Source organism: Camellia sinensis, chromosome 5, assembly GCF_055761805.1.
Source record: "Camellia sinensis isolate YWXY chromosome 5, ASM5576180v1, whole genome shotgun sequence".
NCBI lineage: Eukaryota > Viridiplantae > Streptophyta > Magnoliopsida > Ericales > Theaceae > Camellia > Camellia sinensis.
The window spans coordinates 28449122-28521210 of record NC_138965.1 but is presented as its reverse complement, the minus strand read 5'-3'; the positions used below and the strand labels follow the sequence as shown (position 1 = coordinate 28521210).

At 40.0% G+C, this 72089-nt stretch overlaps 2 long non-coding RNA genes across 2 annotated transcripts; one reads left to right on the top strand and one right to left on the bottom strand.

Annotated features, from left to right (window-relative positions):
* Positions 1 to 32913: 32913 nt before the first annotated feature.
* On the top strand, positions 32914 to 40820 carry LOC114281169 (uncharacterized). Its single transcript, XR_014328701.1, has 4 exons — positions 32914 to 32980; positions 33388 to 33458; positions 33554 to 33654; positions 40664 to 40820. It is a non-coding gene; the product is annotated as an uncharacterized LOC114281169 (long non-coding RNA).
* On the bottom strand, positions 37219 to 38491 carry LOC145790061 (uncharacterized). The gene is made up of 3 exons (XR_014328700.1): positions 38473 to 38491; positions 37376 to 38375; positions 37219 to 37259 (listed from the first exon to the last, which is right to left on the bottom strand). It is a non-coding gene; the product is annotated as an uncharacterized LOC145790061 (long non-coding RNA).
* Positions 40821 to 72089: the final 31269 nt, after the last annotated feature.

Sequence of the window (72089 nt, the reverse complement as noted above, 5' to 3'; positions counted from 1 at the left end):
GCCCTGCTGTGAAATCCACCAACTCATCAATATGCGGCAAGGGAAAGTCGTCCTTCGGACTAGCTCTATTTAAATCCCTGAAATCCACGCACACCCGGATCCTGTCATCCTTCTTCGGCACTGGAACAATGTTGGCCAACCAAGTCGGGTATTCGGACACCAGCAGGAAGCCTGCATCGATTTGCTTGGTGACCTCTTCTTTAATCTTGAGAGCCCAGTCCGGGCAGATCCTTCTGAGTTTCTGTTTGACAGGTCGGGCCTCGGGGTCAAGGGGGATCCGGTGCTGTACAATCTCAGGATCGATCCCAGGCATGTCTTCGTAGAACCACGCGAAAACATCTTTGAAATCTTTTAATAAGGCGACTAAGTGCTCGCGTTCCTCCGAAGACAACGTGGACCCGATCTGAACCAGCCGCGGGTCCTCCTCGGTACCAATATTCACGGTAATGATTTCATCCGTTAAGGGTTTGACAAATCTCTCCTGCTTCTGCTCAATTAAACGTTGCAAAACCGGAGGAATTTCTTCCTCGTCGTTTTCATCAAAATTTTGAAAGTCTGAATTTATGCAATAAATCAAGGGCACAGAAAAGTACTCAAAAACCACAGTTACTTGATTCTCATTAAGCACATCCAAATCGTCCGAATTCTCGGTTACAACAGACTCAAACGAGAAAGAAAAAGACGACCTGGACATAACTGCGGCATCCGGGTTATCATCCCCAGGATTACCAGACTCAGACTCAGTCGAGCTGGAACCTGATTCTGACTCACAAGATTCGGTGGAATCAGATTCCGGCTCACTACCTGACCCGGTGCTGCTGGACAAAAATCCCTCATCGTACTGCCAAGTGAGAGAGGGTGCGATAGATGCATCCAAAATAGTTGCTGGCGGGCCCGCAGCCGTTCCATTCCTGATCACGCATACCAAGAAGTTATCCCCCAAGCACTCTTGGTCGATCGGAGGATCTAAAAGTAGACACGCCAGCGCTACCCCCATTTCAAGTTCGGTGTCCTCAGACTGCATTTTCTTACACTGCTCAACCTCAACTGATGGGTCTGTCTGCTCTTCGGCAATGTCATCCCCAGATAGTTGTAAGTCAAAGAAGATCTCGAAACCAGGCACGCGCTTCCTCTCTGCGTTCAGCCATGGCTCTGGGAAGCCACAAAATGGGAAGTCCTCTCCCTCCCGGACGAAGCGTTCGTTTAGGGTACCCTGAATGGGCGTATGCATTAATTCGAAAGTCTTCCCAGCCTTCTTTGCTCTGGCTCTCCCAGCCATCTCTTTACCCTTCCTCACCCAGTCCTCTTTGGTGGGCAGATAACCCAAGCCAAAGGTATGAGGGTTGTGTGGCACTTCGGCCAATGCTGCGACGCCTTTCCGGCCGCTCCTTCCTAATCCCATCCCGGGGATGTGTTGTAACTTGTTCATGAGGTACACGGATTGAGCACTGACGTATACTCCCTCATTGACGGCCATGATATTTTGCACAACTCGGGCCTCAGCCAAAGTAAATCCTGATAAGAACACATCCTCCATGCCGTGCTCGATTTCCAAGACTGGCATAGACACTTCTGGCGGTGGATGGATTGATGAATTCCCAAAAACAATAGCTACCCCTTTCTCGTGAGGGTACTTTAACATCTGATGCAAAGTGGAAGAGACTGCCTTGACCTGGTGCAACCACGGTCGCCCCAAAAGTAGGTTAAAGGTTACGGGAACGTCCAAGACATGGAATTCAATGTCGTGTTGTCCTGGACCAACCTGAGTCTGAATTTGGACAGTCCCCATCACCTCCCTGCTAGTGTTATCATAGGCTCTGATCACTTGAGTAGTCGGCACGAAGTCCGCGGGCTTCAACCCGATCGCATATGCCGTCCTTGATGGGCATACATTACTGGCGGATCCCGTGTCGATAAGAACCACTGGCACCCACTTGTCTCTACATTCCACGAAAACGTAGAGGGGTTTGTTATGATTTGCGCCCTCAGGCGGCAGTTCTTTATCTGAAAAGGTCAACGTCGGGGAACCTCCTCCCAGAAAAACTAGCCCAACCAGCTGTTCTGGTGTAGTATCTATAGAGAGTTTGGCCTTGTCCATGGCAGATAAGACAGCCTGTCTATGTACTCGCGACGCCATAAGCAGTCCCCAGATGGAGATGTCTGCTTGTATTTTCTTTAACTGCTTCAATGCAGCCTCCTCTTCAAACTGCTTCTCCTTCTGTTTCTCAGCTTCTTTATCCTTCCCAGATGCCTCGGGTTGGTCTAGGTGCGGGGGCTTGAAGTACCGCCCGCTTCTTGTCATGTGATCAACCTCATCGCGGTACCAGGTGTCATCTGGTTGATCGTCTTCCCACCACATTCCGCTGGCATTCAAAAGGCACCTGTCTGGCTCGGGCATGTTTGTACTCACAGCACTTTCAGCCTGCATGCTCACAGCATCCTCTGTTCTTGTGCCCACAGCACTTCCGATCCCCTCATGGATTTTGGCTTTCCCGGTTCTCTCAGATCCCTGTTGTTCTACCTGTGTCAGTGCAGTTTGTTGTTCAACTTTCCCTACATTCACAATGCTTCTGTCCTGAGCGAAATTCTTTGTACCGGCGCTCTCCGACAATGTAACCTGACTTCCGACCCTTCCGGCCACAGTTGATACTCTCGCCCCTGCCGGGCCCTGTTCTGTTTGGGATTCTTCCACCACATCTGGTTGATCATCCAGCCATCCAGTGGCCTCTGCCGATTCCTCATAATCAAACCAGTTGACTGCCGCGCCCCCTGATTCTTGGTCATCGAAAAATTGTAGGTTGGCAAAGTCCTCCTCCACAGCTGTCAGATCATTTACCCCTTGCTCAAATCCATCCCCCTGGATCACACACAACTCTTCCTTCTCTGGCAATTCTATACCTAGCCCAATCTGGCCTGTTGACAAGATGTACTCACTTGGATCGTAGGCTTCCCCAGCAAAACTCTCAGACTGTTCAATCCCAGACTCAACAATCCCATTCTTTCCTGAAGTCTGCCCTGCCCCATCTTCGATGGTCACCACCGTTGGCTCGGGTTGGGTTGTGGAGATGTCCAGCATGCACAAGAAGTCAGTGCAGTCGGAAGGAGCACCTCCGACTTAGGTAGATGGGTAGGAGTAATATAGATGCTAGGATCGTAAGACACGACCCCAGTCTGGATAAGATTGACTCTTTTGGGAGGTGGAGCTTGGTTGTGTGTAGGGAGTGGATTGGTTGTGACGTTAGGTTTCTCTAGGGGTAGAATCACATTTTTATCAATGAGGTCTTGAATCTCGTGACGCAGCCTGAAACATTGGTCAGTATCATGACCGTGCTGCTGGTGATATGCATAGTACTTGGCTGGGTTGTGAGAGGGTGGAAGTGGATTTGGTAATGGCCTCGGCTCCAGGGGTTTTAGATGCCCCTTTCTGATTAAGACCCCCAGAGCCTTAGACAAAGGCATGTACAGTGGGGTGAAGGTTCTTTGGCCTTTGGGCTGGTATTTAGTGGTTTGGATATTACTTCTGGATGCACCGGAGAAGGGTGTGGCTGCCATGGGCCTTGGAAGGGGAGGGGGAATGGTGGTGACCATGCTGACCTCCGAAGCTCTTGCGGTTGTAGCGCCACTCGGGCCTGCGTTATTGTTGCGGTTAAATGTTCTCCGGGGTTGCTCCCTGTCCTGGTCAATTAGACCTTGCTTCATTGCATCCTCGATTTGTACCCCCATCTCATGTAGATCCGAAAAGGTAGGGAAGGGGAGTACAATCATCTTCTGCATCAATTTTGGTTGGAGGTTGCGCACAATCATCCTGATTTGGTCCTTATCAGTGGGCCTCAAAGTCATCATCGATGCCTTCGCCCTCCACCGAGTTACGAAATCTGAGAAAGTCTCTTTGGGCTCCTGCCTCGTTGTTTCGAGATCACGAGTTGTAATCTCGATCTGGGTATTGTACGAGTACTGTGCGACAAAGGCCTCGGCCATTTCATCCCAACTTCTTTTTACCTCATCTTCCAACTTCGCGTACCAGATAGCGGCCACACCCGACAGGGTTCGGACGAACAGCGAAAGCTTTTGTGGTCGGGTTAGGCCCATTGGTCACAGTATATCTAAGAATAACCGGAGGTGGACCATGGGATCCCCGGATCCGTCGAAACGGTCAATCTGCGACATCTTGAATCTATCTGGCAACGTTACGGCCACATCGGTATATCTGTCCTCAATATCCGGAATAGCCTTTACTCCTTGTGATTTCTTGAAATGCTTCTCGAGCTTGCTCAGTTTCAGAGCTGTATGGTCTATTTCGAACTCGAAGGGAGAGTCCAGGTGGTTGGGTGCATGGGTCTTGGACAGTTGAGGTGGAAGCGGGGGCGGAGCTGGCCCCGTTGGAAGATCTGTGTCCTCTTGGATGTTCTGGACATTGGGTAAGGTGTTCTGGGTGTTTGGCAGGGTATTTTGGACAGTAGGTGCCTGCTCGAGTAACGGGATCCCTGGTGGGGGAGGAACTGGATGTAAGGCAGATGCTGCATTTTGCTGTTGCAGTCTAGTGATTAGTTCGGCCTGCTGAGCCATGACTGTGGCCTGCTGTCTAGAGAACTCTGCTTGGTGGGCAGCGCCCTCTTGCATTTGTCTCATTCTCTCTTGGAGCTGGCGCATCATTTCTTCTATCCTGGCAGTATTCTGCTGATCCTGCTGATTGACTGGTATGTGTATCTTTATGGCAAAAACTGACACCTCAACCCGGCTATTCACTGCTAGGGTAGACCACTGTTCTGGTAACCTTTGCTCAGACACACTGCGTCTTCTCGGCCTTCTTTTGACAATTGGAGGTAGAGAATGAAACACTGGCTGTCCGTCAACCAGATCCTCGGATCGATTGAGCCGGCGACCTCTTGTCCAAAGTGCTTGGGGAATATCTACTGGGTCGGAAGCAATTGTGCTAAAAGTGCCCTAGTAAAAAGATAAATAAAGCAATAAGGAAATAAATAAACAGATAAACGGACAGCATAACAGCTTAAAGTAAATGCATGACACACAGCCGGGCATAACAACACACGGTCAATAAGCTGAATACACACTGTCCTCCAACACTGATCATTATCCCTGAATCACTGTCCCCAAAACTGAATCTCTGATACCCGCAGATAACCGATTCTCAAATACTAACTGATGCCCACAGGCCTGATACCCAAACTCATAAACTGATACATGCAATCCCTGTAGAGACACACTCTTACAGCACATAACAGATAAGTGAGAGCCAAAACACCCTTATGTTGGGGTAGGGTTTCCCTGTCCTATTTTGTCAGGAGCTAGGGTTTCACTACGCACGCAGCGGTTTCAAACAACCTATAAACGGGTAAGCAACCTGTCCTAGTTTGGAATGGTCACTATGGATCCGAATATGCACTAGGTCGAATGGTCGAAAAGGGTGCCCCGGTAAAACCGGGATTTGTGTTCCCATACTGGTAGAGCCCACAACCGGTCAGCCTTATGGTCATGCATTGACAAGACAAGCCTCCGGCAAACCGTTGAGGAATAGCAGATGGCAAACACGGTGTCCTAGGCGCACCAATTTAAATGCAATGCAAAGAAACACATAAGCATAGTCAAAACCAGATATCATGAGTTCGAGTCAAGTTCTCTAAATCCCCAGCGGAGTCGCCAGAAACTGTAGACGTCCCCGAACGCCCCGGGGAGGAACAAGTCCCCCTGTTCCGTTCGATATTGGGCTCACTATAGTTCAGGACTCTCAATTTGTCACAGTTCTAAGTCTGAACCAAAGAGTCCAAATCCAGCAAATCGTTTTCAGAGAACAGATTTTTGAAAGAAGTGCCAAACATGGACTGCTTTGCCAGATACAGAGTCGCCACCTAAATGTTTTACTTTGGAAAAATTTAGGAAACCCTGACTCGTTTGCCTAAGGCCACATGTCCGTCATCACCAAAGTTGCCTCGGCTTGGGAACTTGGGTACGATTGGGGAAGGTCACTTCGTGAGCACCCCCGCTCGCCCGATCAAAGATCGACCTCTACTAACCATGATATCTATTTTTGAAAACATTATGTGTTCTTATTCCGGTTATTAGCCTAGATTTACTATGTGATGCGCACAGCATACAAGTATAGACTAGATCGCCTGAATTGGAACGAAACATTTCATGTTTGTTTGTTTGAAAATGGTTTGATGGTGCTACTCGCAAGTAGGCTAAGACGTGGATTTGCCACCCTCAGGTGGGCTTAGAAAACATGATTTTGCCACTATCTAGTGGGCTTTAAAACACACAGTGAATGAATTGTTCCAATCCAAATAACCCAACCTTCACCCACAGGCATTCAGGCAGTTTATATCACATAAGCACATAGCCTCATGGTAAGCATGCTATCATGGCATTCACTTACACGCATGCAAGGATGCTAAAGCATAAAACTTACCGAGTACTCCAAGCCAAAACAGAGACTAATTAGAAATCCATGCATGATCCTAATTATACAGAAATGCCTAATGCAACACATGCAAAAGTGCAATTATAGCAGGCTCGGCTATTCTAGACATGGCATATGAAATGCTACAGCTAACATGTATTCAACTTGGAATTGAAAATTCAATGCAGTTAGTATGATGCGCCGAGCCCGGTGCATGCAAAACAGAGGAATGAATGCAAACATGTTATCATACTGTATGCTAATTGAAACATGCCCTAATCTAACCATCATAAGCGGGTAAATAAAAGGGAGAAAGACGTGGGGTTGGAAGACATACATCACACACACGCACACTTATTACAGTTGTGCCCTCGCGCAGAGGATCCGAATAAATAATATACAGTCCCGAATAAATATTACAGTCCAAATAATTACAAAATCCTAATTAATTAACAAATTAAACTAGGTAAGCTGTAAACTAGCATGCAAGCTACGGACTATCTCGACGCTGCTTCGGATGATGAATGATGCATGTTAGGGTTGCTTTGTGCGGAAATCCATTGCGATGTCCTAATTAGCCTCTGTTTGCAATTGTTCTTGGGATGCGTGCCAAGCTTTGGAAGGCTGCTGACTCTTGATTTGCTGTAACAGAGAGCAAGAAAGAGGCATGGCAAAGTATTTTTACATATATATGCATGACTAGCCTTCAGGGAGTGTAGTCCTTGGTCCTCGTGCCACCAATCACGCATATCGATGCATGATGGCCGAGGAGTCGAATTGCACGACTCAATATGAAATGAATGCACATGAAAACACGACAAGGCTTAAACTCCATCATGGATAATCCGGAGTGACGGTGACAGGGAATTGAGACACGTTCCGTCACTCGAAGTACGAAACGTCCCTCGTTTCCCGTGCTCGGGCTAACTCCTATCTCATGCACGATGCAATATGCATGATATGCATGAAATGCAACTAAGATTCAACCTAACATACACAATGCTATGAAATGGCATACACGATGCACGAGATAACATGGCATACACAATGCGCTAACATACAACCTAGCATACACAATGCAATGAAATGAAATGGCATACACAATGCACGATGGACTTACACCAACATGAGTAGACCTCAGCCACACTCACATAAGAGGCCATAAGATGAAAATGAGACACTCGAAATGCGTGCACACATGCACGCAAACCGAGGACCGAACCTAAGGCACAAATGCCACTCTAACAAGACATGGCAAGGCATGGAATATGGCATACTAGCATGCAGATTTCAATACCAAAATATGATGCAAAACAACCCCGAAACATGGCAATATGGCACCCAATGCATGAAATGAGACCTGAAACGCAAAACTACGCACACACAATGGCCTATATCTATACAAAGAATGCATTATTCGAACATGAAGAGTGAAGACAGATTCAAGGCAGTCCCAAAACAAGCATATTTACAGTTTTAAGCAAGTCCAAACAATGGACACAAATAGGACTAAACTAGCATGCAAAAATGGCCCCGTAAGAGAGGTAATGAAGCAAGTAGCAGCTTCTGGCCCTAAATGGCCAAGAGCCCTTCAACAAAGTTGAAGAGGGGCTCAAAGTAAAGTACTTTACAGTTTACAATAAGTCACAGATCTCAACACAAACAGGCCTAAAACAATGTGCAAGAAATGGGCCAAAAGGGAGACAAAGAAGCAAGTGATGGTTGCTGGCCTCAAACATAGGAGGGCCCTTCAACAAAGTTGAAGAGGGGCCCAAAACATGGTATTTTACATTTTATGATCAAACCCAAAACAGTACACATGCAAGCTTAAAATACTATGCAAAATAAGGCCTAAAAAGAGGTTTAAACACAAAGAGCAAAAAGGGAGCTTCAAACATCAAAGGTCCCTTGATCAAACATGAAGAGGGGGTCAAAATCAGGCTATTTACAGTTTGGACCAGAGTCCAAAAACACAAGCACAAGGGGCTAACAAAACATGTAAAAATGAGGCCAAAAGAGGGATAAAGAGGCAGGTGATAAAATGAAGCCTCAAACAGTGAATATCCCTTCAACAATGTTGAAGAAGGGCTCAAAATAAACCACTTCACAGTTTATAACCAAGCTCAAAACAGTCTATAAGTAGGTCAAAAATACTATGCAAGAAAGAGGCATACAAGAGAGGTAAAGAAGCAAGTGTTAAAATAAAGACTCAAACAGGGAGAGGCCCTCAAACAAACATGAAAAGGAGCTCAAAATAATACTATTTTAAGTTAGGGTCGGAGCCCAAATATGCAAGCAAGTATAGCTTAGATTGTATGCAAAAAAAGAGCCAAGAAGAGGAGAAAGAGACTTACCCTTGAAGACTAATCTTTGACAGCCTTTTGGACCAAGTTTGGGTGCTCCTAAGCTCTGAAAAATAGCCTCAAGCTGCTGGTATGGAGTATGGAGGCCTTGTGCTAAGGGGTGTAGGGTAAATGGTGTAGGACTTGAGAGGTTTTGGTGCTTGGAAGAGGAGAAGAGGGAGGATCAATGCAAGAGGCTTAGGGCAAATTTTTGTAACCCTCAGATAGGAGCTGGAGTTGCTGTTATATAGGCAAAAGAGGGGAGAAAAAGGGAGGAAAAATGGGGGGGAAAGAATTCAAGTTTCCCTCCAAAAGTGCAGCCCCCCGGATACGAAATCTAGGGGAAACAGAATGCATATCTGTAAAGTACCTGGAGAGAGGATCATGGCTGGCTGCTTTTCTAGGGTTTAGGTGGCCGGCTGGCTCTCCCTATGGCCAGCCGGCCAAGGGCCAAAAGGGTCAATCATGATTAGTGGCCGGCCACCCCAGAAAGAGGGCCTCCCATGTGTGCACAACACAACCATGTGGTCAAAAACTGGAGAAAGTGAACCAGGAGAGAGAAAAGGCCACTTTTAGGAGGGGTTCAAAAGGGTCACACAGAATTACTGGCCGGCCATATGATATTGGTGGCCTCCCAGGTGTGTACAACACAAATATGTGGTTTGGGGCAAGAAAAAGTGGCCTTAGGGTGGTCAACATTGGCTTTCAAGTGAGAAAAAATGGGCGACAGAGGGCGACGGAGGAATAAAACTGGTTTTCAGAACAATTGCTGGCCTCCCACCCTTCTACGACCTTCTTAACAATGAAACAGAGGTCCCTGCCAAAAATGAACCCAAACCGATGCAAAATGAAGGTTCGGGGGCCGAAACGCGCAGCCCGAGGCCCCGAAAACTGACTGTTAGGCACCGGAAGTGGTGTTCGATCACGAAGTTGGTTTTTCGAGCCACAGTGTCCCTCAAAAGGGAGCAAATAAGATGTATGCCAAAAATCGGAGCAAACGGAGGTGGTTAAGTGGTCCCGAACTGAGGCACACGGCCAACGGCTCCAAAAAATCGGAAACCGGACTCCAAACGGGCAAAATAGCCTACGACCACGAAACGTAGCCTACGGCCACTGAGAGATGATCTACGAGACCTCTCCCTCCCTTCGATAAGAGAAAACAGAGAAAACAGAGCCTGGTTCGCAAACCGAGGCAAAGCATGAAAGAGTTCGGAAGTCCGGCGGCCAGGCTCGCAGCCGAGACTCTGAAACCTCTGAACGAGCACGGTATGCAACATCACCAAGCGCTCAATCGGTGAGGTCTGAGTCTTAAGGTCGGTCAAAAATGGGGTGTCTACACCGGTGTTTCGACAAAGGAGAAGAAACATAGGGACGTATCCCGGTGTTTCGGAGAGGAGGAGAAACATAGGGACATATCCCGTTGTTTCGGAATGGAAAGAGAAACATAGGGACGTATCCCGTTGTTTCGGAATGGAAAGAGAAACATAGGGATGTATCCCAGCGTTTCGAAGAGAAGGAAGAAACATAGGGACGTATCTCGTTGTTTCAGAATGGAAAGAGAAACATAGGGACGTATCCTGTTGTTTTCGGAAGGGAAAAAGAAACATAGGGACGCATCCCATTGTTTCGGAATGGAAGAAGAAATATAGGGACGTATCCCAGTGCTTCGGAAAGGTAGGAGAAATATAGGGACGTATCCCAGTATTTCGGAAAAAAAGGAGAAAGGGAAACGTAGGGACGTATCCCGGTGTTTCGAAAGAAGGGAGAAACGGAAACGTAGGGACGTATCCCGGTGTTTCAGAAAGGTATAAGAAACAAAAGAACGCATCCCAGTGTTTCCAAACAAAGGAGTGTGCAAAACAATGCAATGTAGGTGCACAAGAAAGTGCGATAAAATGCATTTTCTATGCAAGTATGGGGGCATTTTCTATGCAATATTGAAAGCATATTCTATGCAGAAACATAACGATGCGCGGCACGCATGCAACCGAAGTGTATATGAAAGTTCACATTCTATGCAATGGAAGGGTATCAAATATGTACTCTGGTGCCCCCGATTTACCTTTCGGAGGACTTGGCAACACAACTCTGCTCGAAAAAGGGACACCCTGTTTACATTGGTGAGAGATAACATCTGCTGCTGCTTTAATTGCCATTCTGACTTGAAGCAGGTTTAAGCTTGGAGTAGAGGCACACTCATTCTTCGGAGCACTGACAAGGCCTGAAGAGGTACATCCGGATTCCGGAGTACAATCACGGAATTTGCTGGAGGTGAAACACACTCAGATGCTTCGGTTTTCCTTCTTTTCTTTTGCTTTACAGTCTGGAACCCATATAGCTTCAGATAGGTCCTAGTTTTACTGTTCTCATATGACCTGGGTTGAAACCTGCAATTTTCAAAAGAACAAATTCCCTTTTTTGCACAAATGTGGGGAATGGCACAGCACTCTGAGCACACAACAAATCATTTTTTGAAATTGAGAAAATGAGTTCTCGACCAGGTATTGAGCTTACGACTGAACACAGCGAAAAAGACTCAACAACGAAAAACAAAAGGTAAACAACCTAAACACATCAAGACACGCTCGGAACGACTCAAATCCAGAATCGAGACAAACAAAACAAGAGACATGACACACAGACGTGTTACAAAGCTGAGAGACCTCTCGGCGCACGAGGAGCCAGTTTCTCTGGGTATTGTTTCCCACCCTTTTCTCATTTGTGATTCTCACGTCACTCTGGCACTCAATCTCTATTTTTCTGAAAAAGCCCGTTTCTCACTTTTCCTCTCATCGCACGTCTCTCTATTATTCAATCTCTCATTTTTAATCCCTTCCCTGGGTAGTTGATAAATAAACAGACAGTTGCGGGCTCTTGCCCCTAGCGTTCTGCTAGATTCTTCTTCTTGTTCACAACAGTGAGTTTTTTCCACAGAGGGGCTATGTTACAACTGGGTGTGTAGCAAATCTGCAGCTGACATCGGTTGACGATGCTCTGCTGGGGAGTTTGGACGTGATCAGATCTGTCCAGATAAGGGAGTGAATGTCTTGTCCCATTCTAGTTCGTGCTTCGCACTTAGCTTGATACCTCGTTGCTCGGCGGGTGAGAGAGCTTTCAGCCATTTTGAGGATAGCTTCAGTGGTGCCCTTTTCTGGTAGGTATGGTGCCCTTCTTGGCAAGTATGGTGCCCTTTCTGGCAAGTATGTTGACAATAGGGAAAAGACAGAACACCTGACTCAACTATGCCTCTAGTTCATCATTTCGACCATTTTTTGTTTTTGGCTTTCTACTAAAACAATTTTGACCAAAATGAGAGTTAGATTGACATGCTTGTTCAATTTTCTGATTTAAAATCATGCAAGTCAGGCTATGAGCACTGAAAATTATCCTTTTTTGGGTCCAAGAAATGGTCCAGTTTTGGAAAAATTGGAATAATTTTCGAGAGAATTAGTCAACCTCAATAAAAATTCTCAAAAACTATTTTTGCAAACGGCCAATGCTTAACAAGCACGGAACCTACTCTTGAGACGCACAACCTCGGATTTGGAGGAAAATTGCCCCCTTGCTCGAAGAGAGCTGCATGGCAACGGAAAGTTGCCCCTTGTTTGAACGGCACCGCAGCGCATTGAATGGCAACGAAAAGTTGCCCCTTGCTTGAATGACACCGCGGTGCATTGAATGGCAACGGAAAGTTGCCCCTTGTCTGAATGGCACCGTAGTGTATTGAAATCAGTCCTCAGAGCGATGATTGCAACCGAACTCCCGGATACAGAAAAGACAAGGATGACTTAGAACCATCACATGGACACAGTTGAATTTGAAGTGTTTTACGGCTGGACTTCATAATGAAGTTACCTACGTATCCCAAAGATGGGAATCAAGCCTCACGTAGTTCGGGGTTAAGGTACACTCGGGTATTTAACCTCTCCTTTTTAGGCTCTAACTTTTGCCAAGGCGCCTGTCGTGGGTTTTCGACTTTGCGAGCTTTGTTCTTCCTTCTTTTTCATTTTTTTTTTCTCTTTTCTTCTTTTTCTCTTTTTTTTGCTTTTCTTCTTTTTTTCTTTTTGCTTTTTGTATATAACTTTTCTTGCTCTAACTTTTGCCTGGGTCGCCCTTTCCGGATTTTCGGCCCAGCGAGCCTCTCAAAGGGTAAAAGTGTAACAAGTCCATGCCAAATGGTTTTAGGATCTCGAAGCCATCCATATCCAAGAGAGCGGCTGTTGTATCGATTTGCAGAAGGATCCATCTTCGGCTCTTCGAGCACATCGGACATTTTTGCCCCTAATTCGAGGGGTGTTTCTGTTCTAGCTTTGCAAGCTTCTTCTGATGAGGTCTGATCTTCTTGATCTGACTTTGGTGCCTCTTGTTCGAGGGCTGTTTCAAATCTGGCCACACAGGCCTCATATCGCGGTTGACCGTTGAACACTTTGAATCCAAGGTCAAGGTTTGAAAGCAAGGGCTCAAGTCTCGAGGCTGAGAGCGATCCTAAGCTGCACAATCTCAAGAGCGATTCCACACAATTCTTCACAGGACCGCGCAAAACATTTTGTTTTTGAAAATTTTTAAGAAAGCGACAAATCCCTCGCGCTGAAGATAGTGTGAAACCAGTCTGGATCAAGCCAGGGTCCTTCTCAGTACTCACACTAACAAGCATGATTTCATTCATTAAGGGGCTTAGCACGCCTCTCTTTCTCTCAATTGATCAAAATTTTGCAAAACCCGAGGAATTCCTTCCTCTTCGTTTTCACCGCAGTGTTCAAAAAGTTTTGGAAAACTTAGGTCGATGCAATGAATTCAAGGCATAGAAAAGACACAGCTTCTAGTCAGATACTGCCATCTCATTTGGAATTTTTGGTACAACTGGCACACGGCAGAAGCAAACATAAAAGCATGAAAAACCACTGCTGCTCATTCGAATCTGCTGGCGTTACTGGCTCCAAGGCAGAAATAGACTCAAAACAAAACGAAAAGACAAACACAAAACAAAATGGTGACGCCCAAGGTAACACCCTCCGGAATCACCCGACTCCTATACAACAGGACTGACTCGATACAACAAGACAAACCCAAAACAAAAGAGACTGACTCAAAAACAACAAGACTAACCCAATACCTAAGTCAGAATGTACAAAAACCAGCATTCACAAATGCTCAAAACAGTGCGTGCCACACACCATATCTGAAATAAACTGAACGCCGCCCGCAGGTGGTTCATCCCTCGATCACATCACATTATCCCCTACAAGTTCACTGATCAAGTGTCGATAGACTTTGCAGGACCTGGTGTGGGGATGACCCCGTTGTCAATTAAATTTTGTATCTCATGGCGGAGACGGACGCAACTGTCGATGTCATGACAGGTTTGTTGATGGAAAGCACAGTACTTAGTTGGGTCATGTTTTGGACGGAGAGGATCGGGTAGAGGCTGTTGCTCTAACGGTTTCAGATGTCCTTTCCTGAGTAGGACCCCCAGGGCTTTAGACAAAGACATATAGAGTGGGGTGAAAACCCTCTTGCCTCGGGGTAGATAGTCTGAAGTTCGGGGGTTTGAAGTGGATGCACCAACAAAGGGGGTGGCTGCTCTTGGTGTGGTGGTGGCAACCATGCCCACTTCAGAAGATCTTGCAGCTGCGTCACTGCTGGTGGTCGCATTCGAACTGCAGGTAAACGCCCTCCTGGGCTGCTCCTTCTCCTGGTCAATGAGGCCCTGCTTCATAGCATCCTCGATCTGTACTCCCATCTCATGTAAATCTGAAACGGTAGGGAAGGGGAGCACGATCATTTTCTGCATTAGTTTGGGTTGGAGGTTGCGCACAACCATCCGTATTTGATCCTTATCTGTTGGCCTAATGGTCATCATTGAGGCCTTGGCCCTCCAGCGGGCCACGAATTTTGAGAAGCTCTCCTTAGGCTCCTGCCTCGTCGTGTCAAGATCACGAGTCGTAATCTCGATTTGGGTATTGTATGAATATTGTGCGACGAAGGCCTCGGCTATCTCTTCCCAGCTTCGTTTCACTGAATCCTCCAATTTGGCATACCAGATGGCCGCAATACCTGACAGGGTCCTGCCAAAAAGGGAAAGCTTTTGTAATCTTGTCAAGCCCATCGGGCGCAGAACATCTGAAAACAAACTCAGGTGGACCATGGGATCTCCTGACCAGTCAAAACGGTCGATGTGAGGCATCTTGAACCTGTCTGGCAGTGTCACAGCTGCGTCGGTGTACCCGTCCTCAATGTCTGGGATGGACTTTACCCCCTGGGATTTTTTGAACAACTTTTCAAGCTTGCTCAACTTCAACGCTGTATGGTCTACCTCGAACTCAAAGGGAGAGTCCGGTGGGTTGATTGGTGCTTTAGACAGCTGGGGTAAGATTGGGGGCAGAGCCGGCCCTGTCGGAATGTCCGTACCTTCCTGGACATTTGGCGTCTCCCCGGGTATTAGATCTACTGGTGGGGGGGGAGCTTGATGCGAAGCAGATGCTCCGTTTTGCCGTTGCAATCTGGTGATTAGCTCTGCTTGTTGGGCCATGACCGCAGCCTGCTGTTTGGCAAATTCAGCTTGGCGGACAGCATCTTGCTGCATGAGTTTCACACTTTCTTGCATCTGGCACATCATTGCCTCCATCCCTAATGTGTTCTGTTGATCCATCTAACTGACTGGTATCTATCCCTGCAGTAGAAACTGAGACCTCAGCCTGACTGTTCACTGGTGGGATGGATAAGGGCCACTGATCTGGTAACTGCTGAACTGGTGATTTGTGCCTGACTGGCCCTTTTACCCTGCCTCTGGCAAAGGAACACTGATTGCCCTTGAACTGAATTTCTGACCTGACAAAGTCTATCAGCACAAGTTCGATAAACCTCGGGGGATATCAGAGCCTTCTGAAGCTATGGTTCCAGGACTACCCTAGCAAAAGAGAAAACAAACAGCACCTCAGCTCAACTTCACCAAAACAGATACGAGTGTAACAGGATGACTGTGCCCTCTACTGAAATCTGCCCCCAAAATTCAATCTCAAATCTGATACCCTTAGGTAAACTGAATCCCAAAATACTGAACTGGTGCCCGCAGGCCTGATGCCCAAACTACTAAACTGGTGCCTGCAGGCCTGATGCCCAAACTTGTAGACTGATACATGCATTCCTATAGAGACGCACTCTAAAAGCACATAGCAAACAAGTGAGAGCCAAAACACCCCTATGTTGGGGTAGGGTTTCCCTGTCCTATTTTGTCAGGAGCTAGGATTTCACTACGCACGCAGCGGTTTCAAACAACCTAAATCGGGCAAGCAACCTGTTCTAGCTTGGAATGGTCACTATGGATTCTGAATATGCACTAGGTTAAATGGTCAAAAGGGTGGCCCGGTAAGACCGGGGTTTGTGTTCCCATACTGGCAGAGCCCACAACTGGTCAGCCTTATGGTCATGTCTTGACAAGACAAGCCTCCGGCAAACCGTTCAGGAATAGCAGATGGCAAACACAGTGTCCTAGGCGCACCAATACAAATGCAATGCAAAGAAACACACAAGTTTAGTCAAAACAAGATATCATGAGTTCGAGTTAAGTTCTCTAAATCCCCAGCAGAGTCGCCAGAAACTGTAGACGTCCCCGAACGCCCCGGGGAGGAACAAGTCCCCCGTTCCGTTCGATATTGGGCTCACTACAGTTCAGGACTCTAAAATTGTCACGGTTCTAAATCTGAACCAAAGAGCTCAAATCTGGCAAATCGTTTTGAGAAAACAGATTTTGAAAGAAGTGCCAAACATGAACTGCTTTACCAGATACAGAGTCGCCACCTAAATGTCTTATTTTGGGGAAATTTAGGAAACCCTGACTCGTTTGCCTAAGGCCACGTATCCGTCATCACCAAAGTTGCCTCGGCTCGGGAACTTGGGTACGATTGGGGAAGGTCACTTCGTGAGCACCCCCGCTCGCCCGATCAAAGATCGGCATCTACTAACCATGATATCTATTTTTGAAAATATTGTGCGTTCTTATTCTGGTTATTAGCCTAGATTTACTATGTGATGCGCACAGCATACAAGTATAGACTGGATCGCCTGAATTGGAACAAAACATTTCATGTTTGTTTATTTGAAAATGGTTTGATGATGCTACCCGCAAGTAGGCTAAGACATGGATTTGCCACCCTCGGGTGGGCTTAGAAAATATGATTTTGCCACTATCTAGTGGGCTTAAAACACACATTTGATGAATTGTTCTAATCCAAATAACCCAACCTTCACCCACAGGCATTCAGACAGTTATATCACATAAGCAAATAGCCTCATGGTAAGTATGCTATCATGGCAGTCACTCACACACATGCAAGGATGCTAAAGCATAAAAACTTACCGAGTACTCCAAGCCAAAACAGAAGCTAATTAGAAATCCATGCATGATCCTAACTATACAGAAATGCCTAATGCAACACATGCAAAAATGCAACTATAGCAGGCTCGACTATTCTAAACATGGCATATGAAATGCTACAGCTAACATGTATTCAACTTGGAATTGAAAATACAATGCAGTTAGTATGATGCGCCGAGCTCGGTGCATGCAAAACAGATGAATGAATGCAAACATGTTATCATACTGTATGCTAATTGAAACATGCCCTAATTTAACCATCATAAGCAGATAAATAAAAAGGAGAAAGATGTGGGGTTGGAAGACATACATCACACGCATGCACACTTATTACAGTTGTGCCCTCGCGCAGAGGGTCCGAATAAATAATATACAGTCCCGAATAAATATTACAGTCCAAATAATTACAAAATCCTAATTAATTAACAAATTAAACTAGGTAAGCTGTACACTAGCATGCAAGCTAGGGACTGCCTCAACTCTGATCCGGATGATGAATGATGCATGTCCGGGTTGCCTTGTGCGGAAATCCATTGCGATGCCCCAATCAGCCTCTGTTTGCAATTGTTCTTGGGATGCGTGCCAAGCTCCGGAAGGCTGCTGACTCTTGATTTGCTGTAACAGAGAGCAAGAAAGGGGCATGGCAAAATATTTTCACATATGTATGCATGACTACCCTTCAGGGAGTGTAGTCCTCGATCCTCGTGTCACCAATCACGCATATCGATGTATGATGGCCGAGGAGTCGAATTGTACGGCTCAATATGAAATGAATGCACATATAAACACAACGAAACCTAAACTCCATCATGGATAATCCGGAGTGTCGGTGACTGGGAATGGAGACATGTTCCGTCACTCGAAGTACGAAACGTCCCTCGTTTCCCGTGCTCAGGCTAACCCCTATCCCAAACACAATGCAATATGCATGACGTGCATGAATGCAACTAATATACAACCTAGCATGCACAATGCTATGAAATGGCATACACGATGCACGAGGTAACATGGCATACACAATGCTATGAAATGAAATGGCATACACAATGCAAAATGGACTTATACCAACGTGAGTGGACCTCAGCCACACTCACATTAGTAGCCATGAGATGAAAAATGAGACACTCGAAATGCGTGCACACATGCACGCAAACCAAGGACCGATCCTAAGGCACAAATGCTACTCTAACAAGGCATGGCAAGGCACGAAATATGGCATACAAACATGCAAGTTTCAGCACTGAAATGTGATGCAAAATGATCCCAAAACATGGAAACATGGCACCCGATACATGGAATGAGACCCGAAACATGAAATTAGGTACATGGAATGACCTATGGCTATGCAAAGCATGCATTATTTGAATACGAAGTGTGAAGATAGAATCAAGAAAGTCCCAAAAAAAGCATATTTACAGTTTTAAGTAAGGCCAAAAAGTGAACACAAATAGGGCTAAGTTAACATGCAAAAATGGCCCCAAAAGAGAGATAAAGAAGCAAGTAGCAGATGCTGGCCCCAAACAATGACGAGCCCTTCAACAAAGTTGAAGAGGGGCTCAAAATAATGTATTTTACAGTTTATGGACGAGCCCAAAACAGTGCACAAGTAAGCTTGAAATACTATGCAAAAAATAGGCCTAAAAGAAGGTTTAAACACAAAGTGTAAAAAGGGAGCCTCAAACAGTAAACGACCCTTGATCAAATATGAAGAGGGGGTCAAAATATGACTATTTAAAGTTCGGATCAGAGCCCAAAAATACAAGCACAAGGGGCTAACAAAACATGCAAAAATAAGGCCAAAAGAAGGATAAAGAGGCAAGTGACAAAAGGAAGCCTCAAACAGTGAAGAGCTCTTCAACAATGTTGAAGAAAGTCTCAAAATGAGCCACTTTACAGTTTATAACCAAGCTCAAAACAGTTTAAAAATAGGCCTAAAATACTATGCAAGAAAGAGGCATACAAGAGAGGTAAAGAAGCAAGTGGTAGCTAGAGACCTTAAACATGGAATGACCCTTAATCAATCATGAAAAATACATCAAAACATGACTATTTTCAGTTAGGGTCGGAGCCCAAAAATGTAATCAAGTATGGCTTAGATATAGAACAAAATAAAGCACAAAAGAGGGAGAATGAAGACTCACCCTTGTAAACCAAGCTTCAGTAGCTCTTGGCTTGAGAAAAGGTGCTCCTTTCCCCTGGAAAACCAGCTCCAAGTGTTGGAAAGGATGGTGGTGGTGTGGTGCTATGTGGTGGTGTAGGGTTTGGGAGATTTTGAGGGTTGGAGTGTAGAGAGAGAGAGAGAGAGATACAATGTGGGAGCCTCAAAGAAAATTTTTGTAGCCCCCAGAAGCTGCTGGAATGGCCTGGATATATAGGCAAAAGAGGGGGGAAAAAGGGGGGGAATGGAATTCAAGTTTCCCCTCAAAAGTTGGCCCCCCCGGATACACAATCTGGGGGGAAACAAAATACATATTTGTAATGTACCTGGAGAGAGGATCAAGGCCGGCTGGTTTGCTAAGGTTTAGGTGGCCGGTCGGCCTTCCCCATGGCCGGTGGGCCAAGGGTCAAAAGGCTCAATGAAGATTAATGGCCGGCCATGCCAAAAAGAGGGCCTCTCATGTGTGCACAACACAACCATGTGGTCAAAAACTAGAGAAAGTAAACCAGGAGAGAGAAAAGCCCACTTTTTGGAGGGGTTCAAAAGGGTCAAACACAATTACTGGCCGGCCATGTGATATTGGTGGCCTCGTAGGTGTGTACAACACAAATATGTGGTTTAGGGCTGGAAAAAGTGGCCTTATGGTGGTCAACATTGGCTTTTAAGTGGGAAAAACGGGCGACGGAGGGCGATGGAGGAATAAAACTGGTTGTCAGAACAATTGCTGGCCTCCCACCCTTCTACGACCTTCCTAACAATGAAACAGAGGTCCCTGCCAAAAATGAACTCAAACTGATGCAAAATGGAGGTTTGGGGGTCGAAACGCGCAGTTCGAGGCCCCGAAAACTGACTGTTAGGCACCGAAAGTGGTGTTCGACCACAAAGTTGGTCTCTCGAGCCACAGTGTCCCTCAAAAGGGAGCAAATAAGATGCATGCCAAAAACCGGAGCAAACGGAGGTGGTTAAGCGGTCCCGAACCGAGGCACACGGCCAACGGCTTCGAAAAACCGGAAACTGGACTCCAAACGGGCAAAATGGCCTACGACCACGAAACGTAGCCTACGGCCACTGAGAGATGATCTACGAGACCTCTCCCTCCCTTCAAGAAGAGAAAACAGAGCCTGGTTCGCAAACCGAGGCAAAGCATAAAAGAGTCTGGAAGTCCGGAGGCAAGGCTCGCAGCCGAGACTCTGAAACTTTTGAACGAGCACTATATGCAATATCACCGAGCGCTCAACTGGTGACGTCTGAGTCTTAAGGTCGGTCAAAAATGGGGTGTCTACAATAAGTGAAAGTCATATTAATAATGACATGTAAGACTCACACGGTAAGGAGATAGTGATCCATTCTCTCACCTTATTACTCGGTTGTCAAGCACATATAGTATGAATACATGTTACGGTGGAGTAACTATTCTAAAGAGTGACATCATACTCTATACATCGTATAGATCTTAATTTAGTCGCTTTCTAACACCTAACCTGAATTCTCTATTTGCTTGCCTTCTAGGTGCCAAATAAGATCTCGCATCTAGTTAATCATAACATGCATAACATAGAAAGTGGGTATTAACATCCATATTTGGTCTTTAACACAACCTCATCTTGGTTGCAACCAAAGCAACATACATAGTGAATAATTTAAGCCTCTCTTGGCCCAAAATAAAATAAACTACTAGTCTCATCCTTGCTCGCTCTCAAGCACCAAGGGCGATTGTTCGTGTGAGTTAGCCAATTTTGCCTGCTGACATCATCATCTGCTAATCATTATGACACAAACCATAATAGCATCAATATCCCATAACCTCACAAAAATAAGTGATCAATTGAAAAACACAACTACAATTTGCGCAATTCTAGATTCCAAGCATAGGCCTTATCAACATCTCTTGAGATAAACATATACAACAGAATCCACCTTGTGCGCCTCACATGAAGTGGTTCAAGATCACTATCTCTTGCCCAAGTACCTCTCTAAAGATATTTTGGTGACCAATTTGCATTCATTCAAGATTCGCCCAATTAGCGCATTGAATCTTACATGGAGCAAATTTATACATTACTAATAGAGTATCCTATCCATTGTCTAATGAGCAAGGTCAATGTCTACACTAGTTAGTTGACCATTTACAAAAGATAATACTCATCATGCAAAATACGCCCACATAGCGTACTTTAGGCTCTCACGACAAAAGATCAAGAAATATAGGTTATCTGTTTCTCCTAGAGACAATCTAAGAATTTATTCAATAGTTGAGGCTTTAGCTTTTATCGATAGGTAAGTCAATGGGTTTGCAATTTCGCATCTAGAATTATTTTAGGATATTCCTCATATAAGTCATCAAAGACAAACCGAGAATTCTTCTAGAACAATTCCTAAGGATTGTACATTCGAGCATATAAATTACATCAGCCATGTCTATCATGTCTAAAACAAATGGTTACCAACCTTAGGTGGCGACAACCCTATAAATTTCTGGCTCATAATGACTAGGGGTTGTTTGGGATGTGCTATATAAGTGCACTTTTTGACTTTTTAGCTTAAAAAGTAGAGAAAAAAAATATGTATGTTTTGGATAATTTTTTGACTTTTTATGAAAAGATCTGCAATAAAATATTATAATAAAATCAAAATGACCATTCTACCCTTGTTGACTTTTTGAATTTTAACTTTTTGACTTTTGGGTAGTTGAATTCAAAGGGCAAAATAATAATTTTTCTTTCAAGGCTTCCTCCACAAACTTCTCCCAAATAGTATGGACTTTTAAAATTTTTTTAGTAACTTTTTGACTTTTTGGCTCTTGTAGGTTATGCCAAAAACTTCTTTTGGACCATTGATCATGCCTCAGTGGTCTTCATTGATCATCGTTGGCCCATCATGGCTCGATGAAATCTAAGAACCACTATTTAGATAATTGTTTTAGATCGTAAAAGATTTATTAGAACTAGCAATCTTTTTGCACTCCTAACTTTTCACCATAAAAGCAAAAGGTAAATCTCTACGGATCTAATAATCCAATTCTCCAATGAGAAGTTGGGTCACAATGTCCACAAAGTAAAGTTCCAAACTCATGTCAATCATACCCTAAGTCGAACTAACCTCACTTCCTAGGAGGAAGTCTTCTGATGGTCTACGCCTTCCTTAATGGTACGACTTTTCAGTATCTAGCGAGTCTTATGCCTCAAAAAGTAACTATCCAAATCGCGCATAACTTTAGAACAGTTTCGCGTCATAGCGGAAAGTCAACCAAATCCTAGAAATGATTAATCCTCAAAGACTTTCTCTTAAAATGTGTAACATTGATTCACTTTCTAAAAGTAGGGGACTAGAGAGCCTTTGGCATTATCCTAAGCTCTTTATCATCTTGCAGAGCAATCATGGATGTTTCCCTCTCAATCACCTAGTGATAATGTGGAAAATTTTCACATTCGTTACCACGCAACTAAGAATGTAGAGTATTCTTCTCTAATAGAGTAATCCACTAGTAGGCACGTTGCTCCAACTGTTCCTAGGATATTAGAAATTTCTTTCCATTCTCAACTAGGCTACATGAAGCTCCATACTTAGAATTCTCTATCTTATAGAGTTCCAAAACTCTATTCATGTCACCTTTATTAAGAAAATTTTATGTGACTTAGTTACACTCCCACAAAGCTGCTCATCTATAAGCACATGACCTAAAGGGTTTACATGACAGCATACAATAATGCGCCACATGACCCTAAGCGTTTACAAGACAGCATACAATAATACGCCATAGAACTCTAGGTCTTAACTTCACAACCTTATGAGAAGTAAAATAAAGACAAGCTGCTTGATGGTTACAGATTGCCCACAAATGGCTCTCTGCTAACCTATTACTCAAATGGAGTGTAAAATCTAATATGGAGGGTACTTAGTTAGGGCTGTATGCAACAAACTAAAGTGTAATTCTCAATTGGGAAACATATTGCGCCATCATCCACCTAACATAAACAATACTTAATTCCTTATCTCTATTACACCATTGTGTTGCTAAGTACTAGGAATAATCAATTTTCTAAGCATCCCTTTCTCGTCACAGAGCTTTCTAAAAACAACTCAAATATATACTTGCCGCCTCGGTCAAAACTAAAAGCACAAAAGCTCTTATCTAATTGATCTCGACCTCATATGTGCAATGTCAAAAATCATCTCAAAACTTTTGACTTATGGGAGATCAAATAGTCTTAACTAAGACGTATATCGTAATCTATAAATGTGTCGAGATTGGGGCTATCTATCATATCCTTACATATATCTAGTCACAAATATCATTGTGGACTAAATGCGTCAATATAGATTCCCCCTTTGCGGCTTTTCTACTTACCTGTGCGTAACCATTGCGAATAAAGTTACACATTCACATGAGAGCAAGATGCCACAAGCGAGTGGGCTTGAGAGGGTCTACTTAAACCATCCATGTCATCTTTTCATTAATGTGATTAAGTACAATAAGCTACCGGTTCTTGACTAATGTCATAAACTAATTCCAATAATCTTAACGAGTGAGTTCTCAAAGACAAGTGTAAAGGTTTAGGCCCAACTAGGTAATAACTCATGGCTAACTAATGTTCACTAGATCATAAAAGGATGTTATGGAGATATCAAGTGCACCTAAGTTGCAAATTTAACTAGTAAGTGCTAATCCCCTGCACTTTTAAGTCAATTTTATTCTCCACATACTTTACCGTATCTAGTTGAAACATGACGATACTCCTCTTGCTATATTTGTTTCTCGCTTCATAGTTAGTTTTAATTAATTCTACTATCCACAAGAATGAGAGAATAAGCTATCAATCTATGATAGCTCCTAAATCAGCTTAAGTGCGAATTAGGCTGAAGAGTCTAATTCAATACAATGCTCTCACGAGCGATGTGTCAAATTTTTAGAGTCATAATAACCTTGTCGACCTTGACCTTTTCATTACTATACTGTAACTTTTGCGCTTAGTGGACGCCATTCAAAAGTATTAGCCTAGCTAAGGAAACATACAAAGAAGCACATTCTCATGTTTCACACTCAAGTGTGGAGACAGTAAGTGTCTAGACTTAGACAAATTGGTAGTGCTAATAGATTTTGCAGCCACTAGGTGCTAATCTTCTTACTTAGTGCTAATAGATTTTGCAGTTTCTACCTACTAATCTGTTAACTCCAAGTAATACTTCAATGCACACTACCATAGTGCGTGAAATTTTTCTCCATCTACTCCCATCAGTTGGGTAGAGAGAAAAATACTACTCATATTGGCTACTCGTCTTACACTTAATGACTAACTCATTTAAGATCGCATTTCTTGGATGACGTGACTTTTGGATGTTGCTTCATCCAATGATGTAACATTATTACAAGTGAAATTACAAAATCAATCCGCGTAGCTCAATATTCAGGATCATATCTAGATCTATTGAGAGCTTACTAATTTCATAACTCCAAACTTGCCAATCAAAACTACTTAGTATGTCGCTAATCATAGTGCACACATTAGTTTTTATTGCGCCAAATAAGGCAACAAAACCACGGCAACGTTGAATCATATTTCCTTACTTTGGCTCAATTAATGTTTGACTTAAAATCTCCAAGACTTTTTACTCATCTAAAGAATAGGATTACCTTATTCACATTTGAACATCTTTACTAAATCTAGGTCAACTAAATTAACTTCTATAAGCTAAGTCAATCAGAGGGGGGAGGGGAAATGCACATTGGGATTAATTTGATTAGAATATCACAATATAATATTGCCGCAAAAATCTAAATTAAATAGTAACAATATTACACAAGTCGCAAGATCAAAAATCCACTATGCTCGTAATCATCTTTTGCATCACAAGTGACAATTATTCAAAATTTAATTTAATTCATGCGTAAAATATTGGTTTTCGGGAGTAAATCTACAAAGATTTCTCTCAATCAAACAACCTCCCACTAACTATAATATCTAAAACATGATAAAATATGTAACTCCACATAATAACATCTCAATGTAATTCATAAAAGAAAACATACTAGAATATTTAATCATGAAATTAAAATTCACCAAAATAAATAAATCATGCTATTTAAAATAATAGCATACCGCAAGTTCTAATCATTTAAAAGAACTTAACATGCTATATACAGTATTTAAATAATATCATAACATATTTCTAAATTTCTATAATTTTTTGAAATTTTCTAGAATTACAAGTAATTAAGGATTACAAGTAATTAATAATTACACAAAAAATCAAAAATAAATAATAAAGAATTTGGAAAAATACAAAAATCAAACCAGTAAATATTATTACATAAAAATAGTCCCCTGTAAAAATTTCAAGTCCAGAATCCAAGTCATGCTCCCCTAAGAACAATGTAACATAAAATTTTTGAATTATTCATTAATGAAAAATGTTTTATTTTTCATAAAATTCTGAAACTTTAACATATATAAAAATGAATTACGAGTCCAACAGTATAAGCTATGCTCCAATCATAATTATAATGAATAATCTAGAAGCAATTAATGTAGTTTTAAATTAAAACTAAACAAACAAAGCCTTAAACAGCTTCAGGCAGATAACGTGGCTGGGCTTAGCGCGTGATGACATCAGTGTGCGTCATGATGATGTCAGTGCACAGGTAAGCTTCCCATACTTTCATGACTTCAACTTTCACCTAAAACTGGAGTTTGAATTTTTTCTTCAACCGTAAGTTGGAATCAGGTCTATAATGTGCAATTTTGAAGGTCTCAAAATAAGGATTACAAATATATAATTTTCACAATATAAAAACAAAGCATGTAAAACCAGCATGCAGTCAAAGTTACGAAAATTAAATATAAATCTCTATTATTCTCAAAATTTGACAGCTCGATTTTTTAAAAACTTTGCAGATATACTCTATATTAATATGTACTACACCATATATGAAATTCATAACAATCAGAGATGGTTCAAAAAACATTAATTTTAATGCATAAATCATATCTATACATATATATTTATGCACAAATAATATGAAAACACCCAATAGTAACTCTGATATTAATGTAGGAAAAATAAGAAATAATACATAGCAGAAATAAACAGATTCAGACATACCTTTTATGTTCAAACCGAATTCATGGATCATATGGATGAACTCTTTGAATAATTCTTAGCAGTGGAGTAGAACTATTAGAGAACTACCCACACTCTTCACAGTACAAATGCTATTATGTGTTTCTATGGAGAGAGAAGAAAAATAGAGAAGACTCCAAGAGACTGATCAGAGACGGTTAAAATTAACTCTCATTATATAATACTTATATTATATGGGAGTATTATAACCATCCACAACTCTATCTCTGCTACAGATGAGATAGTGGGTTAATTATATTTATTCCCAAGATAAGTTAATCCAATTCTACTTTGACTCGATCTCCCTTTATGGGTCTTGGATCATGTCACCATGTGCGACCCAATCGCGTATGGATTCTAAACCCGACCCAATTTTCAACAAATTCATTCATTCGTCATTTCCTCACCATTTTGCTACCCTCCTTCGATCATTACCACTATAGGTCACCATCATCGGTGACTACTTCCGATAACCACCTGTGGCCACCACCTCATGCCATTGCTAACCTCACTGGCGTTAACCACCTTCAACCACCTTGAAAACCACCTTTGGCTATTACCTCCAGCAAACGATCACCATCTCTAACTGTCAGCAATTACTTTCAGCCACTATCTTCTGTGACTAACAACCTGCTCTGGCCATTAAACAACCTCCCTACTAGCAGCAACTATCTCCAGCCAGCACCTCCAACAGACAACATCACCTCCAGCCAGCATCTCTAACCTTTTTTTTTGATCAACAACAAAGATCCCTTTATTGATGATGGAAACCTTACAAGAAGGAAGAAACATCAACAAAAGAGAGGAAAAATGCAAGCCATCACATGGCATCACCAAACCAAAACCTTGTTGGTGAGGAACCAACAGAGATAACCACTTACATAACCATCCACACAGCAGAAATCACAGCAGCAGATTAGCCTACAGGGAGTGACAGATTAGCACACCCCTCTGTTACAGAGATAGCCACTTACAGAAGCATACACACAGCAGAATTCACAGCAGCAGAATTCACAGCAGATTAGCCCACAGGGACTGACAGATTAGCACACAGCATCACACACACAGCAGGTTCACAGCAGCAGTCATCCAAACTCAGCATCTCTAACCTATAACAACCATTTTTGACCACAACCTTCAGTTGACCATTCCTTTTATTTTGTTTTGAAAGCAAGTTTTTAAAACATGTATAACAAATATATTTTTTTTGTTTATATTAAAAATAAACAATGAACTATAAATATTGCCAAACGGATGCACTTTGTGAGCTTAATCAAGACATGGATGCAAAGGAATCGTACATATAAATTGTATAAAAATGAGAATCAATAGTTACAAAACATTGCAGACTATGACATTTTATTATATTTAAAAACCACGTACCGAATCTGATTTCTTAATTCAAAAATCAAACATAAGTGTAAAGCCTAAAGGATCCATACCTTCACCTAGGTTTGTGTAGACCAAAAAATAAAATAAAATACAAAACAATCACTCACTGAGAAATACAATGATATAGACATTGATATATTTGAGATTTAAAAAAATTATAAAGAGTCCTACAGTCTTGATTAAATTTACACAACATTTTACCCTATTCTGTTACAAGACCATCAGTATTTTAATAGTACACCTATTTTATTTAATATTTTTCCCTTGTACTAATTATTTTAAACAAATTATAAAATAAAAAATGCATATACGGATGAGATAAAATTATTTTAAAAATACTAAGGTTGAGTTTGCTTGGAGAATCTGATGAGGGAAATGGAAAGAGAAATAGAAAGAAAATGAGAAAGAATGATAGGATTCGAATTCTAAGATTGCATTTTCCTCTCACTTTCTTTTTGGGGGATTTGGTGATAAACCCCTCACTGTCTAATTTATCTTTCAAAATGATAAGAATTATATAGGTACTTTTAAAACCCTCTAATATTTTAAAATTTGTTTCTTTTACTATATTACCCTCATATTTATCAGCTCTCCTATTAAGCAATCCTCACAGTGTATTTCAAAGTAAAACTTTACTTTAAATCATAGTAAACTTTACTCTGATTCCTCACAGTGTATTTCATAGTTAAATTTTACTTTGAATCATAGTAAACTTTACTCTGATTCAGAGTAAAGTTTATCATGATTCAAAGTAAAATTTTATATTGTTAAGCAAATCAACATGTTTTTAACCAGAGTGAAATTTTACTATTACAAAAAATAAAATACATACTAAATAAATGAACCAGAGTCAAATTTTACTCTAAGATCTATAAACAAATAAAAAAAAAAAAAAGCCAATTGGAAACAACAAGGCGACATCTACAGCTCAGATTCATGTTCTCCATATCTATTACAATCTCTCTCATTTCATCAACATCAACACAAGAAAAAAAAAAAAAGTATCTGTTGCAATATGTTTCTTCATCTACATTATCATCATCATCGTCATCATCAACAACACAACAACAACAAATAAAATGAAAAAGAGAAAAAAAAAATCATAATATCATCCACATCCAGTGAAGGCTAACAACAACTTAGATATATGTTATTGATCTAAGAGATTTCAAGAGAGAAAAACAAAGTCTATGTAGCGGTCGAGCAAAAATTCAAAGAATCTGACGTAAATTATGTGGAGAAGCCCAAAATCATAAAATCAAATGAACATATATTTACATATATACGTAATTTTGTTGTGTAATGTGTGTGAGCTCTAATGAAATCGGTGCTGAAGCTTTATATGGTCCTAATAGAGAGAGAGAGAGAGAGTTGTGAATCGAAGGAGACTGTCAATGGAGTTTGAGACTTGGATCCCGCTGAGAAAGGGAGGAGCCGGTTTCGAGTACTGATTGGAGCTTGCTACGATCTGTTCGCGATCTTAGATCTGAGGATGAAGACGCCGTATGTCGATTTATGTAGATATGAGATTTGAGATTTGTGTCGATCTCTCTAATCGAGCTGCAATGGCAGAGAATCCATCGATCAGCTCCTCAAGATTGTCTCTCTCCTTTTACTTTACCCTAGCTTGCATTTTAGTTGATGATTTTGCTTCGAACTTCGTTGTGTACTGAGGTTGATTATGAGGAGAGCGACGGAGAAGGTGAGAAGAGAGTGGGTGGAGAAGGTGAAAAGATTTAGTTGAGGGTATAATAGTCTGATAAAATATTTAAACAATAAATTTTTTCATTTATGCAAGACTTTATAATTATGAGGGGGTTTTGAAAGTATAATTTTTTTTCTTAGTCCTTTTAACAATGGAAGGAAGGTAAGGGGGGTTTATAGCCAAATTTTCCTTATATTTTTCCTATGTTTCCCATTATAATCAAACAAAAAATGAGATTACATTTCCTTTTTTTTTCCTCCTCATCAAATCCTTCAACCAAATACAGCCTAAGATAAGAGAATAACTTAATTATAAAGCTTAACACATTAATTAGTTATTAGAAGGGAAGTAACTGTGAGACTCATATTTTATTTTATTTTTTCAAATTTCAAGAAAGTTAATATAATTTATCCTAATATCAAAGTAAAAAAACTCTAAAACAACTTTTACAAGTACTTTTTTAAGGAAAAGGTTATGCATAAATGGATGTTTTGCCTGATTTTTTCTTTTTATCATTAAACACAAAACATGGGTTTCACAGGTATTTATTAATGTGAGCTCTACTATCCTTTTGTGTTTAACAGTAAGAAAATTCGATGAGATATTCTAAGGAAAGGCTATCATGTGTACCTAAAAAGGTGCATATGGTATATATCTTATGCAAAAAGTATAATTTCTACCACAAAATATATAACTTTTATCACAAAAAGTAATTTTCTTATCACAAAAAAATATAACTTTTACTACAAAAAGCATAACTTTGGTTATTCATGACTTTCACTACAAAAATCGTAAAAATTCTTAACTTCTATCACAAAAGTTGTAACTTTGTAGTATTTCCCATTCTTCTAATGCATTACGAATAAGGTTAGCCCTGAGATAAGGCAGGCAAGGCAAGGCCCAGAGGTAAGGCGGGCAAGGCCGCTGCCTCGAGCCCCCAAATTATGTTTAAAAAATAAGGCCTCGAAATAATTTCGATAGTAAGTTATGTTCGGTTAATTATTTCAGTGTTAAGTTATGTTTGGTTTATTAAAATAAAGTTGAATAGAACAATCATTTTATCATAATGTCCATTTTCACATTTGATTTACTAAAAAAGATTACTAACGAAATCACCATTCACCATTGTGAGGGAATAATATTTATAAAGAGACTAAGGAATAACCATTTCATTCAATTTTATTTTGGTGAACCAAACACTATAGCATTAGTAGTTTAAAAATGAAGATTTAAACAAACAATTGAATTAGTGAATTATTTAAAAATAATGGATGGTTGCTTGCCAAATGTATAAATTATTTATAGAATATTGTTTGACTATACGAGTTACAATTGCTTTTGGAGAAACAATCTTTTAAAGTTTTAGTCAAATTTTACAATTTATACGTCAGGAAAAAGTATAAATAAATTAATAGTGTTACTAGTTGAAAATGTTCAAAATTTATCTCAATAATTATGATTTACGTCAATAATTGTGTGTACCATATACAACAAATTTATAGAAGGTACAAGCAAAAAATAAAAATAAATTAAAGATTATTATTATTTTATTATATTAAAATATGTATAAAAGCCGAGGTTCTATCTTTGAGTTCGCTTCAAGCCCCTAAAACGTTAGGGCTGGCCCTCATTATGAATTATTTTACCTACATGGGTAGGTATGCATTTGTTTGTGTTCTATTGTTGCCATAACATCGAATTTCTCATCTTCCTATTAGTGCATCGGTTACATTAGCTTGTTTTGAAAAATAGTAAAAAAGCTAATTAATTGGCTTTTTTTTTTTCAAAAACGTATAAAAAAAAGAAAAGAAAAAAGAAAGTAGAGAGACAATAAAGCCCAAATAAATCAATAAGCTGACTTTTTTTCCATGTTCGCAAAAGAGACCATTACCAATAACAAAGAAAGTTTAATGAGAAAATATAAATTATGTCCTCAGCGGGGAGTACAAATGGAAATTCTTATAACAGAGGAAGATAAGAGTCCTTATCCTCTGGGACGGAGGTAGATTGCAGTCGTGTTTGGACCCAGCACATCTGACACTGGGTTAACAATACAGCCACTCATGGTTTGGGTTGGCCATAGAAGGTATGGCTTATAGGCCCATACATTAGCTAAGATATTGTTAATCTTTACTTTTTAGTTTTGTCTTGGTTAGATGATCCTAAGAATTTAAAAAGTTTGTGAAAATTTTGTAAAAAGAACATTAAAGACAAAAATAAGCAACTTTTTAAAGGTTTTTCAACAAAATTAGCTTATTTTCGCTTTTAGTAGAATTCTTCAAAATATTTCTAATTATTTCATAATTTTTAAGACCGTGTAGCGTAGAGAGACTTAAAAATAAAAAATGTTTACTTAGTTGAAAAGTTCACTAGAAAGAAACATATATGCACAAAGTAAGTCAACCTATAAGCCGAGCCTTACACATATTATGTAAAATTAATAATAATAATATTAATATGTAATGTCTTCTTGCTATTCATTAACTCTACAGTATCCTCTTATAATGTATAAAAACCTGAAACCAATCAGAGAATTCTCTCTAAAAGTTCAAATTCATATTAATCTTAACCTAGACATCAAAAGAACAATCCATCAGTATGGAGAACTTCTATGTGCATGTTCGTATTGTTTCAGATGACTTGATGGGTCAGCTCAAAACCAAAACCTTCAAATGATATGCTCATTTTCTTAGCCCCAGAATGAACCAGCAGGGTTCCAAACCCAAATCTAACTTCAGTTAGTGGGTTCTAGGAAGAGTAATGCTAGGACACTATTTAACGGCGTTTTATTAAATGTTACTTTTTCTAATATTTAACAGCATTTTTTAAACGTCACATTTGTTATTAATTAAAACGGTACCGTTTTGTGAATAGAAGGCGTTTGAAAAACGCCTCCAAATCCTGTCTCTCTTCACACCCTCTTCTGTCTCTTCAAACCTTTATTTTGAAAACCCTATTTTGAGCACCGCCGTCTAGATGATCGAATCCTGTCTCACTCACTCTCTTGCGCTCTCTTTCTCTCAGAGGATCGAATCTATTTGATTGAAAAAAAAAAAGATAAGTTCTCTCTCTCGATTCTTCTTCAGTCTCTTACTCAGTAATTCTTCTTCGATTCTTCTTCAGTTCGGTCATTCATCTTGGGATTGCGATTTCAAAGTTCGATTTTGAGCACAGCTCTGTGATTTATCTCCGTGGATTTGGAACTCTTCGTCTTCTTCGATAAGAGGTTAGTTGTTCTGTTTGTGATTTATCTCTATTTTGGATTAGTGTTTTGCTTAGTGAATACTTTTGTTTAGGGCTCTATATAGGTCTTAAGCCCTTAGGGCTCTTGACTCTTCTTCACTCTCTTACTCAGTGATTCTTCTTCAGTTCGGTGATTCATCTCCGGATTGCGATTTTGAAGTTCGATTTTGAGCACAACTCCGTGATTTATCTCCGTGGATTTGGAATTCTTCATCTTCTTTGATCAGAGGTTAGTTGTTTTGTTTGTGATTTATCTGTGTTTTGGATTAGTGTTTTGAAAAATGCTAAATTAGTGTTTTGAAAAATTGATCTTAGTGATTTAATCTTTGTTTCAGTAATTGTTTTTCACTGATGTGTTGCTCTGCACTATGAGATCTAGATTGATCTTTCAGTAATTGGTCTCAGTGATTTTATCTATGTTTATATTGTGTTCGATCTGTCATCGATGTGGTTATGGATTTTGATTTTTGTGAATTCGCGTGTGTTATTGGTTGATTTTGTTTGGAATTGTGGAATTCACTGATTTGAGTCGACGTGGTCTGATCATAGGGTTCTTCTTAATGTCTATTCTTGCATTACAATTTAATTTATATTATTATTTATTGGGGATTGTTCGACTTTGCTCCCTAAAATTAGGTTGTATTTGGTTGAACCCCACTAAAGAAATCATAAGTTTTCTCACTCTACTCGGCGAAAGAGAAGACAAGGTAACTGGGTCTTTTTTGGTGTCAGGATTGTGACTGATGATGGGTACGAACTATATTCTTAATCATGTGTTGACACGATTTCACTTTTTTGATAGTGGACAAGGTTTTGCTTGAAACTCCAGAGGAAGAGATTGACTTCCAAAGTTTGAGTATTAGAGAGATAATTTTGCTTGCAGAGTACTGGGAGCGGATGTCGGTATCACTGCTGGAAATAAGGCTTTTAGCGGCGTTTAAAAAACGCCGCTATAAGTACCAAAAACGTCGCTAATTTTTTTTGTGATGTTTAGTATCAAACGCCGATGATGCGGTCGTCCCTATAAGTTTATGGCGTTTGGAAAACGTCGCTGTATTAGTATAGGCGGCGTTTATAAAAACGCCGCCAAATGTCGTACCCTAACAATACTATGACGTCACTATGATTTTAGCGACGTTTTTAAAACGCCTTCATAGGTTTTTTTAATTTTAAAAATTCCAACCGTTATAGTGGCATTTTAAAAACGCCGTCTTATCTTTCTTTTTTTTTTTCTTTTGAAATTGTGCTAATTTTATGTGATTGAACTAGAAGAACACCAATAATAAAACTAAATAACACTAATATGAAATAATAACTCCCATTCAAATAACAAATATAGCATTAATTCATTTTCTCATTCAATTTAATATAGCATTAATTTTCCCACAAAATAACATATCCAAAAATTGAATTCACAATTCTCAATCAAAAAATTACTACCTTATATACAAAGCCACAAAATAACATTACCCTCCTCTCTCTCTCACCACTCCCCCATTTAATACAAAAAATAAGAAGTGAACCAAAACACCCACTGTCAGATCCGAGGAAAAAAAGAAAAAATAAGAGAAATAAAAAACCAAAGGATTTTAACACAAAAAATTCTAAAAAAATTGCTGGCCCTTTGGCAACTAATTTAGAAGTCGCGGTTGGATCCGATGACAATTTGGTAAACAACTTCTTCACTTGCTCAACAAGGTCCTCATGCTTCACACTCCAGAAGCAAAAATTACCTAGAATAGTAGCTCCAGGTAGAACACCCAATGTTTGGGACTTCAAGAAAGTAAATTGACGGCATTGAATAATTGATAGATGAATGAAGGTGAAGGCAACATGTTAACAACTAAATAGAACTAGCAATAAATTATGAACAGACAAAATGCTCATAACTTTATGACACCACCTACCATTCTGGATGTAGTATAGCGTGTCGATATATACTTTTGAAAATGATCTTTGGTGATTGTCCTGACATTTTGAGGAGGACCAAGAATGGTTCTGCCTAAAGGCATGTGTTGGAAAGCAGTTGCATGCAAATGGTCAAAAATAACTTCCTCTGTTTGGCCTTCAACCTATAAAGAATAATACAATAATCAGGAGCAAGCACTCAAACAATTAATAATAAAGTAATTTGATTTGATTGAATCAAAAGAACATCTAGAGATGATTTAGTTAATGAAATGAAGAAACCACCAAAGAATGCTCAAAACTATTAGTCCACAAACCAGATCATTCAAAATCTAATTTCAATCAACTTCTGCCATGCCTTAAACATTAAACTTCAGCACTGCTATTTTCCCTATATATTATATGACTTTTGGGGAGACAGAAGAAAAAATATCATTTTCTCAAATGTCGATCCTACTAATCAATTTACAAATCACTGGTCAGAATAGAGCACTATAGACCTAAATTTTAAATGAACCTCAAACAAACAAGAAGAAAGGAACATACAGTCTGAGGGTACATAATTGATAGTTTTTACCAAGAATGAATATCAACCTATGAAGTAAAATCATAGAATGGTTTATTTCATTCAAACAAGTGTCAAGAAGGAAAGATAAAAAAAATCAGTCAATCACTGTCACTAGCATTCAATATGAGCTGTTGATGGCATTCAGTTAAAAGATTTTCTTTAGCAGTCACAATATTAATTCTTCAAATCTGCAGAGAGGGCCAAAAAAAATTCAGATTGAATATGATATGTAAACTAGAAGAAAAGAACATACAGTCTATATTGGTTCCGCAAGCACCTCCCATGACTCATTCAAGTCTTCAAACAAAGAAGCTTCACTAACCTATGGCAAAATTAGTTCAACAAAAAAGTCAAATAATAAAAGGGAAGTAAACAATGGCAAGGGCAATGGAGAATGCTGCTTGATAAAAGTCAAATAGCAAACGCCAATTTCATCATATCAATAATATCAGAGTAATAATGTGTGACATAATATTTTCATAAGAAAACAACCTATAATAAGCAGATAATTACTACTACACCTTTACCGTTGACAAGATGAAAAGTAGTTAGTAATTATGCAGCAATGTTTTTCAATTTAACTTTTTACCTGCAGCTTTGATATTCCCTGTAATGCACTTCTTTACGCAAGAAGAGAATGTCCTAAACCTTCACCCATATTCCTCAGAACTGTTGAATCAGTTAAGTCACGCTGCACATAATGTACAAAAATAAATATTCACTTCCAAAACAGAAAGCATGTCTCACTCTATCACCACCACTAAAATTAGATGAGAAAAATTCTAACAACTAGCAAAATCTGGAGCAGTGGTTCAAATGTTCTGTAAATTTCATTAAAAAATATCCCTAAATAATCATTCTGTTTTTAAAAAATATTATTAGAGCAGTGGTTCAAATTATCACATTGATAATCTGGAGCAGCAACTAACCTACAACACATGGTTAAATTATGAAAGCATTTGCTAAAAACAATAAGGAGCAAGGACTGGATGTAAAAAATTGGAAAGAGAGTCCACTAATGAGTAACTAATAGATAATAAAGACTACCGACTTCTCTAGCTTTGATACATAGAGTAGCCGCGGTAGTGGATGGTTGGTCTCTACAAGTCAACAAAGAACAGAGAGCATATCAAAAGGAGCCATTAAAATGTGGTTGCAGATTGCTAACTTAACACGTGTAGATAAAAATAAACTGATTGATTACGTATTTATTAGTTTCAGCTCCTCCTAATTCCAAAGTGACTATTGCAGACCAATGTTCAACATAATCAAGACATGAACATGAATTACTCACAATGAAGAGAAAATACAGATAAAAAACCAACATAACCCCCAGGGGTAGAACATTTAGTCAGAATACAGACTTCCAAATTGCAAGTCATGGGTCCCTAAAGGCCAACATCTTATTTAGAGAAATTTACTAATTAAAAAATAAAATAAAAAAAGCGAGAGAGAGAGAGAGACCAATATACCTACTACTCTGTCAGGAATGTATCTGAGTGCAGCCCAAGCATGCATGCTCCCACCCGAGTATCCTACCACCCAGAACTTGTCAGTGACCCCCACAGAATATGATAAACTGCTAGTAATACACGACTAGCATCGGGAGGATGTATATACAATCTCTTTAAAAATAAACTGCTAGTCTTATGTCCAATATTTACACTCAGTGCTGCAGATTCAAGAGCTGTGTCAGTGTTACAATTAAAAAAACGCATTGCATGTGCAGACAATTGTTCATTTATTTTCCAATTGGAACTCTTGCAGATAATATGGAACACTTAAACACCATACAAATACTATATGAAGAAACAAATAAACATTGGAAAATTATTTGCTTGACATTTTGTAGCTCTACTTCACTTCTTTTGTAAATTGGATCAAGAAATAATGGTCTCTAGATATGCATATATTAACCAAACAAACTACTTATTCTACATTGTATATTACCATATGTCAATTTCAGGTCACTTACTATGTTGCTCTCCCCTATTGACATCCACTTTTAGTCCTTCAATTCTATTCAGTCCTTCTGAAAACCAAATTTATAAAAATGTAAAAAAGAAACATCAGCCAAAATAACACATGAATTTATGGGTCTGCCACTGTATGTATATGATAATGTATTAAACAGGAGAAAAAAGTTACGTGCTAAAAACTTAGCATTGTTGTGATCACTCTCGAGCTTTCCAACATTCTCTTGCACTGCAACTAAAGCAGTAGCACAAAGGACGCCAACTTGTCTCATCCCGCCACCTAAGGTCTTCCTTAGAGTCTTTGCCTACAAAACCATTAAAGAAGAAGAAGAAGAAGAAGAAGAAAAAAAAAAAAAAAAAAAGAGAGTGAGAGAGATAGGTATCAAGTTTCTACAATGAGAGAAAAACAGAATTCTTAATTGTTGCAAAAATATTAGTAATACCCTAGTAATAAAATCTTTTGAACCAACAATGACAGTTCCAGCTGGAGCGCCCAATCCTTTTGATAGACATACCTGGATTACATAATGTGAAATAATGTAATATAACAAAATAGAGAAGATAACTTGTTCAATTATGTAATTTAATTTTCTTCATGCAAGCTTCAAATAAAAAAAAAATAGGTCCAACTAAGAACTAAGTTGTAAAAACAATATGGAATGAGAATCACCTCCAATGACATAAAAACCAGAATGAACTACTTTCCCATTTTGAACTATCAATAGTGGTAAAACTGAATCTTGTTGACGAATTCTTTCACCATCACATTGAGCATCAAATGCCACAAAACAAATCTATTTTCATTCCATACTCATATATGAGCTGATGTTTTAGGGTCCCCTTACAAATATATTGCCAAATTTAACAGGTGAAATTCCAGGCATACCCATTTGAACATGTAGCCGTAATGATCATTCCATGTATATGGAATATTCATGCCAAATATTCCGGCCACCAAAGAATAGATGGATAAAGAAACAGTTCCTGAACTTAGAAAAAGCTCTAGCTGCAGCCATGCAGTAAAAATATGAAAAATTTCTATTGTCAAGACATAAACTCTACAAAGTTCAGTTACTTAAAACAGACAAACAAGAAAATAATCAAGACTATCAATATCATAAAAAGCACACATAATAAAATACCTGAATCAACTGGTTTCGATGATTGCCAAGCTACAAAAAGGGAACATGAAGTGTATTTAGACTAAGATAGGTAAATCCCAACCAATTTAACTCAATCAATTAATTCAAATTTTATGTCCCAGTTTACCTGAATATTAATGTAATCCTTTGTATCATCAATATACTCACGCAGCTGCAAAATTTGTGAGCATGGGTTTTAGTTGTGAGCATGGGTTTTAGCGGTTTTTCTATGTGCAATAAACAAATAATAAATTGGGAGTTTGACAATTTCTATGTGCAATAAACAACTGAATAGGGAGTTTGACAGTTTCGATGAAGATTGCCAGAATCTAGCTACTTTTAAAAGACACTAATCAGGATATTACTTGTGCAGAAGACACATTTTTCCTCAGAATGAAGCAGGCCATACAATACCATTAAACCCAGCTTGGAAACAAAAAGGTTATGCTCAGAAAGAAGGAGACTAGTGAAGAACTACGCAAAAGCCAAGATTGAGCAGTGATGGATTACTAAGGTTTGACTTGCGCCCAAATAAGCTTCCTGCCTAAAGTTACTTTTTCCTTTTTTTTTTTTTTGTTTTTGTTTTGATCAGCAACATTTAGGCTCCAATTGGATATGTGGATTTGAAATGAAGGGATTTGATGTTCAACTTTATAAAATTATAAGAAAGTTGATTAATGGATATAGATTGATAATTCTAATGTGAGGATGCATAGAGATAGGAAAGATGAATTTTGTTAATAAATTTTACAAGTACAATCATTCATTAAAGGATTTCAAATAACCATATTCACTCAGATATTTCAAATCCATTAATCTAAAACTCTCAAATCCATTGTTGAAATCCATACCTAGAATATTACATTGAACTAAACGTTATACTCCTTGAATGAGTGATATCAAATCCATTCATTTCAAATCCATGTATATATATATATACCCTAGTGTTTCCCCTGTATATCAGATTTTTATCCATAGAGGTCTTGGCAAAAGAGAAATAATCAAAAGGAGATGCGGGAGGAGGGAGGGACATGGGTCATATAGCTCTTGGAATCTACAAGATGACCTTAATTTCATGACCAACTTAGTTAGAGGTGAATGACAAATAGGTCATGAAAATTCCACACACAAAGAAAAAATTAACAAGAAATGGAACATGTATACATTTTTAATTGATCATTCTGTGTATCTAAAAATTATCCTCATAATAGAATTAAAAAATATATACTTTTTTTTTTCAAATGAAGTTAAAATACAAATTATCGCCATTCTAATAACAAAGAAGTAAATAATGTGAACTCAAAAACCTTCATATTCGAGCTTTCTGTCACTTGATTTTCAAATAAATTGACGTCAAGACAGTTTAGGTTTTGTTTGAAGGGAAAAACTGTCACCAAAACTCCGCCATCTACTCCGCCGCCACCAGCCCCACCACCGCCTTCACCGCCCCTCCCTTCACCGCCCTCTCCTTGTTCACCTTCACCGTACACAGCTTGTACAGCGTCGTCATCGCGTCCTTCTTTCCCCTATTCGATCCATTCATCAACAGCGTTATCAATGGCGGAATCGCTCCGCAAGCTCCGATCGAAATCTTGTTCTCGTCGAGCAACGCACATGCCGCTCTGAATCTTCGAAATCGCTTCAAAATCGCTCTGAACAGCCAATTGATATCGATCTGAATCTTCAAAATCGCTTCGAAATCGCTTTGAACAGCTGATGGAGCTTGTGTTCTTTGAAGCTCTCTTCAAGAACAGCCGATTGATCTTTCGAGAGATGAAGTTTCTTCCTAGAGCACTCTCCTTCGTCTTCTTCGTCGCTGAGAGAAAGAGAGAGAGAGAGAGAGATGTGTGTGTATAAGATAAGAGAGATGTGTGGCTATAAGAGAGAGAAAGGGCTTAGATTCATGAATAAGGGTTTCAAAAAGGGGCGTGTGTATGCACCGCATTCGGAGGCGTTTCTAAACGCCTTCCATTACAAAACGGTGCCGTTTTGGTTAAAAAAAATAACGGCGATTATAAAAACGCTGTTAAAAATTAAAAAACGTGACGTTTAATAAAACGTCGTTAATTAAACGCCGTTAAATCCCTAATTTCCTATAGTGTATGTACTATGCTTCAATTTATGATTACTTTGTTTTAATGGATATGATGAGTGGATATCATTACATGTTATGCAACAATATTTTTGTTGATACTTTGTCATTGAAATATCACCATTTTCTTTCTTGTTGTGTCACATTTCACTACCTGTGTAATTTGTCTGGTTTATTGTAGCATATCTAATTCAATGCCTTGGTTTCGTTTGGTTCTCTTGCACAGAGCAAAGAGGGAAAAACATCAGAACCACCTTCAACCAATCAAAGCTATGAAAATTATCCAAACAGGTATTCAAAAGTTTGGAAAGTTGTGAGAATCTTTTGTAGCCTTGTGTGATGGGTGATCCTCAAGAAATTTTTGGTCTGATTCTTTAAGGAATCATGTTTTAGTTACTATTCTGGAGTGATTGCTCATAACACTTGAATAATGCTCATTTTATTCCTTAAACCCTGCACCACCAAGCTCAAATTAGCCCTAACATTCCTTACCTTTTGGCCTTCAATTTTAACATCCAAACAAGATTAGTAGTTGGTGTTCCTTTTTCTTTTTTTAACCTCCAGCAACACTCCGGCCACCAACTCCAGCATACATCTTTGACCACCCCACCCCCAGCCACTACCAACAAATCACTAAACATGTTTCTTTATTTTTGTTTTCATTTGTATTCAAAACAAATTACACCAAACAAGTTTTTTGTTGGTTTCTTGTTTTATGTAACAACATTATCAAACAATCCCTTAGGAATTGGTTTTTGATTTTCTGAAGGCATGTATGTTCTTTAACTTCTATTTCTAGTTATTATTTTTGTTGTGCAGTTTTTGTAATCCTTTCACCAACTATAATGAAGATGAGAACTTTGAGAATGAACAAGGATGAGGCTCCAGTAATGATCCAGCAAATCCTGTAGTTCAAGAGAGTTCTAATTACCCTAATTTTTAGTCTTACATGAAAAAAACACCAAGGTCAAGATGGTCAAAACAAGACACAAAATTGTTCTATGAGGTATATCTTGCCGTAGTTTCAAATTTTATTTATAGTATTACTGGAGAAACCTCTTTCTGTATCTCAATTTAATATTTGATATAGAAAATGAAAACTTATGTATATCCATGCATGCTAGAGCTGAAGTTGAACTTAAAGTTCAGACTTTGCCTATGAGGTATCAGGAAACCAGGCAAGACTGTAGCACGAGCTGTTTATAGGAGAAAAAATTTGAGCAAAAATCATCTAACTTCTTATTATGATAACGCTTGATCAATGTGTCATTTAAAACAGATTTTCATTATTCATCTGCTTAATTATCTCTCTCATGCTTTCCCTTTACCACTTTTTGATTATAAGATGTCTCTAGCTATCTATTGCTGATAAAAAAAAGAAGATGTATTTAAGCTGTCTATTTTAATTTGTGTTCTAGGTCATACGGCAGTTTGGTACAAATATATCAATGATTCAACAACTTTTTCTTGGTTGTACACGTAACCAAGTTAAGTTGAAATATAAGAAAGAAGAGTGTTAGCAACCCTTGAGGCTTCAAGAAGCTTTAACTAATTGTGCCGAAGGTAGAGTTCTGTCCTCTCTTTCTCAAACTTGTAACTAATCGTGTTATGAATCTGTTGATCACAATGTATTTTGCTTTTGAAAAGTATGAACAAGTCTTTGTCACATTATAAGATTCTTGCATCCTTTCAGAAGTCTAGAAAAGTTTATTTTAATTAATGATTTATAATGGGAAGTTTTGCAACTCTTTCGCCTGGTCACTACTTGTTTTAATAATAGGAGCTCACTTCCATGTCTGCTACATTTGTTGAATAAAATTAAAGGTTAAGGGGTGTTAAAATGAATTATTATTATTATTTTTTGTGAGGAAGTAAATATATGGGGAAAGAAATAAAACCATAAAAGGATACCCATATTACCTCTCTCTCTCACACACGCACGCGGGCGCACATACATCTTGATACCCCAGATTAAAAAAAAAAAAACACCCTAATAGTACAGATTAATGTGTGTTTGGGAAGGAAAAGATTGGGTACATACCTAATCTTTAGCATAGTGTATAAAGTGATTGCAGGGTGAACATGAGGAAGTACCAAAACCTGAGCAGGGAGAGAAAGGAGAAGTAGAATCTATGGAGCCTGAAGTTTCTCGAGTTCAGAGTCTTTTGAATTCTTATGATAGTTAGGATGGGTTGTGTAGATGGAGTCAATATAAAAGTGAATTTTAATGTTCAAAGATAATGATATGAACTAGACATATATAACTTTTGACATAACAGAATGGATTTTGAAGAACAATGCCCTATATAGTACAAAAATTAAAGATTGAACCCTACTAACGAAATCATTATCAAGAAAACCAGTTTCAACAAAATCGTTACAGTTGTTAGTGATATATGTTCCATGTGTTTAGCTTGAATATTCAGTTCTTTATTTTTATCATATATTATTATATCAGATTGTTCTTCTATTGATAACTCTAATGGTGAATTGTGGATTTCATTAGCTGCCTTGATTCAGCATGAGTCATTCAGATTCTAATCTGTGCCTTTTGGTCGATGTAGCAAGTAGCTGAGTGGGTAATGACAATGGTGCAAGGTTTTGCTGGTAAGACGATGAATTATTTGAATACTTTCACCTTGTTAATTATGTAAACCTTGTCATCATACTTGGAGCCTTCTTTTTGAATAAAATTATAGTCAATTGAGTTCAGTTATAGAGCTAGTAGAAGTTGGCATGATAGCCATCCCAAAATAAGCTACTGTTTTTGCCTATGTGCATTGATCTTTGAGGGGAATGCAATGTCAAGTTTTTGTATTATTTATTTATTAATTTTTGAATTTAGTATTTTTAGCCACCCCAGAAGCAGCTACTTTTGTTGCCAATGTATTGCGATCTTCCAATGGGAATGCATTGTCAAGTATTTTCATTTTTGGAATTTGGTATTTTTCACTCTTTGAGGTGGCTTTTTGTTTGTTTGAAGCGTGGAAAATTTAGTTACATAATCTTTGCTTTCCACCTTTTTTGTTTTGGTACTAAACTTCTAATCCAAGAACCGCAACACAGATCTTGCTGCTGCATTCTACATGAAACCAATTTGTACCTCAACGGTGAAGGCTTTATGAATAGAGAAGATTTTTACCTCTCGTGCATTACAGTATCAAAAATTGGGACATTAGAGCAATTACTTAACGAACTTGGTAATGAATTTGTTGGTTTCATCTAGAAATGCCAATGTGGTATAAGAAAGATGATAGTAACAGTCTTTGTGGAGTGCCAACATGTTATTTCAAACCTTTATGTTGCCTTTAACTCATTTCCAAGTTCTTTCTGAGGACTTAAAAGAGTGGTTATTCATGAAGTTCTATATGCTCTAGTTTATTTAAGCACAACGTTTTGTTCTCGAGTCAACCAGTTTATGGACTAGCCCTAATTGTATTGACTTTATCAGCTTTATGTTTGAGCTTGTAAATGAGTGAGAAACAGACTCAAAGTGGCTGTACTAATATTTATCTAATGTTAAAACATCTCTATTGTAAATTCTTAGTTTTGCTTGTATGATACTTGTGAGCAAATGATGTAGAATAGAAGACAAACTTAGCAGCTGCCATTGTGGTGACAAAGGAAGATAAATAATTGGTAATTTCTCAGCACAAAAATGAGCCCAGATGAAGGTCACTTGAGCAGAGGATGTAAGTAGCTCTGCTAGGAGTAGGGCTTGCTCTTTAACAGAGACTTGTCCATCATCCTTTGATTAAAACCATGGTTGGTCTCTGCTAATGCTATTTGGGAGTCACTTCTGTAAGATCCTTATCCTTGTGATGTGATGACCTGTATCCGTCACTTGAAGTTGAAGTATGATTATTGGATGGGTCACTATACATTCCTGCAGCCTAGCTATTATATGCTGATTGTAGTGTTAACCGGTGTTTTCCTCAACAAGTTGACATTGTAATCTCTCTCTCTCCCTCCCTTCTCTGTGCTACTGCCGCTTTGTGTTTGTGTTGGAGCTTTCCTTTCTCTGTGCTATTGTTACTGCTGCTTTGTGTTTCTGTTGGAGTTAGTTCTTGCTGCTGCTACTGTTTTGTGTTGTGTTGGAGTTAGTTGCTGCTGTTGCTGCTTTGTGTTTGTTCATCTTTCACTCTCTTATTGTTTTTAATGTTTGAAATGGTTGATTTATTTTTATTTATTTTTTTCTTGTTGTTGTAATTCTTGTTCCTTCAATTGATATTAGTGCTCAGTGGGAGACTTGGAAGCTGTTGCAAAGTTGTTAGAACTGACAACTACTCTATATGGTTCACCTCTGGATGGCACAAAAATGTTTTGGCCTGTAGCCATTCCTTGTAAAAGTCACTTTAAAGCAGCAGCTAAGATAAGAGCCTTGAAGGTTGTAATTGTTAAAACAACTTATGGGGTTCTGTGCAAATTTTTTGGCAAATCACCTCTTTTAAATGTTGTTCATCTCACACTGATGAGAGCTACTCTTGAAGTTTAAGTAATTTGACTTCTTCTTGACCATTTTGATTTTAATTAATGTATTTAAAGTCTGAACATGAATTGTTTCTATTCTTGGGTATGCAATGGATTGTTTTTTATTTTTTATTTTGTTTTCAAGCTTAGTTTATTTATGATTTTAATAAACATCAATTATTAGTTCTTAATAATTGTTTATGACAGGTATTTTTTTAGTTCAACCATATAAAATTAACACAACTTAAAAAAAAGAGAGGCTATGGCGATGTTTTTTAAATGTCATTATATCCCAACCCTAACGGCTAGATTTTTAAAATGTATAAATGTCTATGACGGCGTTTCAAAAACGTCGTTAAATATCATAGTGACGTCATAGTACTGTTAGGGTAAGACATTTGGTGGCGTTTTTAAAAACATCGTCTATACAAATATAACGACGTTTTTCAAACGCCATAAGCTATAATGACGGCCGCGTTGCTGGGGTTTGGTACTAAGCATCACAAAAGAATTAGCGACGTTTTTAGTACCTATAGCAGTGCTTTTAAAATGCCGCTAAAAGTTAATTTTCTAGCAGTGGGATAGCAAATGTTTTATCAAATATTCTACCAAATGTCTCACATGGGTGTGGTGCTTACATAGGACCCACATGGTGTGGGTCCCATACTTATGTGAGACATTTGATAGAACGTTTGGTAAAACATTTAGGTCCCTAACATTTTTCTTCTAGGAATACACTAAATTTAGTTGCATCATTAGTTCAAGTTATAATTTAGCAAGTGATGCAATCATGAAATAATGGATGAAAAAGACAAAATAGGGTGAGTGAGAAGATAAGAGTTAGGGATTTCAAAAGATTCACTTCAGACACTAAAGTATCACCCAAATGGATGAGTACTTGAACATTTTTTCAGCAATTTGGACAGAGTTGTTCAAGTATGCAATGAAGTCTGCATTTAGCAATATAGATAATCTGAACCACCACAAAATTTTTAGACAACTATGAGGAAGCAAAGAAGAAAAAGAAAAAGAAAAAAACTATTGTGGAGAAGAGACTAAAAAAACAAGTGATGAAGAAAAGATAAAAAAAAATCTTTGCGATAATCAAATAGTAAAGCAATGCATTAAAAAAGTTGTATAGCCAAGTTCGAACAGATGTGGTACGCCATGTGATAGTGAACTCAAACTCTTTGATGAAGGGCAAGCCAACAGAAGAAGTGAACTTAATCAAGCAATTTATGTAGTAGTAGTAAGTAATAAAACAAGCAATAGTAAAATTTACTAGAGCTTGCTTGTTCAACACCTACAATCTCATGTTTGGACTTAATCTTAAAATATGTTATCAGTAAGGAAATCTGTTATATGGGCCTAGCTTTCTTACAATGATTGTCAAGAATTTTGAAGAATAGACATTGTAAAGACCGTTGTTCCCTATGGTGGACTTCTTGTCCACCACTCTGTAGTACACCTTGTTATTTTTCCTTATTCATAATATTTCCTTTGTTGCTGACAAAATAAAATAAAATAAAATAAATCAAAAGGGCAAGTTTTCAAGATTCCAGTAACTTGATGAAATGAACTCTTTTTCCATAGTATTAATTTGTCCCACATCACTTGTTTAAGACACCAAAACTATTTATATGGCTCTCAACTCTTTGTCAATTGATTTTCCGTTGGATATTATTGGCTTTTTTGACTTTCGAAGGTTAATAATGTAATTTTAAGCATGCCTGCAAGGATTAATAAGTTCTTACAGAAGTTTTAATTGCCAACCAATTATCAGACGATTGTGTTGAAGTTCTTTTAGCCTCAATGAAGAGAAATTTTACTGGTGGCTTTGCTTAAGGGAGAAAATTAAAGATATTGAAAATAGTAGTAGATAACACAGTTTTATGAACTGAATTTCATTGGCAAGTGAACTTACAATAATACCTTCGCACTTTCACAGCCTCAAAGGGTTTTACAGTAACAGACTACTTGAAACTACTCCTAAGAATTGAAGTGCAATATAGGAATTGAAGAACTGGAAATGTAAAAACTAAAAAGAAAAAATATAAAGTAAATAATTGGTTTCTGGATCTGAGTATTGGTTCTTTCCTAGTTGGCCTTTTTTTTTTTTTATTTATACCCTTTAGTGGTAACTGTTGAAGTGGTCTTCCAACCATCGAAATGCCCTTCCACAATCACTAGTCATGGCCTTGAAAAGTTTACTTCCACTACGCCATTCTTGCAGTTGGACTTCCCTTTTGAATTTGAATTTGAATTTGAATTTGTGAGTAACTGTTAGGCCATGTCACCTTGTACCTCATAACTGCTCCAATGCTTCGCAGATCCATTGCTACCAACATAAGCTACCACGTGTTTGTAACTGACTAGAGACTTGCATTAATTCCCCAAATCATGCTTTATGAGCCACGTGTTAAGCTCCGATTGGCTTATACAAAATATGTAGCCAACGATACCCCCCGCACTAATATAACAAATACTTGGTAATATTGATGGATCAGTGTGCTTTGCCCACGTCCTAAGACATGCATGGAATTTGTTTGACCTGGAAGTATAACCGTCTCCAGGCAATGGAACACTGAACTTCATTAAATTCTCCCTAGTGCTTGAACTGCCTCCACTATCTGTGCAAACGAAAGGATTGATACCTATCTGATAGCTAACCAAACCATCTATTTCATTGATCAAGCATATGAAAAGTTCTTGGATAATGATGATCAATCTCAAAAGAACCTTCATGCATTTATTAGCCACATTTATCTGCCTCCATTTATACAAGTTATGGAAGTCTTTGCAAAATATGAGCCCCAGGACCAAGAACTTGCCAAAATGGATCTCAGAAGCTTTTCCTTTGCTTAGAAACCTTATGGATTTGACAAAGCTACCTCCTCTTTTTTTGGAAATACTAGCTGGGGTGCTTGGCCAACACCTAATCAACTTCAAACAAGGGAGCGAATCCACCATAGATTTCCTGAATTTGATGAACCCATTGCAATTCATCCCTCTATGCGCAGTTTTGTAGTTTACTTGTATGTTTCTTTCGACCGTCTTCATTGCCTCGAAGACAACTTGCTCTCGGCATGGTATATTTCTATCTTGCCGACCGGAATAGTGCGAAAGACCCCTCACTCCATTGAAGCTTTGGGAATCAGCCATTCACTCTTAGCCAAGAAAGCAAAACTTTGCTTCTCTGACTGGCTAGAGTGTGTGAATGAGCCCCAGTTTTCACCTTCCTTTGGAGGGGACCCAACTGCTCCTTTCCTGCCTCCAATTCCTAATTGGATTGAGGAATTAAAGCTCACCCTCTTCGAAATTCAGTACCTCGCACCTTATCAGGCTCCTGTTCCTCCAACTGCTTATCAGTAGTATAAGGTCTACACCTTATTTCCTGTCTTTTCCCATTTATCTTTTGAAGTCTTTTGAGATGACACCCCTCATAAGAACCTTTTATGGGCTTGTGCCATTGTCTCCCGAAGTCATATCCTCAATCCCCTGGCCCAAGTAAAGCTTTACACTTTCCTGGGCCAATTTCCCTTATTGCTCAATTGGCATAAAAATGTTTCTGCCAGTAGTGTATCATTGGAGGAGGTTGTAGACACTCCATTTTTGACTGACCTTAAGACTCAGACATCATCGATTAAGCGCTCGGTGATAGTGCATGTTGTGCTCATTTCGAGTTTCTGGAGTTTCGGCTGAGTGCCTTGCCTTTGGGCCTCTAAACTCTTTGTGTTTCGGCTCGGTTTGCGGACCAAGCCTTATTTTCCTTGCCTGAGGGAGGGAGAGGTCTTGTAGACCACTCTTTTGTGGTTGTAGACCACTTTTCATGGTCGTAGGCCACTCTTTTGTGGTCGTAGACCACTTTTTCCACTTGGAGACTAGTTTCCGATTTTCAGAGCCTTCGGCCGCGCGGCTTGTCTCGGGACCGCTTAACATTCTCCGTTTGGCGTGGTTTTTGAACCACACCTTGTTTTCTTGGCCTAGAGGGCCACTGTGGTTTAGGAGACCACTTTTGTGGTCGCAAACCACTTTTGGTGCTTGTCAGCTAGTTTTCGAGGCTCCCGGCTGCGCACTTTGCCTCCCGAACTTTCGTCTTGCATCCGTTTTGGTTTGTTTTTGGTACAAACCTTGTTTTCCTTGTTTAGAAGGTGGTACAAGGGTGGGAGACCAGTTTCTCTCCCTGCAAACCACTTTCCTTCGTGCCAGCCAGTTTTCTGGTCTGACAACTGGTCTACTTGGTCTTTGGGCAATCTTTTCTGGTTGGCCACCACACCACTGCATTGTTTTCATGCTTTAGACTCTCTCCCACCATGGTCAACCAGTTTTATTTTTGGGAGACCACTTAAAGTAGCTGGTCGACCACTTCAAGTGGTCAGCTACTTTTTATCACCTTTTTAGAGATATTTTCTTCCAGTTGTCACAGCTGGAAGGCATTGAAACCATCCTCCATATGGAGGGATGGCCTTGAACCTTTAGCTTCTCCAAGAAGCTTGAGCCTTAAGAGGGAAGCTTCCCCTCCCTTCTCCAGGTTCAGTGCTAGAGGCTTGAGAGTGATACATACATACTTGTATTTACCTTGCTCTTGTTCTTCACTTTGTGCCTTAAAAGTATCCTTTTATCACACTTTTGCACACAAACACACACTCAAATACCATCCTTTTGTTGCTGAGGTGCTTAAGAGCTGGTTTTGAGGTTTTTGGTTTGGTTTGAGCTTGAAAAACTTGCTGGAGTTGTAGCTTCAAAAGTGTTCTTCCAGGGTGAGCCTTTAACTCCTTAAACCCTTATTTTTTCTTAAGCTTTTAGCCCTATTTTCATGCTGATTTAAGCTTAACTTCCTACTACAAAAAGTTCTAGTTTTTGGTCCTTAAGATCTTTGTTTAAGGTCACTTTTGTGTTGGGGGTTGTCTACCCCCTCCTAGGCCTTGTTTGGCCTTGCTTTTGTGCCTTCTTTTTGAGCTTTTGGGACCACCTTGTTTTGACCTTTCTACCACTGAAATCCAGAGGATTTTCAATGGTGAAAAGGTGGTTTTGAGGTCTTAAATAGGAGAGGGTCATCCCTTTCCTTGTGTTTTACATACTTGCTTCATATGCCTCATGTTTGAGCATCTTTATTAAGCTTATGTTGGCCATATCTTAGCATGTATTTGGGGTTATTTCGAGATGGCATGCCATTGTTTTTGGTTGCCTTGATCACCTCATGCATGCTTAATATACTTGTAGTGTAAATTTCATAAACTAGCCTTGTATGCTTCATGAAGTAGCATGTCTTTCTAGCTTATGTTGACTCCATTTCAGCATGTTCTTGGCGTTGTTTTACCATGTTATACCTCTATTAGGGTTTGGTTTAATTGCCCCTTGCATGCTCCATGCACTTGTAGTGCAATTCCATGAACTAGCCTAATGTGCATCATGCTTTAATATGTCATTCTAGCATGATTTTGGCTTAACTCTTAGAAGATTTTGTCCATGTTTTAGCATGCTTAAGCTCTGATTTGTATTGTTTTGGTCATGCGTGCCATGCTTGGTATAGCTATAGTGCATTCTAGCTTTTTAGCTTTGTGTATTGAGTCCACTAGCATGCATTACTTGGCCTATTTGAATGATTTGGAATCATTTGAAATGAGATTTTAGTGCATGTTTCATGGTCATACAGTCTTATCTTTCACTTATTCAATGCGTTGGAGGGTTTGCCCTTTTATGCCTTAACATGAACCATTGCGTGTGCCTTCATGCCTAAGTTTGCGAGCTATCATTTCAATATGTTTTTGGGGTTATCTTGCCATGATATAACTTTGATTTTTATTAGTTAAGTCATCTCATGCTTGGTCTTAATAGGTGTAGTGTAATCCACCTTATTTGCCTTGTATGCATTATGCCTTATGCCCTTCATGCTAGCTTGGTTTGGCTTCCTTTCATGCATGTTTTAGACTCATTTTAACATGTTCTATGACTATTTTGGGTTGCCTTGATCACATGCTTCATGTTTTGCATAGTTGTAGTACAAGTGCCTATGCTAGCTTCAAGCTTTGGGCACCATAACATGCTTCATTTGTGTTGTGTACATGATTTGGCATCACTTAACATGTTATTTCAGAGTATTTAGCATTGCCATATTCCCACTTCATTCACTCTTTAAGTGCCTTTGAGTGTTGTGCATTGTTGCCTAGTTTGTGGCCTAGCATGTATGCCATCTTGCCTAGGTATTTGAGCCTCCATCTTAGCATGTTTTGGTCTTTGTTTAGACCTAATTGAGCTCTGTTTATGGTTGGTTCATGAACTTATGTCATGTATTGCATGCCCCATTTGTAGTCCTATTTACTAGCTTCATGCTTTAAGGACCTTTACATGCTATACTTGTGTTTGATTGAATGATTTGGCATCATTTCTTACTTAAGTTCAGTGCATTTAGTGTTGTTTCACTTCCACATTTGTCACTCCTTGAGCCTTCTTGAGGGTTGTGGTCTTAGGCCTACTTGATAGGCCAATGCATGTGCATTCATGCCTTGCCCTTTTGTGCCTTTGTTTTGGTGTTTTGGCCACTGATTTGGGCATGACTGAGGTTTGTCCATCTTGGTTTAAGTCCATTGAGCATGTTTGATTGCATGTTGTTTGCATGCTTACATTACATCATATTGTGTATGCCATGTTCATCGCATTGTGTATGCTACATACTTTACATCGTGTATGCTTAGGTTACATCGCATTGTGCATGCCATGTTGTCTATATGCTTAGGCCATATTGCATTGAGTATGCCATGTTCATCGCATTGTGTATGCCATATACTTTACATTGTGTATGCCATGTTGTCCATTGCATTGAGTATGCCATGTTCTTAGCATTTAGCATTGTGTATGCCATGTTGTCTACATGCTTACGCCATATTGCATTGAGTATGCCATGTCGATTCATTGCGTTGAGTATGCCATGTAGTTCATTGCATTGTGTGTGCCATGTTCTTTACATTGTATAAGCCATGTTGCCACATTGCATTGAGTGGGCCATGTTGTTCATTGCATTGTGCATGCATGCCATTAGCCTTGTTAGGTTGTTCATGTTGCATTGCATGTTTGCATGCTTAAGTCATATTGCATATTTGCATGCTCGTGTTGCATTGCATTTTTGCATGCTCCATGTTACATAGCATTGTGCATGCCATGTTATGTGTTGCATTGTGTTTGGAATAGGTGTTAGTCCAAACACGAGAAACGAGAGACGTTTCATACTTGAAGTGATGAAACGGTCCTCCATTCTCGGTCACCAACACTCTTGATCATACATGATAGAGCTCTAGGCATTTATGTGTTTATTTGTGCATTCATTTCATATTGAATTGTGCAACTTCGCCTCTCGGCCATCATGCATCGAAATGTGCGATTGGTGGCCCGAGGGTCGAGAACCACACTCTCTTGAGCTTATGAAATGATAGAGAGGGTGGTTGTGCACACATACCTTGCAAATACATTGCCATGCCCTTTCTTGTTCTCTGTTGCAGCAAAGTGGAAAAATGCAGCAACAACTGGTCAACCAGCCAGAAAAACTAGTTGGCTGACCATTTTTCTACCCTGCAACAACAAAAAGTGGTCAGCAAGTGGTCTCCCACACCAACAACTGGTCGGCCACCCTCCCACAAGTCCCCAAGATGAGTTAGAAGCTATCTGGAGCTTGGTACAAGTTTCTGAGAGCAGTTGCAAACAGAGGCAAGTTAGGGCATCACGACAGATTTCCGAACGAGGCGACCGGACATGCATGCATTCTTCCCTCTGAGGGCCATGCTTTACTGCTTTATTTAGCTACTTTCCTTATCTAGTTTATGCTTTGGTTTGTACTTAATTAGCTAATGTGCTTAGCAATTCCATTTGTGTTGTAATAATTAGTTGTAGCTAGTTATTCAATTTTGTGATGGAATAAGTAGTTTAATTAGCTTAGATTAGCTAGTTAGCTTCTTATTTGGTCCTTCCATCGAGAGGGCCAACTGTTGTAATAAGCGTGCGTGTGTGTGATGCATGTCTTCCAACCCCCATTTCTTTCTCCCTTTTACTTAACCGCTTACGATGGTTAGTTTTAGGGCATATTTCATTTAGCATACCTTATGCTTGCATGTGTGCATCCATTCATCTGTTTTGCATGCACCAGGCTCGGCGCATCATACAAACCAGCATTGTATTTTCAATACATTTACTTGAATACGTGTTCAAGAGCATGTTATCAAATTGCACTTCACATGACATTCTAGAATGGCCGAGCCTATTTTAGCTGTATTTCTGCATGTGTTGCATTAGCCATCTTAACATGAACTAGGATCATCCATGATTTCTAACTAGTTCTCTGTTTTGGCTCGGAGTACACTGTGAGTGTTTACACTTTAACATACTGCATGTGTGTTATTGATTACTATGAAAGCAAGCTTACCATGAAGCTAATTGCTTATTTGATATAACTGTCTGAATGCCTGTGGGTGAAGGTTGGATTACTTGAATTGGAACAATTCATCGAATCCCGAATTTAGCCTACTTGCGAGTAGCAAACTTCAAACCATTTTCACAAACGAACATGCAATGTTTTGTTCCAAATTAGGCGGTCTAGTCTATACTTGTATGTTGTGCGCATCACGTAGTAAGATTAGCTAATTAAACAGAATAAGAACACATGTGTTTTCAAAAACAAAATATCATGCTTAGTACATGCCGATCTTTTGATCGGGCGAGCGGGGGTGCTCATTGCATGACCTTTCCCTCTCGTACCTAAGTTCTCGGGCCGAGGCAACTTTGGTGATGACGGACACGTGGCCTTAGGCACGAGTCAGGGTTTCCTAAATTCTCCCAAAATAAAATATTTAGGTGGCGACTCTGTATCTGGCAAAACAATCCATGTTTGGTACTTCTTTATAAAAATCAGTTTTCCAAAACGATTTGCCGGATTTGGACTCTTTGGTGATTTATCGATCTTGCATTGTACTTTGCGAGATTAGATTCAGAACTGTGACATTGAGTCCGAACTGTGGTAGCTCAAAACAAGACGGATTTTGCGCCATCGTAGCGCGAAGCCCGGAGAGTTCCCGGGGCGCGTCTACAGAGGCCTCTGCTGCTCACATTCAAACCCAGTATGTGGCAGAGAACCTTCTTAAAGAATATGAAGACTTCAAAAACCAAGACTTAGAATGTGAAGAAGATGCCAACCTGGGTGATATGCATGGGATGGGAGAGATGGATGAAGTGGAAAAAGCTCTGAAGCAAATGAAATTTGAAATGAGGGCCCAATAACTCTTTTATCAAATAAGGGCTCATCAATTAGATAAACCAAATTTAGATAGGATAGAAGAGAGGTTAGAAAAAAAAATTGTATTTATTGAATTTTGTTAGACAAAGTTTCATGATCTTGTAACTCTGTTCCTTATTTTAACGAAATTGAAAATGTAACCAGATAGGCTTTCTCAATGTAAATACTTATGTCAATAAAATTGGTTTTTCATATTCCAATTGTATGGTTAATATGACCTTATCCCTCACTTTTTTTCATAAAAGCTTCGAAGTACCCAATCTTGCTTCGAAGCCTGGTTTAAGTGTTTCGAAGCCCAGATTTTCCCTTGCACAATGACAAGATTTTCCCTCCAAAGGGTTCTGTCTCAATAGAAAGTCCAAAAAGTACTTTCGTATTTCTGAAGTTTAAAGGCATTGGTTTCATTTTATTAATTTGCAGATCTTAGCATTATTTCAACCAATAATGGCCTTATTATAACAATTTATGTCAAAGTTACAGACAAAGCTCAAAAGCACACTCTCTTTCCTAAAAAGGCCACAAAATATTCCTTTGAAGGAACTCTTTTTGTCAAGAAGCCTAGGATTGTACTTTGAAGACCTTCGAATTGAATAAATCCTAACTATGCTTGAGTCTAAAGCATAATCTTTAAAGATTTTGGGAAAACACTGGCTTTGAAGCCAATCACTTGTTTCGAAGTCAAGTTGAATCACTTGTTTTGAAGCCAAGCTGAGCATTTGAAATGTATTTCCCTCTCAAAATGTTGCTTTTGAAGGAAACTCTCTTTGTTATGCTTTCAGGACCCATATTGTTTTAAAATAAATGCCTTAAATCCCATATAGGTCTAAAATAACCAATTTAATTAACTTGGGCCTATTTGATCTGTTAGGGCAAATGGGTAATTTTCGGACATAAAGGTTTAAAACCCCCATTTCTCGCAATCTTACCAATTCACTTGTCCAATATTTCCCTTTCACTCCCATTGCTGTTGACTTCAACTTCTTACCTTTCTCATACTCACTCCAATCCCCCTCTCTTCTGCCTCTCACTAATGGCTTCTTTTTCCTCGAAAGTACCAGTTATTGAGCGTATGAGCCCGTTCGTGGCTTTCAGGAGGTGTCTTACTGACGAGATGGATAAATACAAGACTGGTGAACTACGCACCATTGATGGATGCATCTTCGTCCCCTGTCACCACGCCCAAGGAGAATACATTCTTGGGCCTATCTTCAGAGAAGCTCTTGCTCCACTTCCCGCTCTGTACCCTCATTTGGAGGATCACCAACCTCATCGCTGCTGGCCCATATTGAGGCCAGAATGGGAGGAATGGTATGACTAAGTTGTTCCTGCCAGAACATGGGATCTCCAAGAACTCTGCCTCCTTGACGCCCTTCGACTATCCAGGTTCACTATTCCTGAAGGCCCTTTTCTAATACTTGCTGCACTCTGTTTTTGGAATCCAGTTTTTAATTTTTTTCATGTGTCATCTCTTAGGGTTATCACCCATTGGTACCCCCTTCGGCCTAGACTATCCTGACCTTAAGGTTCCTTTCTCTATTCCTTATTTGAACTATTCCTTTAGTGATTTTGTAAGTTTTGAGAATAAGAAAGGCGGCCCTGTGATCGACCGAGAATTTTTTTCTTTTATCCTCTATTGGCTCTGCAAATTTCTCTTCTGCACCTCTTCTCAGAGGATTATGCTTGAATTTGCCCCTCTTGCCAAGGCGCTTGCTTCGAAGAAGAAGATAGCCTTGGCTCCTTATGTCTTAGATCATGTGTATAGAGTCTGTTCCCAATTTTGTGAGAGGCCCGTGGATGTTAACCAAGGAGGTCCATTTTGGGTACTTCAACTATGGCTTTTTACATACTTCATAGACTTACATTCCAGGTATTTGAAATTCTTCGTGCAAGACCTTACCACTTATGGAGTGAAATATGCTAGAGTTTCCCTCTATCCCCATAGTTTTGCTTTCTACTTTTCTTTTTTCCACTAACTCCCAACTTTTCCTCTCTCTACCTTTTTCTCGCCCTTCGAGGCTAACAAAGGCCTAGTGTGGTTGAAAACATTTCTGGCAGACACAAACAGCTCTAGGCCCATTCACAAAGACATGTGGGCTTCAATTCTTGTTGCAAGGGATATTTTTATTGGAACTTTTGCCCATCGAGCTTACAAGTGTATTTCTGAGGCCTATTGTCCTGCTCAATTTCCCAGATAGTTTGGGTTACTCAGGGAATCCCTACACCCCTTTGCAGACTTTCAAATTAAGACCTTGCAACCATAAAGTTGAAGGTGCCAAAATCCAGGTTGGATGAAGCAGTCCTCAATCTGGTGAAAGACTTGACTGACTCGGAATTCACACCCTTCATCCATCATGGCAGAGCTCTGAAAAGGTTCCAGGATTGGTGGACAGCCAATATGGAAATGCACCTGGCCATTTCTCCCACGGACCTGCTGAAAGGGTTGGATGTGCCATCTCAAGTCAAGCCCATGGAGACTGAAGTCACCATTGCTTCTATTCCCTCTTCCGCTCCTATTGATCCACCCCATGTCCAAGCTACATCATCTCCTCATCTTTGAGTCACCAAGGCCACTTCAAAGAAAGGTATGTACTTCTACTTTCCCTTCTTTCCCTCCTTTCAGAATCCTTTATTTATACATTTCTTCCTCAAACTTGGTTGTAGGGACTTCCTAGGAGGAATCCCCAAAGAGGACTCATGCCTTGCATATTCTCAAGGGCAAGCAACAACAGCAAAGAAAAAGAAAAATTTTTCTTGAGCCTGAAGATGAAGTACCTAAAGTTCAGTCAGAGGATGAAGAAGAAGGCAAAGAAGAAACACCGTTGAAAAGAAAAAAGAAAACATTCTCTCCTGCTGAGTTCATCATTGACCATACCCATGAAGCAACTGCCAAAGCAGTGGAAAAAGAGTAGACAAAAGAGGTCACTGTTTACCATAGAGTAGATAAGAGAAGGTAACAAAATATCTCACAAAAGGAGGCTGCTGCTGCTAAGGCAGCACAAAAAGAAGCTGCAAGAAAGAAGACTACTGCTGTTCACTATTCCTTCCGCAGTTCTCCAACCCTCACTCCTGCTAATACTGATGTAGGTACTTCTCTTTATTACCTTTCTTATTTTTTGTTTGTTCTTGTCTCAAGGTTGATATTGGCCTAACTTTTCTTCTATTTTTGGACTGCAGCTGTGACTAATCTAATCTTGCCTTCTTTGACGATGGCCTCTCCTCATCTGGCTGGTCATGAAAGGCCAATTTTGACCCCTTCAGAACTAAGGGTAGCCTTGAAGGGAAAAGGAACGGTCAACCCTGAACTGTCATTGAGTGTAGAACCTCTTTAGAGAATACTTCCACTCCCCTCCTCTACATTTCCTATACATTCTTCCTTTTTCTCCTTGAGGCAAAGCATTCCATCTTCCTTATCTCCTGGCCTATCTTCATACCTACCCCTAATGTCCATTGCCTTGTTCCAACCTATCCCTTCATCTACTGGAAGCACTCCAATTGTCACTTCTCCTCCAGTGGCAATTGGCTTTTCAAAGGATGATACTAGCAGCTCACCAACTCCTTCCCTACCATCTAGCTCCAGTCCCATATCCCTTGACTTATTGGTGGCCAAGACAATAGATTCAACTATGGAATCTTCTACTCCTCTGGCCATACCAATGCTTCTAGCTCTTTCCCCTACAATGCCACTTTCTGAGGAAGAGATGGACCTCTTTGAAGCTCAGGTGTCTAGTTTGTTCAACATCTCTGCACCAATTTCATCTACCAATAGTGAAACTGCGTCACTGATCCTTGCTGACTCTTTGTTGGAGATTATCAAGAACTCCTCCACTGATGTAGAAACTCTTTTGCCTCAAGTGGACATGAGCATTTGCTTGGATTTGCTGAAGTCCTTCTCAAGGATTCCATTTGAGGCTTTGCAAAAACCCTCCATCAATAATGGCTTCCTAAAGTGCTACAAAGTTTTTGAGCAGTCTAATATGGCTTTCAAAAGCCACTTGTCTCAAGCAGCAGCTACCATTGACTTCCATATCAACATTTGCCAGATGGCTAAGGCTGCATAAGGGGTACTATTGAAAGATAAAGAGTTTGTCTCCCAAATTCATTATGAGGTATTCAACTTAAAGGGACAACACTCTTATGCTTCCCATCTTCAAACTTAGCTGATGCAAAAGAAAACAAAATTGGAGAAGGAATTAGCAGCAGTGAACCTAGCATTGGAGCAAAATGTTGAGAAGTTGCATACCACTAATTAGAGAGTATCCAATTATAGACAAGAAATAACTTCAACTATCCAATTGTTCCCAAGTCTAAAAGTAGAGAACTGATTGTGACAGAACAATTGAAACATTGTATAAATTTTTGGGCCAAACTATGGCATGATGTACTGGAATTTTTATAAAATGAAATCCTTATTATTTATCTAAATTTATCCAAGTGTTCAATGCTCTTATATTATTATCATAGTATCTCTTACACCCCTTGTGTCTCCCATACAGTTAGATAATAAGGCTTCAAGTATTTGCTATTGATTTTTTTGGGATGTTGTAGCTCGACTTTTTCGCTCTCCCTTTCGGAAGTTCGAAATAAGCCTCACAGTTCGGACTCCCACAGTTCTGAATCTAATCTCACATGTGCAATGTGAAATTGATAAACACCAAAGAGTCCAAATCCGGCAAATCTTTTAGAAAATCGATTTTGCATCAAATTGTCAAAAATGGACTGCTTTGCCAGATACAGAGTTGTCACCTAAATATTTTTATTTTGGGAAAGTTTAGGAAACCCATGACTCATGCTAGAGGCTACGTGTCTGTCATCACCAAGATTGTCTTAACTTGGGAACTTAGGCACGAGAGGGGAAGGTCATGAATTGAGCACTCTCGCTTGCCCGATCAAAGATCGGCCTCTACTAATCATGATATGAATCTTATGTACATTACATGCTCTTGTTCCGGTTTATTAGGCTAGCATTACTATGTGATGTGCACACACAAGTTATAGACTAACTTACAAGAATTGGAACATTCGAGTTATGTTTGTTTAAAAAAAATTATTTTGGATATGTACCACTTGAAAAAGTGATCGCATATGAACATTACTCAAATTATTCCAGTTCAAGCAATTAGCTTTCATCCACAGACATTCAAGTAATTATAGCATTTAAGCACTTAGCCTCATGGTAAGCATGCTAAATATGGCAATAATCACAAACATGCGATATGCTAAAGCGAGTAAAGGCTCACCTAGTACTCCAAGCCAAAAAGATGAAAGAGTTAGAAAAATGCCTGATCTTAACTATGCAATATGACTAATGCAACACATGCAATATGCAATTACTAGGCTCGGTTATTTAAAATGACATGTGAATCAATTTGATAGCATACAATCTAAGCAAGTATTCAAAGAAGTATTAAACTAACAATGCAGTTAGAATGATGAACTGAGCCTCGGTGCATGCAAATACAAATGAATGCAAACATGAAGTATCCTAAGCAAAACGTGATGCCTCTAAAGTATCATAAGGTAGTAAATAAAAGGGAGAAAGACGTGGGGTTGGAAAACATATACGTTATTGTGGACGTGCCCCGGGAACTCCGCTCCGCGCGCGAGGGCGCGAATTGTAGTTCTAGGCAACTACAGCTCGGACTCAATGTCACAGTTCTGAATCTGATCTCGCAAAGTACAATGAAAGATCGATAAATCACCAAAGAGTCCAAATCCGGCTAATCATTTTGGAAAACTAATTTTTATAAAGAAGTGCCAAACATGGACTGCTTTGCCAGATACAGAGTCGCCTCCTAAATATTTCATTTTGGGGGGATTTAAGAAACCCCGACTTGTGCCTAAGGCCACGTGTCCGTCATCACCAAAGTTGCCTCGGCTCGGGAACTTGGATACGAGAGGGGAAGGTCATGCAATGAGCACCCCCGCTCGCCCGATCAAAGATCGGCCTGTACTAAGCATGATATTTTGTTTTTGAAAACACATGTGTTCTTATTTCGGTTATTTAACCTAGAATTACTATGTGATGCGCACAACATACAAGTATAGACTAGGTCGCCTAAGTTGGAACAAAAACATTGCATATTCGTTTGTGAAAATGATTTGAAGTTTGCTACTCGCAAATAGGCTAAAACGAGGATTTTGATGAATTGTTCAAATTCAAGCAATCCAACTTTCACCCACAAGCATTCAGGCAGTTAAACACTTAAGCAGTTAGCCTCATGGCAAGCATGCTAAACATGGCAATCAATAACACACATGCAATATGCTAAAGCATAAACACTCACAGTATACTCCGAGCTAAAACAAAGAACTAGTTAGAAATCATACATGATCTTAGTTCATGTTAAGATGACAAATGCAACACATGCGATAATGCAATTAAAATAGGCTCGGCTATTCTAGAATGACATGCGAAATGCAACTTGATAACATGTTGAACAGTATTCAAGTAAATGTATTGAAATACAATGCAGTTAGTATGATGCGCCGAGCCCGGTGCATACAATACAGATGAATGGATCCACGCATGCAAGCATAAGGTATGCTAAATGAAATATGTCCTGAAACTAACCATCGTAAGCGGTTTAAGTAAAAGGGAGAAAGAAATAGGGGTTGGAAGACATGCATCACACACACGTACGTTTATTACAACAGTTGGCCCTCTCAACAGAGGGTCCGAATAAGAAGCTAACTAGCTAATCTAAGCTAATTAAACTAATTATTACATCACAATGAAGCTAATTAACTAATCCTAGTTAACTAACTATTACAAAACAATTAAGCAGCTAAACGCATTAACTACTTAAAGTACATAACCCAAAGTATAAACTAGCTTAGCAGATTAGCTAAGTAAAGCAGTAAAAAGGGGCCCTCAGAGGGGAAAGAGTGCATGCATGCCCGGTCGCCTCGTTTGGAAATCCGTCGCGATGCCCCAATTTGCCTCTGTTTGCAACTGCTCTCAGAAACTTGCACCAAGCTCCAGAAAGCTTCCAACTCACCTTGGGGACCTGTGGGAGGGTGGCCGACCAGTTGTTGATGTGGAAGACCACCTGCTGACCACTTTTTGTTGGTGCAAACCAGAAAAAGTGGTTGGCCAGCTAGTTTTTCTGGCTGGCAGACCAGTTGTTGCTGCATTTCTCCAATTTGTTACAACAGAGAGCAAGAAAGGGCATGGCAATGTATTTACAAGATATGTGTGCACAACCACCCTCCCTATCATTTCATAAGCTCAAGGGAGTGCGGTTCTCGATCCTCGGGCCACCAATTGCGCATTTCGATGCATGATGGCCGAGAGGCGAAGTTGCACAATTCAATATGAAATGAATGCACAAATAAACACATAAATGCCTAGAGCTCTATCATGTATGATCAAGAGCGTTGGCGACCGAGAATTGAAGCACGTCTCATCACTTCAAGTATAAAACGTCCCTCATTTCTTGTGTTTGGACTAACACCTATTCCAAACACAATGTAACACATAACATGGCATGCACAATGCTATGTAACATGGAGCATGCAAATATGCAATATGACTTAAGCATGCAAACATGCAATGCAACATGAACAACCTAACAAGGCTAATGACATGTACACCATGCAATGTAATATAAGCATACACAATGCAAAGAACATTACATATACAATGCGATGAATCAACATGCAAACAACATGACATACTCAATGCGTTGAACTACATGGAATACACAATGCTAAGTGGACTTAAACCGAAAGTGGACAGACCTCAGCCATGCCCAAATCAGTGGCCATAATGATGAAACTCAGCCATGCCCAAATCAGTGGCCATAATGATGAAACTGAGGCATGAAGTACAAAGTAAATGCATGCACAATGTAAAGGCCCATTGACTTAAGAGCACATCTCTCAAGAGTGCTCAAGGAGTGACAAGTGTGGAAGTGTGACAACACTATGAACACTGAAATGAAGTAAGAAATGATGCCAAATCATCCAAACAACACAAGTATTGCATGCAAAGGTCCTTGAGTATTAAAGCTAGCAAAGAGGACTACAAAGGAGACATGCAATACATGGCACAAATGCATGAACCAACCATGGACAGAGCTTAATTAGGTCTAAACAAGAATCAAATCATGCTAAGATGGGGGCTCAAGGACTTAGGCATGCAAGCATACAAGCTAGGCCATAAGCTAGGCAACAATGCATAACACTCAAAGGCACTTAAAGAGTGAATGAAGTGGAAACATGACAATGCTATATGCTCTGAAATGTCATGTTAAAGGACGCCAAATCATGTACACAACACAAATGAAGCATGCTATCATACCCAAAGCTTAAAACTAGCATAGGCATTTGTACTACAACTATGCAAAACATGAAGCATATGGCCGAGGCAATCCAAAATAGTCCTAGAACATGTCAAAATGATACTAAAACATGTACGGAAGGAAGCCAAAAAAAGCTAGCATGAAGAGCATAAGGCATGATGCATACAAGGCAAATAAGGTGGATTACACTACACCTATTAAGACCAAGCAAGGGATTACTTAACCAATAAAAATTAGAGTTATATCATGGCAAGATAACCCCAAAAACACATTGAAATGAGGGCTCGTAAGCTTAGGCATGAAGGCATACGCAATGACTTATGTTAAGGCATAAAGGGGGAAACCCTCCAACACATTGAAAGAGCAAAAAAATGCAAGTGCATGACCATGAAACATGGACTGAAATCACAGTATAAATGATTCCAAATCATTCAAATAGTCCAATTAATGCATGCTAGTGGACTTGATACACAAAACTAACAAGCTAGATTGAACCATGGCTATACAAAGAAAGTCATGCATGGCCAAAAAAACACAAATCAGAGCTAAAGCATGCTAAAACATGGACAAAAGCTTCTTAGAGTTAAGCCAAAAGCATGCTAAAATGACATGTTAAGGCATGATGCATGTTAGGCTAATTCAAGGAATTGCACTACAAGTGCAAGGAGCATGCAAGGGGTGACCAAACCAAACCCTAACAGAGGTATGAAATGGTAAAACATCACCAAAAACATGCTGAAATGGATTCAAAACAAGCTAGAATGACATGCTACTTCATGAAGCATACAAGACTAGTTTATGAGATTTACAAGTGTATTAGGCATGCATGGAGTGACAAAACCAAGTAAAAATAGTGGCATGCCACAGTAAAATAACCCCAAATACAAGCTAAGATATGGCCAACATAAGCTTAACAAACATGCTTACACATGAGGCTAATGAAACAAGTATTGAAGACACAAGGAGAGGGGATGACCCTCTCCTATTTGAGACCTCAAAACACCACTTCCACCACTAAAATTCCTTTGAGTGTCAGTGGTGAGAAGGCCAAAACAAGGTTGTCCCAAAAGCTTAAAAAGAAGGCACAAAAGCAAGGCCAAACAAGGCCTAAGAGGGGGTAGACAACCCCCAACACAAAAGTGACCTTAAACAAACATTTTAAGGACCAAAAATTAAAACTTTTTGTAGTAGAAAGTTAAGCTTAAATCAGCATGCAAATAAGTCTAAAAGCTTAAGCAAGAATGAGGATTTACGGAGTTAAACGCTCACCCTTAAAGACCACCTTCAAAACTGCAACTCCAGCAACTTTTCCAAGCTCAAACCAAACCAAAAACTCCAAAACCAGCTCCTAAGCACCTCAGCAACAAAAGGATGGTGTTTGAGTGTGTGTTTGTGTGTTAAAGTATGAAGAACTAACACTTTAAGGCACAAAACAAGAGAGAAATAAAGATGTATAGATATAGATTATATGTATAGCTCAAGGAACTTTTTCTGAACCTGGAGAAGGGAGGAGGAGCCTCCCTCTTATAGGAAAGCAAGCCTCAAGCTTGTTGAGGAAGCTAAGGGTCCAAGGCCATCCCTCCATACACGTGTATGGAGGATGGTTCTGGTGCCTTCCAGCTATGCCAGCTGTAAAGAAAATATCTTCAGGAAGCTGGTGAAAAGCTGCCGACCACTTCAAGTGGTCGGCCAGCTACTTCTACTGGTCGGCCGACTAGTGGAAGTGGTCGGCCAGGTGGAAGTGGTGGTCTGCAGCATGAGACCACGGTGGTGGTGTGGTGGTTGGCCCCAAAGACCAAGAAAACCAGTTTCCCAACCAGAAAACTAGCTGGAGGGAAGAAAAGTGGTTTACGGGGAGAGAAACTGGTCTCCCACCCTTGTACCACCTTCCAAACAAGGAAAACAAGGTTTGTGCCAAAAACAAACCAAAAGGGATGCAAGACGAAAGTCTGGGAGGCAAGGCGCACAGCTAGGAGACCCGAAAACTAGTTGACAAGCACCAAAAGTGGTCTCCCGAACCACAGTGGCCCTCTAGGCCAAGGCATCAAGGTGTGGTTCAAAAACCACGCCAAACGGAGAACGTTAGGCGGTCCCGAGACAAGGCGCGTGGCCAAAGGCTCCAAAAATCGAAAACTAGTCTCCAAGCGGGAAAAGTGGTCTATGACCACAAAAGAGTGGTTTACAAAACCTCTCCCTCCCTCAGGCAAGGAAAACAAGGCTGGTCCATAAACCGAGCCAAAACACAAAGAGTTCAGAGGCCCGGAGGCAAGGCACTCAGCCGAAACTCTGGAAACTCGAAATGAGCACAACATGCACCATCATCGAAGCTCAATCGATGACACCTGAGTCTTAAGGTCGGTCAAAAATGGGGTGTCTACAGTTATTACATCAATGCGCCCTCACGAAGGAGAGTCAGAATAAACTAACTAGCTAACTAGCTAAGCTAAACTAAGCTAATTATTACAAAACAAATGAAATTAGCTAAACTACTTAACTAATTATTACAACAACATATGAATTAACTAACTATTCTAGTTAACTAATTATTATGACACTTAACAAAATTAACTAGCTACGACTAATTAATTACAACAAATATTTAATCTAAATATTTAAACTTAAACAAGCTAGGAATGCGAAGAATGCTCATGCGCGGGCTCGGTTTCCACTTGAAAAGCCACTGTTTTGCTTTCAGAGAGCCTCTGTTGCACTATACAACACTAACACTATTGCCCACTTCCAAAATAACTCTGCTTTGCCTGAAGAATACATTGCTGAATTTTCCATCGGTGGCCGGCCGGCCAGTGATGAGGGTTGTCGGCCACCTGTCGGCCACGGAAAGTGGCTTGCCGACCACTGCTACCCAGTTCTCCTTGCTACAACAGAGGACAATCAAAGCATATACATGGTATTTCAAGGGTTTATTTGCACAACTCACCCCTCATTTTCATGAACAAATCAAAGGAGTAGCAAGTTTGGTTCACAAACTATCAATGGATGCAATTTCATTGCATGATGGCTTGTGAAACCAAATGTGCAAGTTTAATAAATGCAATAAAATGAGACTCTCAAAGCCATCTCTCTATTATAAAAGATCAAGGGAAGTGATGACTTTGAAGACTTGAATCATTTCATCACTAGCAAGTATAATGTCCGATTGAACACAACACTTATTGTCTTGTACCATTTTAGTCTCAATTTTAATCCATTTCAAATTACTAACCATTCTTTAGTTCATTAAGTCCAAAGGTGAGTTTAAGTCCTCTAGTGGAGTGAAGTACCAAACCAAGAGTTAACTTAAGACATGAAAGAGATGTCATGCCGTTGATAATGAACCCCTAAAAGGGATTAAACCATTAAGCATGACAACCTCAATCTCATGCTTACAAGAACAAGAGGCGTGAAACAACTCTCAAAGAAAAACAAAAGCCAAGAAAAGAGGGAGGTTGCAGAGATTATTAGTGTTGAAAATGAGTGAGAGAAGCATAAATAAATGCTATCAACTCAAAGGAGATGGTGTCTAAGGCCTAGAACACCAAACTCATGAGGACTATTACACTACAAGCATGCAAAACAAAGCTCAAATGCAACTAACAGCCCAAAATCCTAAAACATGTTGGAATTGAGCTAACAATAGCTAGATTAATATGCTAAAATATGGCACAAACTAGGCGAGTAAGCAAGACACAAGAAAGGGAGGCTAACCCTCCAAATTTGGACTTCAATACATAATTTTGGCCACTGAAAAAGCCTTGAAAATCAGTGTTTAAAAGCTCAGAAAATGATAGTAAGAGGGTAGGAAACACAAGGGTAAAGGCCTCCAAAACAAGGTACAAAGAACGGTGGATCACCCCTCAACCTTTAATGGCCTTAGAACCCAAGTTTTAGCCCAAAAATATAGAAGTTTTACAGCCCAAAAACAGTTGGAAAACAACAAGAATAATAGTAGAGAAAATAAGCAAATAGGCAAAGCCTTATATCTTTTGAAGAAAAAAAGCAATTCAAGCAATAAAACCAAGACAACACACCCTTCAAGAGCTCAAACCAAGCTCAAAAGTTCCTTAGCTCCAAGATGAGAAGGTTTCGTTAAGGGTGTATATGAAAGGTTGAGAGTGTATAGGCTAAAGTGTAGAAATTTGCTAGAAAGAGTTAAAAAATTTTGATCAAAATTTTTTAACCCTAAAACATGAGAGAGGGGTCTCTTATATATAGAAAACATGAATTCCCTACAAGGATATCCAGCCCTACACGTGGGTGTAGATGCATGAATCTGTGCAAACAACTGGCACAACTGTCACAAAATATCTGCAAAAGAAACTGGTGGCTGGCCGACCATCAGTCGTGGCCGGCAGCCAAAAAGTGATGGCCGGCAGGCCACCAGAAGCTGCAACTTGAAAAGCACAGAGTTTGGTTCAAAAAACAAGGCAACAGATGTGTAGGGTTTGAAAGGCTTAAAGCTATGGCTTTCCGCTGAGGACTTCGAGCACTTGGCGAGCATATAGAATCAACATCGGGTATGCATGCAATGGTGACCAAGTTGTAAGGGTCGTAAAAAATGGGGTGTCTATAGTTGCCCCTCTTTGATAGAACTCGGAGTCATGAAATGACGTGAGTGAATGTCAAAGCCCGAAGATGACCCATTTTGACAAGGCCATAAGACTTAGACAAACAATCAAGACAGAAACAAATGGTTGCGCCTACAGGCTGCCTACGTATCCCTTTCCAAGGATTCAAACCAGCGTAGTTCTGGGGCAAGATACAAATGATATGCACAATGCAATTTTGAAAGCTAGACTCACACGCTACGCAAAGCCAGCTATTTTGAAAACTCATGATCATGCAAGATGATGAAATAAGCAGTAACAAATGCAATATGCAAGATAACGAGATAACAAACGAATGAGCAGCTCCAAGCATAAACCAACACAGGTTCCATGCAAAAAGATCTAAAACACACTCTAACCATGCCAAAACATGAGACAAAGAAAGAAACACCGCTCGGGGTTACACCTCGCATGTCTGGAGAAACTGAGAACAAAAACCGCTTGGGGTCGCGTTTCACACGTCTCTAGATAAAAAAGAACCCACTCAGGCTCGCACTTCACATGTCCCGAGATAAGACCTACCTAGGGTTGCACATCATGCGTCCTGAGATATAAGAAAACTACTCGGGCTCGCGCTTCGCATGTCTTGAGATGAAACCCACCCAAGGCCGCGCGTCATGTGTCTTCAGATAAAACTGCTCGAGCTCGTGCTTCGCACGTCCCGAGATAAAACCCACCCAGGGTCGCGCGTCACGCGTCCTAAGATAAGAAAACCGTGCGTCACACGTCCAAGATGAAACTGAGGGGTGTGCGATAGATGCAAGAAGTGAACAAGTGCGATAGATGCACAAGTGAACAAGTGTGATAGATGCACCAAGTGAACATTCCTTGTTAGATAGACAATCGACATAACATGTGAATTGAAAGCATGTTTTATGCAAGAAACAAGAGCATATTCCACGCATTAAATAAGAGCAAGAGCATATTCTATGCGTGAATCATAACTGATGCAAGATGCGCATGCAGGATACGTATGTGTGAAATGCATATTCTATGCAACAATATAGAATGAAATGAGAACAAAGGCAAAACGAATAAAAGTGACATTCGATGGCACCTTCAGATTTACCTCTTGAAGGAATTGCAATATGTTTCAAAAGGATACACCTCATTCATGTTGACAAGTGATGAACATTGTGCACCGAAAACACAGTTTTGAGCTTCCGTAGAGACAATCTGGACCCAACAATGAACCTTCCTCGCAACTTTTGGGAAACAAAGAAACAAAACAACATCAGGACTTAAAGGGAGGCCGCTGGCCACCTGCCGGCCACAGGGAGAGGCTACCGGCTACCTGCCGGCCATTGAACAGCCTTGCTAGCCACTAATGAGCCTTATCGGCCATCTGCCGGCATCGATGGCAGTTCAGGGTAAAAATGACTTTTCATGCACAGGTCTTCAAGTATAGGTATCCACACTTCATTTCCACACAACCACATATCCGAAAATCTCTTCTCTCTGTCTCTAGACACTTTTCCTCTCTAGATCCGAGCTTTTTACGTGTTTTCCAACGCCCCACACAAACTTTATTCGTTAAACCCTCTTGATTCTTTTCACTTTGAACCAATTGGATTTTGATTTCAACATTTTTTTCTTCATTTTCATGCCTCTAGGCTTATTTCCCTCAAGTTTCTCTCGAGTTTAGTGAACTTTTCTGGGCTTTGACTTTTTCTTCTATTTTCTCTCTCATAGGGTTGACTTTTTCCAAGTTTTACCCTCCTTTCTCCATTTTTCTTCATTTTTCACCTACTTTTCACCTATTTTCCAGATGGTAGATGATTCACCACATGACGGGGCTCCTCCAGAGATTCCCCTCCATATTTCCACCTTTTGCTGAGGCGGAGGAGCCAGTCGCTGCCGAGGCGGCTTAGGGTATTGAGGCCAACCTCGAGGCGGAGTTTGAGCCTGAGGTGGAGCCAAAGCCAGAGCAGCTACCACTGAGGGTATGGCCTTTTGATCCAGCGAGGTATCATCCCCGGATACATATCTTGCCAGCTGGTGGCATTAGACGCTTTAGCGACTTTGTTCTCAGCGTACTGGAGGACCTTCTACTGAGGGAGACAGCTTCTCACCTTTCATCCATCGTCATTGAGGTATGAGCTCTATTTTCATGTATTCCTGTCTTTCTTTTACTATATTTCTTGCATTGTCTTTCATCTGATTGTACTTTTGTCACTGTCTTATCTAATTCATCTGTTCTTTGCCACAAGGTGAGTCTCGTGCCTTCAGGGGCTATGGGGCCACGATTGCACGAGATTGGTATGACGAGCTCCCTACTAGAGTTCGTGACATTGTGGACAAGACTAGCTTTGGCCATTTTTGCCCTGGCCTGACGCGAGTCACCGCTAGCCATCCTTTTCTAAGAGCACTTGTGGAGAGGTGGTGGGACACCACTAACTCCTTCCAGTTCTCCACTACCAGGGAGATGATGATGACTTCTTACAACTTTGCCATGATCACCAGCTTAGGCATAATGGGTGATCCAATCCCGTTCGACATCGACATGGGAGAGTGGGAGGCCGCCTGGGTCGAGCTACTGGGAGTGTGTCCACTCTTGTATCAGACAACTATAGTCAGATATAGTTGGTTTGTAGAGCGGTTTCGATAGAGTGAGCCCGAGACAGTAGAGGAGATGGAGCAGTACGCCAAGGGTTTTCTAATGTTTGTCCTCAGTACCACCTTGTTTTCAAACAGGTGGAACACCGTTGGCTTATACCTGCTGAGCGCCCTAGTGACCATTTCTCAGGTATGTTTTTATGATTGGGGCGGAGCTAGCCTTGCCACCCTATATGGCTACATGAGCTTTACCTCCCACTTGAGAGGAGAGTTGATTGGAGGCTACTAGCGAGCCTGGGAGGTATGCATTTCAGTTTCGTTTTTGCACTTTACATTTTCTGCTCTATATCTGTCTAACACCTGTGCTTTTTGCGTTGCACTTTCTATATCTGTTCATGATGTATGCTTTCTGCTTTGCACTTTTTGCATCTGTTCATATTGTGTTGATCACGTACGACTGCACTTTCCTTACAGCTATGGATTTATGCTTATTTTCCAGCTCTTGCTCTAGAGCCCATAGAGGAGCTCCCGCTGGCAATTCCCTATTCGAGGTGGTATGATGGCTGGTGCCAACGTCGGACTCGCGAGACCTTCACATTCTTTCGCCACTACTTTAACATAATAGCTGCCCATGAGGAACCTTAAACACAGTCATTTCTACTTTACAATTATTTTTATTTACATTTTTGCAACTGACAGCAACTAACAATCTCTACACTCTATGTTTGCAGATCATGTGGCAGCCTTGGGCTATATGGGACTAGTAGGCCGGGGCCTCGGCCACTACTCACTTCCTTATTCTACTTGAGGGCCCAGTCTGCCGGGCTTGGTTTCTGAGTGAGCGATTCGTCTGTTAAACCGTGGGCTTACTAGACTCGATCGTTTCAATGGCACTGCCCGAGTCCATGAGATCAGCAGACAGCCTATTCGTCGATGCAGTTACACAGTTTATGGTGAGCTTGGATGCTGACTAATTCAGAGTAGAGGGCGACCACGCGACCTTCATTTAGACCCATCTCATGCCACCTCTGATAGGTGCTCGCGGAGGTGAGGGGGCGAGGGCCCCTGCAGCAAGAGAGGTGTATAGAGTGACGAGGACAACCCGGGCCCATGCCAGAGGGGCTCCCCCGGCAGGGCAGAGCACCGGTTGGCCAGAGCTTCCCACTACACTGACATGCTAGCAGCATACTGGAGTGGCTTACTAGGTCCCGATCAAGCCTACAGCGGCTGAGCATAAGCTTGTCAAGATTCGAGGCCCGACTAAGGTATGGACCATACGTTACAATTTGCACTCCATATTTCACTTCAGATATTTTTATTGCGAACACTGATCATCCAAATGCATTTGTAGGCATCGATAGAGTACACAGGGAGTGCTCTCGAACTGATAGCCTCATTGATGGGCATGGTACAGAGGAGGGAAACATTGCTCAGTCTCCATGGCATCTTGGTAATTTCTTTCAGTTTGCACTTCATGCTATCATCTTTCCACTGATACAATGTCATTTCAACTGTTGTCTTTCCCAAACTGCATTGATACACTGTATCTGATACACTGCATTGGCAAACTGTACATATACACTGCACTCATACTGTATCTAATTTTTGCATACCACTTATTCTGTATACTATGCTTGCATCTAATACACAGATTGTAACTGATATGTTGACAACTGTCTTTTTTAGATCCCATCTATACCGAGTGTACCAGCAGCGATAGCAATGACAGCAGCGCCAGCACCGACAATATCTTGTCCATCAGTAGAGAGGAGAGAGAGGGGTAAAGGCACTCGAGGCCGGAGCAGTCCTCTAGAGCCCATCTTGAGCGATAATGATGTTGAGAGTGACTTTGAGGAGGTAGCAAGTCGACATTCTAAGTCGTCCGAGAGTGGAGATGATGATGCTAGCTCAGGTTCCGAGAGCGGAGATGATGATACCGAGGCAGGTTCGGGGACAGAGAGCGGAGACGATACCAGCTTTGGTTCTGACTTAGAGACTAATTTAGACAGTGGCGTTGATGGAGATAGTGCCCCAAAGTCCTCTCCCTTGAAGAAGAGGACGAAGAGGGCCTCTCGGGCTTGAGGCGACTGGCGCTGATTTTTTGATTTTTGCTTAGTTTTTTTTTTTATTTTATTTAGTGGCATTAGCAGATGTATAGCTTCAGATAAGATATATTTTTCTCTAAAACTTGTACTCCTCTTTTGTAAAAACCATGATAAGAAATAAAACCTCACAAATTTTTTTTAAAAAAATGTTGTTATTTTTGCATCATGAACACTAAATTTGCATGAAAATGGACATGGAATCGAATTGGCCAAGAGCGCGCTTGATTGAAACAATGTTCTTAATCAGGTAATGAACCAACCAACAAACAAAATACAAAAGGCAAAACGCAACTTGATAAACAAAGCAAAAACAACTCAATACAAATAAACAAAC